Source organism: Triticum dicoccoides, chromosome 5B, assembly GCF_002162155.2.
Source record: "Triticum dicoccoides isolate Atlit2015 ecotype Zavitan chromosome 5B, WEW_v2.0, whole genome shotgun sequence".
Lineage (NCBI taxonomy): Eukaryota > Viridiplantae > Streptophyta > Magnoliopsida > Poales > Poaceae > Triticum > Triticum dicoccoides.
Window position 1 is genome coordinate 530,775,107 of NC_041389.1, and position 72,089 is coordinate 530,847,195.

Sequence of the window (72,089 nt, forward strand, 5' to 3'; positions counted from 1 at the left end):
TTGTAGTAGCGCTTTCGTCCAAAGCCATTGTGAACAGCTCTTCCAACAACAATCAAGCAACTGGGATTTGCAACCTTCTAAGCAACCAAGGCTCTGATGCCACTCTGTTGAGAATTAGCACACAAATGCACTTGTGGTTAACTGAAAACTGCAGCGGAAACAAGTAATCTCAGCACCACATCATGTACTAATTCAAGGATCGTTGCTTAGCACGGAAGGAAACATATGCAGCAGCATATATGGAGGCATAAAATGTTACTCAGCAGGCAAGACACTCCTTAGCCTAGTGTCTTGTGGTAGGAGTAAGTTTTCCTGACAACATCAAGCATCAACAAAGAGACACCAGATTTTTTACGTGGAAAACCCCCCAACTTGAGGGAAAAAACCACGGGCCGAAGCCACCCAAATCCTCTTCCATTATTATCAAACGCGGGATACAACAAGTTCTTCTCTAGATAGCACTAGAGGATCTCATACATCAAGATTTCTGAATCTTGGATGAACACAACAGGATTTGGAGCTCAAGAACTAGGGATTGGAACAATCTCCCCAAGGATGGTGGAACCGAAGCTTGAAGGAGGCAAGGTAGTGGATCTGGACCATCACAACCTTGGGGAGGAGCTCCCTTTGCTTCTTCCTTCAATCTTCCTCTTCTTCCCTTGCTCTCTTGGTTTTCTCTCTTCTTCTCTCTTGGAGGATGAACTGATTTTCATCACACTTGGTGGTGGCTGCTGGATGGAGGGTAAAGCATCCCCATTCACACATGTGCAAAGTCCAAAATGACCCTAGGTCATAACCCTAATGGGTAGTGGGCTTTTGCACCTCTTTGGGCTGCCTAAAAGGCCTCAAATGGTCATCTCCTCACAGCCCATATGAGGAGGATATCCCAACATGTTTGTAAGGCAGAACTTCAAGATGGACAAGTGGTTGCAGTAAAGAAACTCTATGCAGGTGACGAAGAGGCACATGATGAAGAAAGATTCCACCATGAGATTGAAATGTTAACAAAAATTCGCCAACGCAGCATCGTCAAGTTGTATGGCTGTTGTACTCATCCACGGTGCAGGTTCCTTCTATGTGAGTTCATAGAGAGAGGAAATGTAGCTTCTATCTTGAGCAATGAAGAACTAGCAATCCAGTTCAACTGGGAAAGGAGAATAGCTCTGATAAGAGATGTGGCTCAAGCCATCACTTACCTCCATCATGATGTTCAGCCACCCATAATTCACAAGGACATCACAAGCAGAAACATCTTACTAGATGCTGACTACAAAGCATTACTCTCGGATTTTGGTATTGCAAGAATGTTAAAACCTGATTCATTGAATTGGAGTGCACTGGCGGGGACCTATGGCTACACTGCACCTGGTATGTTTATTCAGTACAATACTATATTTTCTAGTAAGTTGTGTTCGATAGAATGCACTGATGCATACGCCTAATTAATCCTTATGCTACTGTGTTGGATGCAGAATGTTCATACACTTCTCTAGTCACATAGAAATGTGATGTGTATAGCTTTGGTGTTGTGGTGCTTGAGGTGTTGATGGGCAAACATCCAGGAGACATGCAAAATTTTCTTTCTTCACTTGGTGACCAGTTGCATCTGGAAGAAATTTTGGACAAACAACTTCCACAACCCGAAGCAGAGGAGGCAAAAGACTTGAGAGCGTGTATCTCTGTGGCGTTTGAGTGCCTAACTCCTTCCCCCAAAGAAAGGCCAACTATGCTGAAAGTTTATCGAGATCTTTCCATCTGAAGTTATTACTTGTTACATGCTTGTAGATGTATCACTTTAGTCTTGTTCGGTTAAGAACAAACTTGGACTACCTTAGCTGTCCAAGCATCTATCTGCAAACACAATAAATAGTACTATTTCTGTTGGGCATCATAGAATATGGGTCACAATATTACGCTGTATTATTGCTCTTCCAGTGATCGTACAGATCCTGGATCAAGCTTATGATGATATTTTGGAAGGAGGCTTGTATTGATGATAGTTGCCTCATTTATGTTCTCTCTGAACTCTGTTAGCCCCTTATTTGACCTTCCTTCATCTTTACCACTACCAACTATGTGCGATCTTTAAAAATTGAGTCAGAAATTCTAAGATGCACTTGGTATGTAAGAAAATAAGTGTGGAGTGAACCAATTAATTTCAAAGAATATTGACATCGTGTTGTGCCTCAAGATAGGCAGACACGTATCGATGGACGGCAAATGAGTGGACAGCATGGTGGACAAGGATGAGTTCAGTGGAGATGTCACTTAATCCTCCTTGAATAAACTCGAATGTTATAGTATCTCTTAATCCTTCTTACTATTTAGTGGTAACACTAAAATGCTGGTAATATCACTAATTTCTAGTCTGAACTCTTATTGCCCTAGTATGTATCAGATACTCTGAGAAAATCCATGTGAGGATAACACGCTCTACGCTTCTGCTCTTGCCAAGTGCAACCATGGAGGGATGACGTATGGCAAGCAACTCGGCTAGATGGCTGAGGCGTTTCTAACTCCCTAGGCTTCTCCTATTTTTTTGGAAATGGAGGTATACCCCCGGCCTCTGCATCATGATGATGCATGCGGTCCTCTTATTAAAAATCTAGAAAGTATCATCATAAAGGTCTTACAGCTCGCAAACGGAGAAAAACAAAGTGCATAAACCGAGAAAATACAAGCGGATAAAAACAATAGATACGGTAAAAATAAGGATAAACTCTCTAGACTCCTATCCTGTTATGCAAACGCCATCCGAACCGGTTGAATATAACCCGAGCCACCATCTCCCATTGGTTGCACCCAGTAACCAAAGGCTCCCTGGAGTCCATAGGAGTGAGTAAGGACACGTACGGATCCAAGCTGTAGCTCTGAAGATAACCTGCAAAAAAGTTAAGTTGTGTTGTCTGTTAAAAATCATATCATTTCTGCAGTTCCATATAGCCCATAGTAACGCACATATTCCAACCCGAATACGAGCTGCCGAGATCTGTTCAACCCCAGCTAACCATGTCCCAAACAAAGACGCAATATCTACTGGAGGATTGATATTAAAAGCTATATGAATCGTTCTCCAAAGTAACTTGGCAAGTGGGCATTCAAGGAATAAATGTTGTATTGTTTCATCCTGAGCACAAAAACAACACCGCGAGTTGCCTACCCATCGCCTCTTAAGTAAGTTGTCCTTTGTGAGTATTACTTGCTTGTGGACAAACCACATAAAAATTTTAATCCGCAAAGGAACCTTAACCTTCCATATATGTAGTGACCTTGAGAGGGGGGCAGAATTAATCAGATCCGTATAAAAGGATTTCATCGTAAATATCCCATTTTTAGTTAACTTCCGTTGTGCTGAGTCCGGCATGTCGGAGAGTCGAACTTCAATCAATCTCTGAACCAAGTGCATCCAGGATGTCCATCTCTCACCCACTAACGTACGTCTGAACTGGATGTTCAAGGGAATAGTTTGAAGGACGATACCTACGTAATCTTCCTTACGTTGCACAATATTGTAAAGGGTAGGATATTGTAAGGCCAGAGGTGTCTCTCCTAACCATGTATCCTCCCAAAATCTTGTTGACATCCCATTGCCAACCAAGAATTTGACCCTACGAAAGAACATATCCTTCGTTCTCATAAGTCCCTTCCAGAACGGCAAATCAGTTGGTCTGATGGTAGCCTGGGCTAGCGTTTTCGTGTGCAAATACTTATTGCGCAAGATTTGAGACCACATGCCCTCCAGCTCTGTCTCTAACCTGTACAACCATTTGCTCATAAGGCATTTATTCTTAATCTCCAAATTCTCAATACCGAGGCCCCCTTAGTCTTTAGGTCGACAAAGGATATCCCATCACACGAGACGGTATTTCCTCTTGGCCTCATCAGACTGCCAAAAGAAACGAGATCAAAAGAAATCAAGTCGCTTTCAGACCCCTTTCAGAATTTCGAAGAACGAAAGTAAAAACATTGGCATGCTAGTCAATACTGAGTTAATCGAAACTAGTCGACCTCCATATGACATCAGCTTGCCCTTCCAGTAGCTGAGTTTTTTTTCAATTCGTTCTTCAATACATTTCCATTCTTTATTGGATAGCTTATGGTGATGAATCGGAATACCCAAGTAACTGAATGGTAAAGCACCTAATTCGCATCCAAACACTTGTCTGTAAGTATGTTCCTCGTCTTTGGCCTTCCCAAAACAGAACACCTTGCTCTTATGAAAATTGATTTTTAAGCCAGACAATTGTTCGAATAGACACAAGATAAGTTTGATGTTACGTGCCTTAGCCATGTGATGTTCCATGAAAAGAATAGTGTCATCAGCATATTGTAGAATGGACACCCCTCCATCAACCAGATGAGGAACTAGACCCTATACATGGCCATGCTGCTTGGCCCTACCAATAATGACGGCCAACATATCTGCCACAATATTGAACAGAAGAGGTGACATGGAATCCCCTTGTCTCAACCCCTTATGCGTCTGGAAGTAGTGATCGATGCCATCGTTCACCTTAATTCCGACACTACCTTTCTGGACTTGAGTATCCACCTGGTTCCTCCAGGTTTCACTAAAACCCTTCATGCACATTGCCTGCTGAAGAAAAGGCCATTTTACTTTATCATAAGCCTTCTTGAAATCCACTTTTAAGATAACCCCGTCTAGTTTCTTCGAGTGAATCTCATGGAGTATTGCTGTAAGACAACCACTCCTTCTAGTATGTGTCGTCCAGGCATGAAAGCTGTCTGACTAGGTTGAACCACTGAGTGAGCAATTTGTGTCAATCTATTGGTTCCTACCTTTGTGAAAATTTTAAAACTCACATTCAGCAGGCAAATGGGTCGGAATTGTTCGATCCGGACCGCCTCATTCTTCTTAGGTAACAATGTTATCGTACCAAAGTTGAGGTGAAACAACTCCAAATGGCCATCGAAAAAATCATGAAACATAGGCATAAGATCATCTTTAATGATATGCCAACATTTCTTATAGAATTCAGCTGGAAACCCATCTGGTCCCGGTGCTTTATTCGGCTTCATTTGGGTTATGGCCTGATGAACTTCTTTTTCAGTAAACGGTGCAGAGAGAACACCGTTCTCCGCTGCCTGTAATTGAGGTATATCATCAATCACAAACTCATCAAGAGACACCGTGGATGTATTCGGGGGTCCAAAAAGGCTTTTATAATAGTTGGAAATATACGCTTTCAGATTTTCATGTCCCACTATTGTCCCCTCATCCTGTTCAAGCTGTATGATTTTCTTCTTCCTATGTTTACCATTCGCAACCATATGGAAGAACTGTGTGTTGTCGTCCCCTTGGACAACCTTAAGCGTTTTCGCACACAACGCCCACTTGAGTTCCTCCTCTCTTAGGAGAGCACGTAGGCCTTGCTCAGCCTCTGACTTGGTTTGATGCTCACTAATAGAAAGGAGAGTGGTTTCAGCCTTTACATCTAGTGCCTCAATGAGTTGAGTTAGATGGGTTTTTTTGCTTATAAATCCCACTCTCATTCCTGGCCCATCCTCTCAGAAATTGTCGGAGGTGTCTAATTTTATTCTGCCATCTCTCGACAGGTGTCCTTCCCGTAACTGGCTTAGCCCATTCGCGTGCAATCATCTCCATAAATCCTTCTCGCTCAAACCAGCCTTGCTCAAAGGAGAAGATATTTTTATTTGCCACATGGGTAGCCTCGCCCGGATCTAAAAAGAGTGGTGTATGATCCGAGATCGCTCTCTGCATCACATGAACCGACACCAACGGATATTTTTGTTCCCACTCCACACTAGCAAGTACCCTATCCAACTTTTCATAAGTCGGAACAAGTAGCGAGTTGGCCCATGTAAACTGTCTACCGGTGAGCTCATTTTCTCTCAAATTGAGGCTCTCGATAATCATGTTAAACATCATAGACCAACGTCCATCAAAATTGTCATTATTCTTTTCTTCTCTCCTCCTAATGATATTAAAATCCCCCCCCTTCGACTAGTATTGGCAGATTTTCATCTCCACAAATCCGCACTAGATCGGCTAGAAAATCAGGTTTAAATTCAGGTTGTGCTGCCCCATATACCGCAACTAGGGACCATCGGAACCCACCCAATTTTGATCTTACCCTGAATTTAACCGCAAAGTCTCCCTAAACCACATTAAGCACATCTAACGTCTCACACCGTACTCTTAGTAAAATCCCTAGAAGGAGGTAGAATGTGCCAGTCAAAATCGATACCACTGGAGAGGGTTTGAAGGAATTGGGATGTGAAATTATCTCGTCCAGTTTCCAAAAGTGCAATAAAATCTAAGTGATGCTCTAACGTTGTCTCTGCTAAGAATCTTTGTTTAGCCAAGTCTGCTAGACCTTTGCTATTCCAAAAGAGTCCTTTCATAAGTCATCATGAAATTTTTTCTTAAGCTTAACTCTAGCACTTCTGCGTACTGCCGAAGTAGGATAAATTTCCCGCTTCCAGGGTCATTTGGGCTTCTCCTCACCACCCCGCGGGACGATGGTATTATCTATGACAGACACTGCTTCCTCCATCAAGAGTGGCTGTACCGTATATGTGTTCTCAACATCCTCCTCATCCTCAGCCTCGATATTAGGCAACAAATTATTACATATATTTGCAAGATTGTTAATTCCTAAATTATTCATGTCATTGTCATTCATAGGTTGGATAGAGGCAAGATTACGAATGATCTCAGAAGCCCTCTCCGCTTCCAAGTCTAAAAGATCATTAACGGATTTGATGACCTCAGTTATTTGATCCCAACAAAATTCCTAAGTCGTTTGCCTTATCAACTATTTCATTCTCAGAGAAGTGTAAAATGGAACAACTTTTATCAAAAGACGCATCTGCAGTAGTCTCGGCATGACGAAGCATGGCGGCCCTCTTGGCACGCGCTAGCTGCAGATCATCCACATCGGGCTGTCCCTGGATCCGGTTGCCGACACGCCTGCCAGCCGATACCGGATCCGCTTGAAGGAAATATGCCCTAGAGGCAATAATAAAGTTATTATTTATTTCCTTATATCATGATAAATTTTTATTATTCATGCTAGAATTGTATTAACCGGAAACATAATACATGTGTGAATACATAGGCAAACATAGTGTCGGTGTCAAAACCGGCGGATCTCGGGTAGGGGGTCCCGAACTGTGCGTCTAGGCGGATGGTAACAGGAGACAAGGGACACGATGTTTTTACCCAGGTTCGGGCCCTCTCGATGGAGGTAAAACCCTACTCATGCTTGATTGATATTGATGATATGGGTAGTACAAGAGTGGATCTACCACGAGATCAAGGAGGCTAAACCCTAGAAGCTAGCCTATGGTATGATTGTTGTAATGGTTGTTGTCCTACGGACTAAAACCCTCCAGTTTATATAGACACCGGAGAGGGCTAGGGTTACACAGAGTCGGTTACAATGGTAGGAGATCTACATATCCGTATCGCCAAGCTTGCCCTCCACGCCAAGGAAAGTCCCATCCGGACACGGGACGAGTCTTCAATCTTGTATCTTCATAGTCTTGGAGTCCGACTGACGATGATAGTCCGGCTATCCGGACACCCCCTAGTCCAGGACTCCCTCAGTAGCCCCTGAACCAGGCTTCAATGACGATGAGTCTGGCGCGCATATTGTTCGGCATTGCAAGGCGGGTTCCTCCTCCGAATAATTCATAGAAGATTGTGAACACCAGGATAGTGTCCGGCTCTGCAAAATAAATTCCACATTCCACCGTAGAGAGAATAATATGTACACAAGTTCAATCTGCTGACGTATTTTGTGGCATGACGTCACACCACTACCAAGCCTTTACTTGAATCATTTTTTACTATACCACCTCAGCGCGTTTAGCGAAGCGGTTTCCTTGGCACGTCTTGTCGAAGCAGAGATCGTGTTCCCCTTATTCCGGGATTCTCATCAATACGGACATGGGTAACCCAACCGCGCCATTGATGGTGGCGCTTGGGAGATAAGCGAGTTTTACCAGGCCGGTGGGGACACATAGTCTTCGTCCGCTCATATATAAGGGGATAAGGATCCACCCTTTTTTACCTACGCCTTCTTCCTCCTTTGCTTATCCATCTCCATGCACTCGAGCTCCAGCGCCCAAGCCCGCACATCTCGTTCAACCTTCTACAGTCATGTCCGGAGCGGGAGGCAAGTGGATGGCCTCCTCCGTTACGGAGGGGCACATCGAAAGACTGCGCAACGCCGGATATCTGTCCAGCGACATCGCACCGGCTACCCGACAAGGGGCAGCTCATCCCCACCCCCAGGCCCCATGAGAGGGTCGTATTCCTTCCCCACTTCCTCCGCGGACTGGGCTTTCCACTTCACCCCTTTGTCCGGGGGCTCATGTTCTACTACGGCCTGGATTTCCACGATCTGGCGCCAAACTTCATCCTCAACATCTCGGCGTTTATCGTCGTGTGCGAGGCCTTCCTCTGCATCCAGCCCCACTTCGGCTTGTGGCTCAAGACCTTCAATGTCAAGCCGAAGGTGGTGAAGGGCACTCAAGCGGAGTGCGGAGGTGCCATGTTGGGCAAGATGCCCAACGTTATCTGGCTCAAAGGGGCCTTCGTGGAGTCCGTCAAGGGGTGGCAATCGGGGTGGTTCTACATCACCGAGCCGCGCGGCCCTAAGTGGGCGGTGGCCCCCGAGTTCAGATCTGGTATCCCTATGCAGCTCACCTCCTGGAAAGAGAAGGGCTTGCTGGGCAGTTCGGAGGAGCTGACAGGACTCCAGTCCTGTCTTCAGACCCTGGTGAACAAGAAGCTTAGGCTTGTCAATGTGATCCAGGTCATGCTCATCCGCCGGATCCTGCCCTGCCAACAACGGGCCTTCAACCTGTGGGAGTTCGATCCGGCACAGCACCGGACTCTGAGCGGGCTCTTCGACACGACGTATGAAGCCGTCTGGAGGGTGCTGTTCAAGGGCGGAGAAGCCCCCGCGTCCGCGACTGAAGATCGCGGATTCAGCACCAAGCGCCCGGCCGGTGAGGTAAGCTTCGTTATCCTCTATGGGACAGTTGTTTTCTTTCATAGTTTGACTCTATGTGGGATCTAAAACTCCCAATGCCTTTGACAGGACTGGCAGAGGACGTCCGGACAGGTAGACTGTCCGGCTCCCCTTCCCGAAGACCCAGCGGACGCCTGCTTGACGGGGCTGCTGGTCCCGGAACTTTATGTGGTGCCGGAGAAGAAGGCCAAAAAGGAGGCCACGGGAACCCGAAGAAGTTCCCGGCGCCAGGTGATACCGGACTCATCGTCCGATGGCTCCGAGGCGGACTCCTCCCCCGAGGACGAGGAGGAGAAAGAGGACTCTCTCCCAGAGGAAGGAGAGAGGAAGAGGAAGGCTTCCCCGACAGGGGAGGTCAAAGGGTCCAAGAGGGGAAGGACTATTCCCCCGGACAGCTCCGCCAACGCCAACGTTGGTGACGAAGAGTGGCCCTCAAGGGCCAGGCCTCCGGCAAGATCGTAAGTATCCAGATTCCTGAATGATTTACAATTTCTCTTTTGTGTCACATAGTGTCCTTCTAATGCCGCACGTTGCCTGCAGTCCGGCCGATGATGATCTCCCCGCTTCATCGAGCGGGTCGTTGGCTCCGTCGGATGTAGACTCCATCCCGACTGCCTCCACCCCTCGCGACGCTGAGGACGCCGAGGTGGGATCCCGAGAAGGGACCCATCAGGAGGAGGCTCCGGAGGCGCCACAAGGCAGCCTCCCGGACTTTGCGCCGGACTCCACGCCGGAACCCGCAGTGGTTCCGGAGTCCGGCCAGCGGCCCCTTCACAAGAAGGGAAAGACCGTGACGCCGGCGGCCTCCATCCAACCGGAGGCGCCGGACAACTTGTTGGAGGCGCTCAAAGGCGCTTCCATCAAGGAAGAACACCGCACTATTATGAGTGCGGTGATTCAGAAGGTTCAGCTCGCCAAGAGCGGGCTGACCGAAGCCTGCAGTAGCCTTCTAACAGGCTTTGAGGTAAGAAGTTAAAAATATGCAATGTAATACCGCATAGACAGTAGCCCCTGATGCTCGGTTCGGTGTTCGAAAAGAAAAACCGGATTGAGGATCTTAAAAAGATATACGCAGGAGTGCTAAAAATTATGTCAATATGGGTTTGCAGGCTGCGCTGCTGACCTCTGCCGCACTAACTGCGGAGGTCGGTGCTTTGAAGCAGGACCTCGAGCGGTCCGAGCAAGAGCTCGGTCGTGCCAAGAAGCAGCTCGAGGACAAAGAAGGTGAGTAACACCACTTTGAAATTTGTACCTTACAGAAAAGGATTTAGGTTGCAATAAAAATAACAAGGATAACGTGGGTACTGCAGGGGCCACGAATGAGGTGGCAACCCTGAAGGAGGCTGTGTCCATGGCCAAACGCAATGCAGCCGCGGAATGGGCAGAGCAAGAGAAGCAGGAGGCGCGGGTGGCGGAGGTGCGGCAAGAGCTCTAGGCTCTCATGGAAAAGCATGAGAGTTTGGAGCGCGACTCAAAGACTCGAGAGTCCGAGCTTACCTCGGCTCTTGAAAGTGCCAAAGCCGCCAAGGCCGAGGCCCATAAGTCCCTCCAGGAGATTGAGGCAGTGAAGAAGATAGCGGCGGGTAAGGCATTTTTCATGCAAAGCAAGCATGTGAATGTAAATTACCTGTTACTTACCCGAATTTGGAGCTCTCCAGTGGCATTTGCAGATCTGCCTCACAGCGTGTCCGATGCCGCCGCATTCTACCGGGCTGAGGAGGGGAGCTCGACGGAGAAGGTCTTCTGGTCTCAGTACGCTGAGGCCGGACATCCGGTGCCCCCTAGCGACCAGCTGAAGCAGCTGGTCGAGCTCCACAAAGTAGCCGAGCAGGCCATGAAGGGCCTCATAGTCCGGCTGTGGCCTAGAGAGGCCATGCCTGGGAGCTACTTCAGCCTCGTGCGGCGGCTGGTGGATGCGTGCCCCTGGGTGGAGGTCATCAAGCGCTCCGCCTGTATTGAAGGTGCCTGTCGGGCCCTTGCCCGCGCAAAGGTGCACTGGGGCAGGCTGGATGTAGAGAGGCTCCTGACGGACGCGCCGCCGCTGGGCAAAGAGTATCGTACGCCCGAGATGTACTATAAGACTATCCTGAAGGGTGCCCGCAAGATTGCGGATGAGTGCCCCAGAGATGTAATTATTGAGTAGACTCGCCATGTGTTATCCTGTGCGCTGAAAACATTGTTCATATGCGCTAAGCAACGCTTATTGATTTAAAAAATTACCTTCTGTGCGGCCGTTTATTAAATCTGAGAGATGGCAAGTCGTCGGCTTCAGCCCCCATGCCACGAGTGCTGGGGTGTTCGGGATAAACTTGAGCACTCTTGTTCCCATTTTTGGGTCCATCTAGGGAGGCGCTCAACACAACGAACAAGGCAACCGGACTTATAATGCTTGAACACTCTCACTTAGCCATAGAATTCTATAATTTTAAATTTCGGCGAATCCCCTAGTATTTGGAAGACCGAGTTCTGGGCGCTATCCACGCCTTGGCCGGACATTATCCGGTTCTTCGCTTGAAGCGGCATAAGTCTTTAGGGACTCGAAAAGACCTCTCGAACAGCGACCAGTCTCTTGCCTTATCATGACAGTCAGTTTTAGCTTTCTCCACTGAGGCGCTCGCCCAGCTCAACCGGGGCGCAATCGCAGTGGTTCTCCTAGTGCTACCTTAGCCGACAGAACGGAACATAAGGTACCAAAACATGGGAGCTGGGCAAACCCAATTATTGACCCAAGACATGATTCGGAGCCGATTCATATAATGCTATAAGTTCGGGGTGCCGCACTTGTGAAAGTGTTCGGACTTATCACACCATAATGCGGGGAACATAAGCCCCTGGTGTATTCGGCCGTACCAAAATATATGGGTGCAAGATGTCATTAATGAACATATACGTAAAGTAATGCAATTATAGGCAAAAAGTGATGCATTATTTATTCAAGGAATTCTGCTATGAGTGCGGAATGATACAAATAGTGCGGTAAGCAAGGGATTGGACTAATTAGACGTGTCTCCCTCCAAGGGTAGGCTGCGGAATAGTGTATTTAACAAATTTAATGCTCGTAATGGAGACCACCTGAGTGTTCGTCGCAGCCTTTGTCCCTCCCTGTCTGTTGCATCGTGAGTTCGGCAGGTTCGCCGCCGGACAGAGCCTCTGGTGAACGGAGTCCTGTGTATAAAAAGAAGGAAAATAAAAATAAAAAGAGCGACACACTTGGGAGCCCCTGGTGTGGTTGAGCCGCACTCTGGGTCTGTTGTGGTCGTGCCCCTCCCCGTATGCCCATGGTATCTCCAGAGCGTAATGATGTACACGGAGAGATTGTCTTGCAATCATGCGAGGGTTGGGGTTGGGGACGCATTGCTACGCGTGCTCGGAACGTGCCAGGTGGTCTTGATTGATATTGCTCCGGGCGCGTTTGGCCATGTCCGGTCATTTAACGGCCGGACTAGAAAATTGCCTTAGAAGGCTGCTCTGTACTTCTGCCGCGAGAGCCGCTGTATGCTCCTCCGGTCGGAGGGAGCGTTCCGTATTTCCGTTGACCGTGATGACTCCACGAGGGCCTGGCATCTTGAGCTTGAGGTATGCATAATGCGGCACCGTGTTGAACTTTGCGAACATGGTTCGTCCGAGCAGAGCATGATAGCCGCTGCAGAACGGGACTATGTCGATGATTAACTCCTCGCTTCGGAAATTATCCGGGGATCCGAAGACCACTTCCAGTGTGACTGAGCCTGTACAATTGGCCTCAACACCTGGTATGACGCCCTTGAAGGTCGTCTTTGTAGGTTTAATCCTTGAGGGGTCTATGCCCATCTTGCACACTGTATCCTGATAAAGCAGGTTCAGGCTACTGCCGCCGTCCATCAAGACTCTCGTGAGGTGAAATCCATCAACGATTAGGTCTAAAACCAATGCGGCGAATCCGCCATGGCGGATACTGGTCGGATGGTCTCTTCGATCGAAAGTGATCGGGCAAGAGGACCATGGATTGAACTTCGGGGCGACTGGCTCCATCACATATACGTCCCGTAGTGCACGCTTCCGCTCCCTCTTGGGTATATGGGTTGCGTATATCATATTTACCGTCCGCACTTGTGGGGGGAAACCCTTTTGTCCTCTATTGTTCGGCGGCCGGGTCTCTTCCTCGTCATCGCTATGCAGCCCCTTGTCATTGTTTTCGGCAATTAACTTGCCTGCCTGCTTGAATACCCAACAATCTCTGTTGGTGTGGTTAGCTGGCTTTTCGGGGGTGCCATGTATCTGGCATGAGCGGTCGAGTATTCGGTCCAAATTGGACGGACCCGGAGTAGTTCTTTTGAATGGCTTCTTCCGTTGACCGGGTTTAGAGCCTCTGAATCCGGCGTTGACTGCCGTATCCTCATTGTTATTGCCATTGTGGTCCTTGGTATCCGTACTGCCAGCATTTTTGCGGAGGTTGTTGCTGCGAGCTAGCCAGCTGTCCTCTCCCGCACAGAAGCGGGTCATGAGTGATGTGAGGGCTGCCATGGATTTCGGCTTTTCCTGTCCTAGGTTCCGGGCTAGCCACTCATCGCGGATGTTATGTTTGAAGGTTGCGAGGGCCTCTGCATCCGGACAGTCGATGATTTGATTTTTCTTTGTTAAGAACCGTGTCCAGAATTGTCTGGCTGATTCGTCTGGCTGCTGAATTATGTGGCTTAGGTCATCGGCGTCTGGTGGTCGCACATATGTGCCCTGGAAGTTGTCGAGGAATGCGGCTTCTAGGTCCTCCCAACACCCAATTGACTCTGCGGGCAGGCTGTTGAGACAATGCCGAGCTGGTCCTTTAAGCTTGAGCGGGAGATATTTGATGGCATGGAGATCGTCGTCGCGGGCCATATGGATATGAAGGAGATAATCCTCGATCCAAACCGCGGGGTCTGTTGTGCCATCGTAGGATTCAATGTTGACGGATTTAAACCCTTCAGGGATTTGATGATCCATTACTTCGTCTGTGAAGCATAGTGGGTGTGCGGCGCCTCTGTATTGAGCAATGTCACGACGTAGCTCAAGAGAGCGTTGTCTGCTGTGTTCGGCCCGGCCGGAGTTGCTGTATCCGATGCGACGGTATTCGTCGTGGGTCGTGGGGCGCCCACGTGATCCATAGATGGATCTGGATTGTCTTGCCTTGTCCTCCAATATATCCCGCAAGTCCGGCGCGTTCCCCCGTGGCTTCGTACTTTTTGAGCGGTGCCGGGGTACGGTTCTGGTGGAGGGCCTAGATGCCTCTCTGTCGTGGCCACGAGGTGGTCGGTCTGCCGTATAGTGCGCTGGTGATGAAGGTTTGTATGCTTCCTCCTCTAGTCGGGGAAGCAACTTGCGTTTTGGGTAGCTTCTGGAGGGGCGTTCGAGTTCATACTCTTCGGCCGCGAGGACCTCGGTCCATCTGTCGGCCAACAGGTCTTGATCAGCTTGAAGCTGTTGCTGCTTTTTCTTTAGGCTATTTGCTGTGGCCATTAGCCTACGTCTGAAACGCTCTTGTTCGACGGGATCCTCAGGCACGACGAATTCGCCGTCGTCGAGGCTTGCCTCGTCTCCGGAGGGAGGTATGTAATTATCATCCTCAACCTCTTCGTCTGCTGCTCTCTCGTGAGGGCTGGCTTCTGCGTCCTCCTGCGCTGAATCTTGCTGGAGGGGGTTGTCTTCGGCACTCCCTGGGGTGTTATTATCTCCTGTGCTAGAATCTCCATTCTTGTTGTGGCGGGATTTAGAGCGGCGCCGCTGACGTCGGCGCTTGGGCTGTTTCTTTAAGGAATCTGCCTCCGCTGCTTCTTCGCCGTCCCCATCTTTTGGGGTGTCCACCATGTATATGTCGTATGACGAGGTGGTCTTCCAGTGCCCTGTAGGCGCCGGTTCTTGATCGTCTCCGGCATCGTCGTCCATACCGTCGATGTCTTCGGAGTCGTAGTCTAGCATGTCGGTTAGATCGTCGACAGTGGCTACAAAGCGGGTGGTGGGTGGGCTTTGAATTTCTTCGTCGTCCGCATCCCAACAATCATGGCCGTAGTCCGGCCAGGGCTCTCCGGATAGCGAGAGATGCTTTAGCGACTTTAGGATGTCGCCAAAGGGAGTGTGCTGAAAGATGTCCGCAGCGGTGAACTCCATGATCGACGCCCAATCAGATTCGATTGGCAGGGGCGCAGGAGGTTCAGAGTCCGGCACCTTGGAGTCGCGAGCTTTATAAGGGACGAGGTCAGCGTTCGGCTCCATCGCCGTGGAAGTTGCAGCTCCTGAGGCGGTGTCCAGCCACCCGTCCTCGATCTGCGCGATCGGCTCCGGACTATGGGTCGGAGCGGATTCGTGTGCGGCCTCCAAGGTACTGTCCGACGGCAGAGTTAGATCATGCCCATCGTGACAGTGCGGCACGCTCGGCTGCGGCTCGGATCCATCGAAGATCAAGTCTCCGCGGATATCCGCCGTGAAGTTTAGGCTCCCAAATCTGATCTGATGGCCAGGGGGTAGCTTTCGATCTTCTCCAGATGGCCAAGTGAATTGGCCCGCAGTGCGAAGCCGCCGAATACGAAGATCTGTCCGGGGAGAAAAGTCTCACCCAGGACTGTGCTGTTGTTGATTGAAGAAGCCATCAAGCCTATCGGTGACGACACAGAGGAACTCTCAATGAAAGCACCAATGTCGGTGTCAAAACTGGCGGATCTCGGGTAGGGGGTCCCGAACTGTGCGTCTAGGCGGATGGTAACAGGAGACAAGGGACACGATGTTTTTACCCAGGTTCGGGCCCTCTCGATGGAGGTAAAACCCTACTCCTGCTTGATTGATATTGATGATATGGGTAGTACAAGAGTGGATCTACCACGATATCAAGGAGGCTAAACCCTAGAAGCTAGCCTATGGTATGATTGTTGTAATGGTTGTTGTCCTACGGACTAAAACCCTCCGGTTTATATAGACACCGGAGAGGGCTAGGGTTACACAGAGTCGGTTACAATGGTAGGAGATCTACATATCCGTATCGCCAAGATTGCCCTCCACGCCAAGGAAAGTCCCATCCGGACACGGGACGAAGTCTTCAATCTTGTATCTTCATAGTCTTGGAGTCCGGCTGACGATGATAGTCCGGCTATCCGGTCAATCCCTCACATAGTGTCACTGGTATGCCTCTACTTGACTAGCTCGTTGAATCAAAGATGCTTAAGTTTCCTAGCCATAGACATGAGTTGTCATTTGATTAACGGGATCACATCATTAGGAGAATGATGTGATTGATTTGACCCATTCTGTTAGCTTAGCACTTGATCATTTAGTATGTTGCTATTGCTTTCTTCATGACTTATACATGTTGCTATAACTATGAGATTATGCAACTCCCGTTTACCGGAGGAACACTTTGTGTGCTACCAAACGTCACAAGTAACTGGGTGATTATAAAGGAGCTCTATAGGTGTCTCCGACGGTACATGTTGGGTTGGCGTATTTCGAGATTAGGATTTGTCACTCCGATTGTCGGAGAGGTATCTCTAGGCCCTCTCGGTAATACACATCACTTAAGCCTTGGAAGCATTGCAACTAATGAGTTAGTTGCGGGATGATGTATTACGGAACGAGTAAAGAGACTTGCCGGTAATGAGATTGAACTAGGTATTGAGATACCGACGATCGAATCTCGGGCAAGTAACATACCGATGACAAAGGGAACAACCTATGTTGTTATGCGGTTTGACCGATAAAGATCTTCGTAGAATATGTGGGAGCCAATATGAGCATCCAGGTTTTGCTATTGGTTATTGACCGGAAACGTGTTTCGGTCATGTCTACATTGTTCTCGAACCCGTAGGGTCCGCACGCTTAAGGTTTCGATGACAGTTATATTATGAGTTTATGAGTTTTGATGTACCGAAGGAGTTTGGAGTCCCGGATGAGATCGGGGACATGATGAGGAGTCTCGAAATGGTCGAGACGTAAAAATCGATACATTGGACGACTATATTCGGAGTTCGGAAAGGTTCCGACTGATTTGGGTATTTTTCGGAGTACCGGAGAGTTACGGGAATTCGCCGGGGAGTATATGGGCCTTACTGGGCTTTAGGGGAAAGAGAGAGGAGAGGTTGGGCGCCCCCCAAGGCCTAGTCTGAATTGGACTAGGGGGAGGGGCTGCGCCCCCTCCTTCCTTCTCTTCTCTTCTCCCTTTCCTTGACTCCTACTCCTACTACTTGGAAGGGGGGAATCCTACTCCCGGTGGGAGTAGGACTCCTCCTTGGCGCGCCTCCTCCTGGCTGGCCGACCCCTCCCCCTTGCTCCTTTATATACGTGGGCAGGGGGGCACCCCATGACACACAAGTTGATCTTCGTGATCGTTCTTTAGCCGTGTGCGGTGCCCCCCTCCATCATATTCCACCTCGGTCATATCGTTGCGGTGCTTAGGCGAAGCCCTGCGTCGGTAGAACATCATCATCGTCACCACGCCGTCGTGCTGACGGAACTCATCCCCGACACCCTGCTGGATCGGAGTCCAGGGATCGTCATCGAGCTGAATGTGTGCTCAACTCGGAGGTGTCGTACGTTCGGTGCTTGGATCGGTCGGATCATGAAGACGTATGACTACATCAACCGCGTTGTCATAACGCTTCCGCTTACAGTCTACGAGGGTACATGGACAACACTCTCCCCTCTCATTGCTATGCATCACCATGATCTTGCGTGTGCGTAGGAAAATTTTGAAATTACTACGTTCCCCAACAGTGGCATCCGAGCCAGGTTTTATGCGTAGATGTCATATGCAGAAGTAGAACACAAGTGAGTTGTTGGCGATACAAGTCATACTGCTTACCAACATGGCATACTTTGGTTCAGCGGTATTGTGAGATGAAGCGGCCCGGACCGACATTACGCGTACGCTTACGCGAGACTGGTTTCACCGTTACGAGCACTCGTGCTTAAAGGTGACTGGCGGGTGTCTGTCTCTCTCACTTTAGTTGAACCGAGTGTGGCTATGCCCGGTCCTTGCGTAGGTTAAAACAACACTAACTTGACGAACTATCGTTGTGGTTTTGATGCGTAGGTAATAATGGTTCTTGCTCAGCCCGTAGCAGCCACGTAAAATTTGCAACAACAAAGTAGAGGACGTCTAACTTGTTTTTGCAGGGCATGTTGTGATGTGATATGGTCAAGACGTGATGCTATATTTTATTGTATGAGATGATCATGTTTTATAACCGAAGTTATCGGCAACTGGCAGGAGCCATATGGTTGTCGCTTTATTGTATGAAATGCAAACGCCCTGTAATTGCTTTAGTTTATCACTAAGCGGTAGCGGTAGTCGTAGAAGCAATAGATGGCATAAACGACAAACGATGCTACGATGGAGATCAAGGTGTCGCGTCGGTGACGATGGTGATCATGACGGTGCTTCGGAGATGGAGATCATAAGCACAAGATGATGATGGCCATATCATATCACTTATATTGATTGCATGTGATGTTTATCCTTTATGCATCTTATCTTGCTTTGATTGACGGTAGCATTTTAAGATGATCTCTCACTAAATTATCAAGAAGTGTTCTCCCTGAGTATGCACCGTTGCGAAAGTTCTTCGTGCTGAGACACCAAATGATGATCGGGTGTGATAGGCTCTACGTTCAAATACAACGGGTGCAAAACAGTTGCACACGCGGAATACTTAGGTTAAACTTGACGAGCCTAGCATATACAGATATGGCCTCGAAACACAGAGACCGAAAGGTCGAACGTGAATCATATAGTAGATATGATCAACATAGAGATGTTCACCATTGAAATTACTCCATCTCACGTGATGATCGGACATGGTTTAGTTGATTTGGATCACGTGATCACTTAGATGACTAGAGAGATGTCTATCTAAGTGGGAGTTCTTAAGTAATATGATTAAGTGAACTTAAATTTATCATGAACATAGTCCTGGTCGTATTTTGCAAATTATATTGTAGATCAGTAGCTCGCGTTGTTGCTTTCATATGTTTATTTTGATATGTTCCTAGAGAAAATTGTGTTGAAAAATGTTAGTAGAAATGATGCGGATTGGATCCGTGATCTGAGGTTTATCCTCATTACTGCACAGAAGAATTATGTCCTTAATGCACCGCTAGGTGACAGACCTATTGCAAGAGCAGATGCAGACGTTATGAACGTCTGGCTAGCTCAATATGATGACTACTTGATAGTTTAGTGCACCATGCTTAATGGCTTAGAATCGGGACTTCAAAGACGTTTTGAACGTCATGGATCATATAAGATGTTCCAGGTATTGGAGTTAATATTTCAAGCAAATACCCGAGTTGAGAGATATGAAGTCTCCAACAAGTTCTATAGCTAAAAGATGGAGGAGAATCGCTCAACTAGTGAGCATGTGCTCAGATTGTCTGGGTACTTCAATCGCTTTTATCAAGTGGGAGTTAATCTTCCAGATAAGATAGTTATTGACAGAATTTTCTAGTCACCATCACTAAGTTACTAGAACTTCGTGATGAACTATAGTATGCAAGGGATGACGAAAACGATTCCCGAGCTCTTCGTGATGTTGAAATCGACGAAGGTAGAAATCAAGAAAGAGCATCAAGTGTTGATGATTGACAAGACCACTAGTTTCAAGAGAAGGGCAAAGGGAAAGAAAGGGAACTTCAAGTAGAATGACAAGCAAGTTGTCACTCCCGTGAAGAAGACCAAAGCTGGACCAAAGTCTGAATCTGAGTGCTTGTACTGCAAAGGAAATGGTCACGGGAAGTGGAACTACTCCAAATATTTGGTGGATAAGAAGGATGGCAAAGTGAACAAGGGTATATTTGATATACAGGTTATTGATGTGTACCTTACTAGTGTTTATAGTAGCCCCTGAGTATTTGATACTTGTTCGGTTGCTAAGATTAGTAACTCAAAACAGGAGTTACAGAACAAACAGAGACTAGTTGAAGGGGAAGTGACGATGAGTGTTGGAAGTAGTTCCAAGATTGATATGATCATCATCGCACACTCCCTATACTTTCGGGATTAGTGTTAAACCTAAATAAATGTTATTTGGCGTTTGTGTTGAACATGAATATGATTTGATCATGTTTATTGCGATACGGTTATTCATTTAAAGTTAGAGGATAATTGTTATTCTGTTTACATGAATAAGACCTTCGATGGTCATACACCCAATGAAAATAGTTTGTTGGATCTCGATCATAGTGATACACATATTCATAATATTGATGCCAAAAGATGCAAAGTTAATAATGATAGTGCAACTTATTTGTGGCACTGCCGTTTGGGTCATATCGGTGTAAAGCGCATGAAGAAACTCCATAAAGATGTATTTTTGGAATCACTTGGTTATGAATCATTTTATGCTTGCGAACCATGCCTTTTGGGCAAGATGACTAAAACTCCATTCTCCAGAACAATGGAACGAGCTACTGACTTATCGGAAATAATACATACCGATGTATATGTCAGGACCCCGACTCAATGCCACATCGATCTAGCATGTAACACCTCATATCACTTTGTGGCCTCACACACGGTATTCCCACGGGTGTCGCCTTACCTTTGCCCGGGACCGTTTGCGCCTTTTGGCACACGTATATGATAGTGTCGCTAGCATCCATATGATAAGGAGCCCGGGCTGACATGGCTAGTCGTAAACCCAAAGTGGCACAAACTTACAGGGACAGGCATCCATGACCCAGCATCGAACGTGTCGGTCATCAGCGAGTGAATCCAGGCTGTAGCACTGGGCTAGCAGGACTCCGGTGAACCGGGCTGTAGCGGGCTAACAGGACTCCGGTATTCATCGCGTGACATTTCCCCGAAGGGACAGACACAGGAACGAAGAAGGACACATGCCGGCCAGCCTAAATGTTCCGGAGCAGTAGCAAGCTACCATGGCTCAGTGGAAGCACTAGGAGACATTTCCCGGTAAGAGAGGCTACTAAGGATAAACAACTAGATAGTCAGATCCCACACATAGCAAGCATTTCAATAACATACACACAATATGCTCGATATGTGCAAATACAACATGGCATCACAACATGACTCTACAACTCAGGTATTTTACTCAATAGGCTCTGAGGAGCGAGATATTACAAACATGGGTCTCGTGACCCAACATTCAGAGCATACAAGTCAAAACACAAACAGAAGCTCAACATGTCTGAGTACAGACATCTACAGATGAAAAAGGTTGAGAAGCCTGACTATCTACTAGATTCCGCCGAGGGCACAAGATCGTAGCTGAGGTAACAAGCTAAACGTCGAAGTCCACACGGAACTACTAGTGAGACTGAAGTCTCTCTGCAAAAACATAAAATAGGCAAACGTGAGTACAAATGTACCCAGCAAGACTTACATCAGAACTATCTACTTATGTATCATTATCAACAAAGGGGATGATGGGGTTTAACTGCAGCAAGCCAGCTTTGACTCAGTGGCTAACCTGAACTACGACTGCAAGTAACTCTTTGAGGTGGCGCACACGAGTCCACATATTCACCATATCAATACACCACTATGGATCCGCTCCCGTCTCCCTACGAGAACGCCATCCATAGCACTCACGCTTATCTTGCGCATTTTAGAGTATCCACTTTCACTTGTCTATGAACTATACAGGCAACCCAGAAGTCCTTTTCCGCGGACACGGCTATTCGAATAGATCATAATAACCCTGCAGGGGTGTACTTCTTCACACACGCTCTCGCCACTTACCGCCATGTACACCTCGTGTATCTCGGCAACCTTCAAGCGAAAGCCTGGCGAGGGAGTCGCCCACGGCCTACCTAAACACTCAAGTCTCTCGTCCAGGTTTATCGCCTATTCGGGTTCCATCTGCAAGGAGATCCGGCCGGGGTGTCGCTCACGGCCCCAAACGATGTGTGCAGGGTTCCCAAGTCCACCATCCGGGTGCCACTTGGTACACCAGGCCACTGTGCCTAGTCTGTCCCAAGCCCACCTGTACCGGGTGCCACTTGGTAGACTACTAACACTACCTACAAACACCAGAAACTAGTTGCAACTCCTGGACAGAGAACAAGGGTGATTAAGAAGCCGAGAGGGGTCGAGTTACCGGAACCCAATGTGTGGTAGTAACTGTTCATGGATCACAAACACAGAACTTAGTTCCTGAGGACGGCTGCAATGAGACAACCCACCATGTACTCCTACATGGCCTCTCACCTCTACCTTTACCAAATCATGTTCACACACTTAGCTCACACACAGTAGGACATGTTCACCACTTTCCAATTCATTCCCGATGAATCATACCTGACTCAACTCTAAGCATTAGCAGGCATGACAAACAAGCATGAATGAGTAGGCACATCAGGGCTCAAACAACTCCTACTCATGCTAGTGGGTTTCAGCTATTTACTGTGGCAATGACAGGTCATGCAGAGGAAAGGGGTTCAACTACCGCAGCATGTAACAGTTGAATCATTGTTGTCCTAATGCAGTAAAAGAGAGCAGGAGCGAGAGAGTGGGATTGTATCAGAATGAACAAGGGGGTTTGCTTGCCTGGCACTTCTGAAGATAGTATAGTTCTTCATCGGTGTCATCGATCACATCGTCGATACGTCGTCTACTGAGAGGGGACAAACACCGACAAACAAGGAAGAACACAATCAATGCAATGCCCAATATGATGCAAGATCATGACATGGCAATATGCTGTGTTTTGAGCTAATGCAACTAGCAACAGGTTAAATGAAGTTGGTTTCAATCTAAGATTCAAATTCAAACTCCATATGTGATTATTCAAATGCCATTTAATTGATTTGACCTAAACAGTGAACAAAAGTTGCTCTAACATGCATGAAAAGGGTACAGATGGATAGATTGGATTTTTCTTATCATTTTTCATATATAATTTATCTCATTTGGAGTTACCGTTGAATTTCTATGATTTTTAGAAGTTTTAGCTATTTTCGGAAATTTTCTGAATTATTTTAAATCCAGAAAATGATTATCTGCGTCATCATTGCGTCATGCTGACCTCAGCAGGTCAACAGGCCTGGTCCAGGTCAAACCTGACACTGGGACCCACATGTCATTGGCTCTGTACTAACAGAGAGTTAGTTTTGTTAAACTAAAATAGCCAGGGGTTAGCTTAGTGTGTGGGGCCCGGTGTCAGTGGGTGTGGGTTCGATTAGTGGCGCCATTAGCCGTTAATGACGCCCACGTCAGATGCGCTGGCGGTTAGCCGACGGCGACGACCCAGAGCGGCGATGGCTCACCGGAGTGGCGCTAGGGGCAGCGGCTGGGTGCGCTGAGAGCACCAGGAGGTAGCTCGTGCTCCTGCGCATCCAGCGGAGGCAGCGAAAGGTCGCGGGGCGGCCGGGGCTCGCCGGAACGAGCTTGCGGCGGAGGCCGGAGTACGGCTCCGAGCGGGCGCGGGCTACACGGCACGGGGAAGCTCGCCGGTGGGCTCATCGGACTCCTGGAGAAGTACGGAGTACGATGACGCGCGCGGGAGCGGCTCTCTTGGGCTCTGGCCCCGGCGGCGCCATGGTCGGCGGCGACGAGCTCTCGGGCTCAACGGAGCCCGTGGTTAGAGGATGAAATCGGCAGAGGGAAGAGAGGGGTTCGGTGCGGAGGCTCACGGCGAGGTCGGATAGGGGGTCAGCGAGCTCGGGGAGGCCCTGTGGACGACGAATCGGCGGGGACGATCTCCGGTGCCCGACGGTGAAGACGATGATGCTGGCGACGTTCCAGGGCTTCCGGGCTTGCCTCCGTTGGCTTGGAGCTCCAGGGAGATGTGGCGGAGCCGAAGGCCACAACGGGGAGGCGAGGCAGTGGCGCTGGGGACGGCAGCAACGAGCGGCGGTGACGGGGTGCTCGGGTCGGGCGAGAGGGCGAGGGAGAGGATGAACAGGGGGGGAAGAGGGGCACGGGGAGAGGGGAGCGGTGCAGGGGGTGCGTGGCGTCGTCCGGGTGCGTCGAGGGGTAACCAGGCAGGCAGGGAGGGAGGAGGTGGCCGGACGCGCGGCGACCACGCGCCCAATCCTTCTGGCGCGAGCTGGAAGAAGACAAGGGGAGGAGGTGGGCTGGACCAACAGTGTTGGGCTGGTTGGGCTACACAGAAGCTGGGCCGCAGGTGAGGTTAGGTAAGTTTCTGTCTCTGTTTTATTTCTTCTGTTTTCTTTTCTTTTTTTTCTTTGCCACTGTTTTCAAATTTAAAAAAAAATCAAAACAGTGCCAAATATCCTCTGAATAATTTATGTTGCTAGATGGACTTTTCCAACAGCACATAAAACATTTCAAAGTTATCTGAAAATATATCCCATATATTATGAATATAATTTCAGATTCAAATACAATAATGATTTAAATTCAGTGCCCAAAATATTTCACATAAATGTTCACTATTTTTGGTTTGGTCTTCAAAGCCTTGCCAAAATTATCAAACATTTATGAAGGCATGTTGGAAACAATGAATGCAATTTTAAGGGTTCTTGCCCTTCTTTTAAATTGATTTCTGAGGTTTTCACTTTCCTCATTTCAAGTTTAAGAGGAAATAGACATGATGCAACACATGACTAGCTAGCTCAGAGCATACTAGAACTAGGGATGTGACAACTCACCCCCACTAAGCAAGAATCTCGTCCCGAGATTCAAGACGTGAGGTAGGAAGTCAGAGGGAACACACAGCTGACACAATCTTCACGATCCAGGTTGCACTTCATAGGAACCTTGATTCGATCATCATCTTTGTCTCGACGTCTTGCTCTGAGAACTCCAACTAACATGACAACGAGAGGGAAGAAAGTCTCCGGAAGAATCGACCTTCTCGAAGATCGAACAACTCAGGATCAACTCATGGAATGAGACATTGAAACATCTCTCGAGCTGAGACATGAAGCATACATCTGAAGGAATGGAGTGAGATAGATGACGAGGGTTCACTAGATAGACAACAATTCTACACTTAAGAGGGTGGTGAATGGTTGTCAACGTAGCGAGGAGTTGAGTTGCCATGATACCATAACGAGACATCTTAGAGGAGGTGACTCGTAGAATATATCCCCCCTTAAGTGACAAAAAGAATTACTTTCGATACCTAGATCATGGAAACTCTCTATACCAGCCTAAGGCAAATCACAATCGATCATTTGAAGGAGTTCGGTAGAATGACATACTCAGACTAGAATGGATAATGTGGATTACCTTGTTGAAACAACACAAGGAATGATTTTAGTAACTGGGGAGAAGCTCAACAGTAGAGAGTGAGTCCACTGTTTGAGAAGTTATAGCATAACCGAGGAAACTGAGAGCAATCCCAGTTAGTGCCGATGATAACACCTAGCGCTTGTGCGTGCTCTCAAGAACTTGAGCATTTCCATGTTCATCAAGGTTTTACCAATATCCGTGTCAAGGATCCTGGTAACACAACGTACTACCATGATGAACAGCGATGGACGATGCAGATGCAAAGGAAGATAATCTTCTCAGATTTCACCTTAGCGATGCTAAGGAACAAAACCTGTATGATCGACCGAGAAACATTTAGCACTCCGTTTCTAATGTTCTCCTTGATGTGCTAGCGTAAACCATTCATAGAAATGGTTTGATATCTAGAACATCAAGTAAAAGGTCAGACTTCGGGAACACAAAAATCATAAGGCACAACTAGGGAGTAAACCCTACGAAGTCCTTATGGGGAGGTGGCCAACTTCTTCAATCAAGATACTACAATAATAGGTCTTTCGGCTGGGTGTGTTGGCCACGACATCCACTTTACTGGATTACAAGAGACCAATATTATAGTTCTTGCTAAACGTTCCAACCATCATATCAACCTGAGATTCAGAACTGGTTAGTGTCAGGATATTCCAGACAACATGTCTAGAAAAGAAAGGTTGCAACACAAGTCGACGAGATGACATTGCGAGATTCTCAGGAAATGAACTACGATAGCAAGCTCCAAAACATGAGCGGGTTCTGCTACACACATGTGAGCACGCTGTCCCAGACAAGCATGACCACATAGTAGTCTTATAATAAAACACTACCAAGTTCAGGTGGGGAACCATCATCAGGGATTTCGAAGTCTTTACGCGCGCTGGACTTCTTTACCTTGAACAAGTCAATCAGTGGCTTGGTGTGCTAGGGAATACATATGGAGTGGAGGTAATTAATCTACCAAACCATAGAATACATTCGCACATGCATAATTGATTTGGGATGGTACCAGAGGAAACAAAAACAATCTTTCTCGAACTCACGGCGGCAACTTGCACCAAATGCACATGAATTCGAGGAAGCCACTTCTTCCATCCGAACATGTGCTTCATGCACGGGACATGAAGATAATGCTTATAAAAGTTTCCAACACTAGCTTGATGTTCAACATGAATCATGGAGGAGACAAAATACTGCTGATGGGCTCAACAGCAACTCATCGGAATTTTCATATCACCGAACTTCCACCATTATGCGAACAATGTGATAGTATTGGTCAAACCATAAGATGTAATGGTGTATGCTCGAGGAATCAACCACGAGTAAGACAACATTATGAACATCATTGGTTCTGATTTGACTTGACGATAGCCCATACTCAAGTCAAAGTTTTAACAAGGCAATAGATGCAACAACTGATCACGAGGACCAATCGATGGAGATATCATCTTTCTTCAACACACAAACACAAGATATCCCTTTGGAAATGAGCTAAGTTAGGCAAGCTTTTATCTTCCAACTCTCCAAGTTGTTGTTCAGCTTAACCAACTAGCTCAGGGGTAACCAACACAGATTCTTGGAGAAAGGGTGGTTACAAGAACCAACTTGATCAAGAGCTCAACATAGCGATCAGGGAACAACCTGGTGATACTTCCGAGAAGATATACAAAAAATCACAAACTACCGACATGTTACTAAGCTCGAGAACAATCTTGCTTTTCAGGGCAAGACGATATGATCAATAGAGCGAGGGATTGACTCAATCCTAACTCATCGATCGGAGAGTGCACCTGAGATAAGGACTAGGTAGCACGATTAGCCTTAGGGTGATGATTCAATAATCAACACGCTAAGAATGAGGTTATTGTCCATTTAACTACCAAGCAACGGGGTTGCTAGGAGTATAGATTTCACACATCGTGATTCACTTGTCGGCATTCCGGTTGCAAAAACACAGAACCGAGGAATGAATAATGAGGGCGAGAAGTATCACTGCGTCAAGAATTCACAAGAGCTGGTGCAATTCTCATGAAAATCCTGACATAAAGGGGGTAATACTCCAGGGTAGAACAGAATCAAAGCTGGATTGCCATTTTGATCTGCGGAGTACAACTGCTTTGACCCAATCCTGGATATGGATGAGGTTCTGGAGTTTGTTTCTCCTAGTCATTCCGGAATAGAATGGCTTGACGGACCACAAGAGTAATAGGCATCGATGAACGAATGCACACATAGTATTGACTATCAATTGATAGATGAGGGTCGGAAGACAACTAAAATGGGACAACCCAAAAGAACATATGATTTTCTGAGTTGTGGATGCATGGATTAGCATGTCGAACGAGTTCAACATATTTCTTCCGGACAACCCATGCAGAAGGTCAGAACTGGCAGAGTCACAATATAGAATGGAGAACTCGTCAAGAGCACACCGGTCGTGATCTTTTGGTTCCCGAACTTCTACCATATTGGTTCATGGTATTGGAAGAAGGATATACCACGAATCTCGAGGACTATCACAAAGGTTACTAATATCCTAAGGGAACTAGCAAATACTATCAACACTGAAGTAAGTAGTGTGAGTCTCCAGTTCAGAAACCCAGGAGTAGAGTACCTACTACTAAGTGGCATCACGGGATGCTTTCGAGAATAATGGCCAGAATCATCACACTGGGGATACAAAACATGGCTAAATTACTAGATGATCCCCTAGGACACCTAGAGTCATAATAATAATTCCAACATATATGTCGAGGCAATAGAATACCTCAACTCAGCAATTAGTGTGATTAACCTGGCCTAAAAGGACATCAGGAACGGGAGGAAGGGATTTGCAAATGCATCAGACTGTTTAGAAACCTGGGATGACTCGTTCAGCATAACGGCTGTAAATGCTCAAAATGATTTGAGACATCCTGCAAAATGGTGGCATAACCACTCGACATCACAATATCAATGTTCTGAGAGCAACTAAGAACACATAGAAGTAATAGAACTGAACAGAGGCTTGAGTACATCAATCCTATAAGTCTCTATAATAGTTACTCGTCATCATGATAGATAGATGAGAAGGCCTAGTTCTTAACCCCGTAGGAAGAGAAGAGGATGACTCAGATCAGAAGGCCATGAGGTATAAGGAGTAAAAAGAGCCTTACGTTCCATCTCACAATCAATTCCCTTATATAACTAAAGCATTTCTAGACTCAACTTCGACCAGTTTGGCTTGGTAATCCTACAGGCAGTCAAGCTCTGATACCAAAAGCTATCAGGACCCCAACTCAATGCCACATCGATCTAGCATGTAACACCTCATATCACTTCGCGGCCTCACGCACGGTATTCCCACGGGTGTCGCCTTACCTTTGCCCAGGACCGTTTGCGCCTTTTGGCACACGTATATGATAGTGTCGCTAGCATCCATATGATAAGGAGCCCGTGCTGACATGGCTAGTCGTAAACCCAAAGTGGCACAAACTTACAGGGACAGGCATCCATGACCCAGCATCGAACATGTTGGTCATCAGCGAGTGAATCCAGGCTGTAGCACTGGGCTAGCAGGACTCCGGTGAACCGGGCTGTAGCGGGCTAACAGGACTCCGGTATTCATCGCGTGACATTTCCCTGAAGGGACAGACATAGGAACGAAGAAGGACACATGCCGGCCAGCCTAAGTGTTCCGGAGCAGTAGCAAGCTACCATGGCTCAGTGGAAGCACTAGGAGACATTTCTCGGTAAGAGAGGCTACTAAGGATAAACAACTAGATAGTCAGATCCCACACATACTAAGCATTTCAATAACATACACACAATATGCTCGATATGTGCAAATACAACATGGCATCACAACATGACTCTACAACTCAAGTATTTTATTCAATAGGCTCTGAGGAGCGAGATATTACAAACATGGGTCTCATGACCCAACATTCAGAGCATACAAGTCAAAACACAAACGCAAGCTCAACATGTCTGAGTACAGACATCTACAGATGAAAAAGGCTGAGAAGCCTGACTATCTACTAGATCCCGCCGAGGGCACAAGATCGTAGCTGAGGTAACAAGCTAAACGTCGAAGTCCACACGGAACTACTAGTGAGACTGAAGTCTCTCTGCAAAAACATAAAATAGGCAAACGTGAGTACAAATGTACCCAGCAAGACTTACATCAGAACTATCTACTTATGCATCATTATCAACAAAGGGGATGATGGGGTTTAACTGCAGCAAGCCAGCTTTGACTCAGTGGCTAACCTGAACTACGACTGCAAGTAACTCTTTGAGGTGGCGCACACGAGTCCACATATTCACCATATCAATACACCACTATGGATCCGCTCCCGTCTCCCTACGAGAATGCCATCCGTAGCACTCACGCTTATCTTGCGCATTTTAGAGTATCCACTTTCACTTGTCTATGAACTATACAGGCAACCCAGAAGTCCTTTTCCGCGGACACGGCTATTCGAATAGATCATAATAACCCTGCAGGGGTGTACTTCTTCACACACGCTCTCGCCACTTACCGCCATGTACACCTCGTGTATCTCGGCAACCTTCAAGCGAAAGCCTGGCGAGGGAGTCGCCCACGGCCTACCTAAACACTCAAGTCTCTCGTCCAGGTTTATCGCCTATTCGGGTTCCATCTGCAAGGAGATCCGGCCGGGGTGTCGCTCACGGCCCCAAACGATGTGTGCAGGGTTCCCAAGTCCACCATCCGGGTGCCACTTGGTACACCAGGCCACTGTGCCTAGTCTGTCCCAAGCCCACCTGTACCGGGTGCCACTTGGTAGACTACTAACACTACCTACAAACACCAGAAACTAGTTGCAACTCCTGGACAGAGAACAAGGGTGATTAAGAAGCCGAGAGGGGTCGAGTTACCGGAACCCAATGTGTGGTAGTAACTGTTCATGGATCACAAACACAGAACTTAGTTCCTGAGGACGGCTGCAATGAGACAACCCACCATGTACTCCTACATGGCCTCTCACCTCTACCTTTACCAAATCATGTTCACACACTTAGCTCACACACAGTAGGACATGTTCACCACTTTCCAATTCATTCCCGATGAATCATACCTGACTCAACTCTAAGCATTAGCAGGCATGACAAACAAGCATGAATGAGTAGGCACATCAGGGCTCAAACAACTCCTACTCATGCTAGTGGGTTTCAGCTATTTACTGTGGCAATGACAGGTCATGCAGAGGAAAGGGGTTCAACTACCGCAGCATGTAACAGTTGAATCATTGTTGTCCTAATGCAGTAAAAGAGAGCAGGAGCGAGAGAGTGGGATTGTATCAGAATGAACAAGGGGGTTTGCTTGCCTGGCACTTCTGAAGATAGTATAGTTCTTCATCGGTGTCATCGATCACATCGTCGATACGTCGTCTACTGAGAGGGGACAAACACCGACAAACAAGGAAGAACACAATCAATGCAATGCCCAATATGATGCAAGATCATGACATGGCAATATGCTGTGTTTTGAGCTAATGCAACTAGCAACAGGTTAAATGAAGTTGGTTTGAATCTAAGATTCAAATTCAAACTCCATATGTGATTATTCAAATGCCATTTAATTGATTTGACCTAAACAGTGAACAAAAGTTGCTCTAACATGCATGAAAAGGGTACAGATGGATAGATTGGATTTTTCTTATCATTTTTCATATATAATTTATCTCATTTGGAGTTACCGTTGAATTTCTATGATTTTTAGAAGTTTTAGCTATTTTCGGAAATTTTCTGAATTATTTTAAATCCAGAAAATGATTATCTGCGTCATCATTGCGTCATGCTGACCTCAGCAGGTCAACAGGCCTGGTCCAGGTCAAACCTGACACTGGGACCCACATGTCATTGGCTCTGTACTAACAGAGAGTTAGTTTTGTTAAACTAAAATAGCCAGGGGTTAGCTTAGTGTGTGGGGCCCGGTGTCAGTGGGTGTGGGTTCGATTAGTGGCGCCATTAGCCGTTAATGACGCCCACGTCAGATGCGCTGGCGGTTAGCCGACGGCGACGACCCAGAGCGGCGGTGGCTCACCGGAGTGGCGCTAGGGGCAGCGGCTGGGTGCGCTGAGAGCACCGGGAAGTAGCTCGTGCTCCTGCGCATCTAGCGGAGGCAGCGAAAGGTCGCGGGGTGGCCGGGGCTCGCCGGAACGAGCTTGCGGCGGAGGCCGGAGTACGGCTCCGAGCGGGCGCGGGCTACACGGCACGGGGAAGCTCGCCGGTGGGCTCATCGGACTCCTGGAGAAGTACGGAGTACGATGACGCGCGCGGGAGCGGCTCTCTTGGGCTCTGGCCACGACGGCGCCATGGTCGGCGGCGACGAGCTCTCGGGCTCAACGGAGCCCGTGGTTAGAGGATGAAATCGGCAGAGGGAAGAGAGGGGTTCGGTGCGGAGGCTCACGGCGAGGTCGGATAGGGGGTCAGCGAGCTCGGGGAGGCCCTGTGGACGACGAATCGGTGGGGACGATCTCCGGTGCCAGACGGTGAAGACGATGATGCTGGCGACGTTCCAGGGCTTCCGGGCTTGCCTCCGTTGGCTTGGAGCTCCAGGGAGATGTGGCGGAGCCGAAGGCCACAGCGGGGAGGCGAGGCAGTGGCGCTGGGGACGGCAGCGGCGAGCGGCGGTGACGGGGTGCTCGGGTCGGGCGAGAGGGCGAGGGAGAGGACGAACAGGGGGGGAAGAGGGGCACGGGGAGAGGGGAGCGGTGCAGGGGGTGCGTGGGATCGTCCGGGCGCGTCGAGGGGTAACCAGGCAGGCAGGGAGGGAGGAGGTGGCCGGACGCGCGAGGACCACGCGCCCAATCCTTCTGGCGCGAGCTGGAAGAAGACAAGGGGAGGACGTGGGCTGGACCAACAGTGTTGGGCTGGTTGGGCTACATAGAAGCTGGGCCGCAGGTGAGGTTAGGTAAGTTTCTGTCTCTGTTTTATTTCTTCTGTTTTGTTTTCTTTTTTTTCTTTGCCACTGTTTTCAAATTTAAAAAAATTCAAAACAGTGCCAAATATCCTCTGAATAATTTATGTTGCTAGATGGACTTTTCCAACAGCACATAAAACATTTCAAAGTTATCTAAAAATATATCCCATATATTATGAATATAATTTCAGATTCAAATACAATAATGATTTAAATTCAGTGCCCAAAATATTCCACATAAATGTTCACTATTTTTGGTTTGGTCTTCAAAGCCTTGCCAAAATTATCAAACATTTATGAAGGCATGTTGGAAACAATGAATGCAATTTTAAGGGTTCTTGCCCTTCTTTTAAATTGATTTCTGAGGCTTTCACTTTCCTCATTTCAAGTTTAAGAGGAAATAAACATGATGCAACACATGACTAGCTAGCTCAGAGCATACCAGAACTAGGGATGTGACAGTATACGATCCAATGAGTGTTGATGCTCGTGGCAAGTATCGTTATTTTCTGACCTTCACAAGGCGACTTGAGCAGATATGGGTATATCTACTTGATGAAACATAAGTCTGAAACATTTGAAAAGTTCAAAGAATTTCAGAGTGAAGTGGAAAATCATCATAACAAGAAAAATAAAGTTTCTACGATCTGATCATGGAGACGAATATTTGAGTTACGAGTTTGGTCTTCATTTAAAACAATGTGAAATAGTTTCGCAACTCATGCCACTAGGAACACCATAATATAATGGTGTATCCGAACGTCGTAATCATACTTTACTAGATATGGTGCGATCTATGATGTCTCTTACCGATTTACCACTATTGTTTTGGGGTTATGCATTAGAGACGGCTGCATTCACGTTAAATAGCGCACCATCTAAATCCGTTGAGACGACACCGTATGAACTATGGTTTAGCAGTAAACCTAAGCTGTCGTTTCTTAAAGTTTGGAGTTGCGATGTGTCGTGGTATTCTCACGGGGGGTGCAAGACGACATATGCCACAAGGTGGCTTCGTGTGAGGGTAAGACTGCTGCTGATAGGACCGGGAGCTGGTATGCGAATAGCAAGCGGTAGTTTACCCAGGTTCGGGGCTCTCCGGAGAGATAACACCCCTACTCCTGCATGTCTGGATATATATCTGGGTTGTACATTGGGCAGTACAAAGTGCTCCTGGAGCTGTCTCTGGAGTCAGTGCCGCAGGCATCTGACTTGGTATATATGCACATGAGCTAGTGGCTGCATGTGCCTCATCATGCATGCGTGAGTGGCCTTGTGGCCGGCCAAGTGCATGTGGCGTGGCTCCCTCCCTGGTGGATGGATGGATGGGTGCCTTATATAGGCATGGGGTAGCTTACTACCTAAGCTAAGGTAGTGGACATGAGGGCATGGTGTGGGTGTCACACTTGTACCCTGGGTCACTTCATAAATAGTGCCCAGGGACAAGTGTCACTGTACATGATGGCTGTGGTGACACGTGAACAGTGCTCGGGTACATCCGTCTCGTCGGTGTCTCGTCGATGTCGGGTCGGACTGCAGTCGGCAGCCGGCTGGTTGGCGCAGTCGGCAGCCGACTGGTTGGCGCAGTCGGCAGCCGGCAGCCGGCCGGGCAGGGCAGTCGGACTGAGGGGCTTTGCTAGCCCCAATGTCTTGAATAATTGTCTTGCCATCTTCGGGGTACCCGCCGCCCATTACTCCGACACGATGCTTATGTGAAAAAGGTTTCAACCTGATAAGCTCAAACCCAAATCGGAGAAGTGTGTCTTCATAGAAATACCCAAAGGAAACTGTTGGGTACACCTTCTATCACAGATCCGAAGGCAAAACATTCGTTGCTAAGAATGGATCCTTTCTAGAGGAGTTTCTCTCAAAAGAAGTGAGTGGGAGGAAAGTAGAACTTGATGAGGTAACTATACCTACTCCCTTGTTGGAAAGTAGTTTATCACAGAAATCAGTTCCAGTGATTCCTACACCAATTAGTGAGGAAGTTAATGATCATGATCATGAAACTTCAGATCAAGTTGCTACCAAACCTCGTAGGTCTTCCAGAGTAAGATCCGCACCAGAGTGGTGCAGTAATCCTGTTCTGAAAGTCATGTTGCTAGACCATGATAAACCTACGAACTATGAGGAAGCGATGATGAGCCCAGATTCCACAAAATGGCTGGAGGCCATGAAATCTGAGATAGGATCCATGTATGAGAACAAAGTGTGGACTTTGGTGTACTAGCCCGATGATCGGCAAGCCATAGAAAATAAATGGATCTTCAAGAGGAAGATGGACGTTGATAGTAATGTTACTATCTACAAAGCTTGACTTGTTGCAAAAAGGTTTTCGACAAGTTCAAGGTGTTGACTACAATGAGATTTTCTCAACTGTAGCAATGCTTAAGTCTGTCTGAATCATGTTAGCAATTGCCACATTTTATGAAATCTGGCAAATGGATGTCAAAACTGCATTCCTTAATGGTTTTCTTAAAGAAGAGTTGTATATTATGCAACCAGAAGGTTTTGTCAATCCTAAAGGTGCTAACAAAATGTGCAAGCTCCAGCAATCCATATATGGACTAGTGCAAGCATCTCAGAGTTGGAATATACGCTTTGATAAGTTGATCAAAACATATAGTTTTATACGGACTTGCAATGAAGCCTGTATTTACAATAAAGTGAGTGGGAGCACTACAGCCTTTCTGATAAGTATATGTGAGTGACATATTGTTGATCAGAAATGATGTAGAATTTTTCTGGAAAGCATAAAGAAGTATTTGAAAGGAGTTCTTTAAAAGAAAGACCTCAGTAAAGCTACTTACATATTGAGCATCAAAATCTATTGAGATAGATCAAGACGCTTGATAAGTTTTTCAATAAGTACATACCTTGTCAAGATTTTGAAATAGTTCAAAATGGAACAGTCAAAGAAAGAGTTCTTGCCTGTTTTGCAAAGGAATACAATTTTGATCTAAGAGTAGATCACTGGACATCAGTCAAGAACATCCTTAGTGAGGACTAAGGAAATATTTCTCGATAATGGAAGTGATAAAAGAGCTCGTCGTAAAAAGTTACAACGATGCAAGCTTTTACACCGATCCAGATGACTCTAAGTCTCAATCTGGATACATATTGAAAGTGGGAGCAATTAGCTAGAGTAGCTCCGAGCAGAGCATTGTAGACATAGAATATTTGCAAAATACATACGGCTCTGAATGTGACAGACCCGTTGACTAAACTTCTCTCACGAGCAAAACAAGATCACACCTTAGTACTCTTTGGGTGTTAATCACATAGCGATGTGAACTAGATTATTGACTCTAGTAAACCCTTTGGGTGTTGGTCACATGATGACGTGAACTATGGGTGTTAATCATATACAGATATGAATATTGATGTTAAATCACATGGCGATGTGAACTAGATTATTGACTCTAGTGCAAGTGGGAGACTGAAGGAAATATGCCCTAGAGGCAATAATAAAGTTATTATTTATTTCCTTATATCATGATAAAAGTTTATTATTCATGCTAGAATTGTATTAACCGGAAACATAATACATGTGTGAATACATAGACAAACATAGTGTCACTAGTATGCCTCTACTTGACTAGCTCGTTGAATCAAAGATGGTTAAGTTTCCTAGCCAGAGACATAGTTGTCATTTGACTAACGGGATCACATCATTAGGAGAATGATGTGATTGACTTGACCCATTCTGTTAGCTTAGCGCTTGATCGTTTAGTATGTTGCTATTGCTTTCTTCATGACTTATACATGTTCCTATAACTATGAGATTATGCAACTCCCGTTTACCGGAGGAACACTTTGTGTGCTACCAAACGTCACAACGTAACTGGGTGATTATAAAGGAGCTCTACAGGTGTCTCCGAAGGTACATGTTGGGTTGGCGTATTTCGAGATTAGGATTTGTCACTCCGATTGTCGGAGAGGTATCTCTGGGCCCTCTCGGTAATACACATCACTTAAGCCTCGCAAGCATTGCAACTAATGAGTTAGTAGCGGGATGATGTATTACGGAACGAGTAAAGAGACTTACCGGTAACGAGATTGAACTAGGTATTGAGATACCGACGATCAAATCTCGGGCAAGTAACATACCGATGACAAAGGGAACATCATATGTTGTTATGCGGTTTGACCGATAAAGATCTTCGTAGAATATGTGGGAGCCAATATGAGCATCCAGGTTCCGCTATTGGTTATTGACCGGAAACGTGTTTCGGTCATGTCTACATTGTTCTCGAACCCGTAGGGTCCGCACGCTTAAGGTTTCGATGACAATTATATTATGAGTTTATGAGTTTTGATGTACCAAAGGAGTTCTGAGTCCCGGATGAGATCGGGGACATGACGAGGAGTCTCGAAATGGTCGAGGCGTAAAAATCGATATATTGGACGACTATATTCGGAGTTCAGAAAGGTTCCGAGTGATTCAGGTATTTTTTGGAGTACCGGAGAGTTACGGGAATTCGCCGGGGAGTATATGGGCCTTATTGGGATTTAGGGGAAAGAGAGAGGAGAGGTTGGGCGCCCCCCAAGGCCTAGTCCGAATTGGACTAGGGGGAGGGGCTGCGCCCCCTCCTTCCTTCTCTTCTCTTCCCCCTTTCCTTGACTCCTACTCCTACTACTTGGAAGGGGAGGAATCCTACTCCCGGTGGGAGTAGGACTCCTCCTTGGCGCGCCTCCTCCTGGCCGGCCGACCCCTCCCCCTTGCTCCTTTATATACGGGGGCAGGGGGGCACCCCATGACACACAAGTTGATCTTCGTGATCGTTCCTTAGCCGTGTGCGGTGCCCCCCTCCACCATATTCCACCTCGGTCATATCGTTGCGGTGCTTAGGCGAAGCCCTGCGTCGGTAGAACATCATCATCGTCACCACACTGTCGTGCTGACGGAACTCATCCTCGACACCCTGCTGGATCGGAGTCCGGGGATCGTCATCGAGCTGAACGTGTGCTGAACTCAGAGGTGCCGTACGTTCGGTGCTTGGATCGGTCGGATCGTGAAGACGTACGACTACATCAACCGCGTTGTCATAACGCTTCCGCTTACGGTTTACGAGGGTACGTGGACAACACTCTCCCCTCTCGTTGCTATGCATCACAATGATCTTGCGTGGGCGTAGGAAAATTTTGAAATTACTATGTTCCCCAACACCGCTATCCCGCCAAAAGTGATGAGCTCCTCCGTCGTCCTCTCGCGAGGGGTACGGTCAGGACTCCCACGCCCCTCCCTTATGGTCGGTGAAGGAGGGTAGGGTGTAGTGTAGCGGACCTCCGCTGCAGAGGTCAAGGGGGAATGAGACCGTGGAGACGCCTGCTCACTGGTCCCGTCCCCCCTTTCTCCCGCGAAACCGTCGTCCCCCGTCCAACCTGCTCGGCGCAATCCTGCATAGGGGTTACGACACGGGACTCCTTCCTGCATCTCACCCCCAGCTCGCCACTCTGAATGGTGCGGTCCTGTGGAGGGGTTACAGCACGGGACTCCTTCCTGCACCTCACCCCCAGCTCGACCAGAGACGCCGAAGTGGGAAGAACGCCATAGACCTCCTGTCCAGGTGCCACTCCCACTGGAGAGAAGCCGGGCGCAGGTACCTGGGTGTTATGGGCTTCCTGCCCACGGCCCCCCATACCCGCAGCCAACCCATCAGGGTCCACCCTCGCATCGGGTGTAGACTCCGCAGTCGTCACCTCGCCGACTAGACTCAGCACTGGTGGCAGCTCATGCTCCGTCGGGTTGTCTGCCTCGACCCTGGTGCTCCATAACCGACTAGGAGCGGACCCTGGTGCAAATGAACCAAAGCGAAGCGTGCTCATCGGAGTGGTGGATGGGGCCGCCTCTTTGGTAGAACTATCTACCTTATCTGGCTGTGTAGTAGGCCCCTTTTCCAACTCCGGCAGTGTATCATCAGCCCCCTTATCTTGATTCCTGGGCGCGCCGCCCCCCTAGGTCGTATCCATGTCCTGTGTCCCATCCCCATCTTGGGAAACTGCAGTGTCCTCGATCTCAAGCTCTAAGACATAAGTGACTCCAACATGTGTCCATCTGACCACATCTGGTATATGCTCAACACTCACAACACTAACCAACAACCTCGCAGCTCTTTGTGCGCGAGTGAATGGCATGTCAACCTTTTCTTTCTTACCAATCATAACGCCCAAACTCCAAGCAATTAGAAAATGCTTTACCAATTTAGGTGGCACGCCATATAAACGAACCCACACCTTCTCCAAAGGTGTACCTCAGGTTCCTCCTGCTTCCACTCATTGAAAGCGATAACAATGTTTGTGCTCGTAACTCTGCATAAACCCCACTTAAGAAAATGCATCTGATCCTCATTAGTGGGAAAGTCTACCTTATAAGACTGATCTTCTAACTGCTCCAGGTGCCACTGATAATTACCTGGCACTAAGTCACGTAGCTGTCTCATGATCTGAGCCTCGGTCAACTATCCATTAGTAACTCCGATAACTGCCGGGAAGGAACTCTCAACCATCTGTGGTAGAGGGTCCATCTCCGGTGTCTCAAAGAACATCAACTCCTTACAGCAGACCCCAAAAATGTTAATGCCAGGCTTAGGACCGGAAAATAGAGGGCAGTCCCCGGTCACATGCTGGGAGCAGAGGCAATAGTTGAAGGAAATATGCCCTAGAGGCAATAATAAAGTTATTATTTATTTCCTTATTTCATGATAAATGTTTATTATTCATGCTAGAATTGTATTAACCGGAAACATGATACATGTGTGAATACATAGACAAACATAGTGTCACTAGTATGCCTCTACTTGACTAGCTCGTTTATCAAAGATGGTTATGTTTCCTAGCCATGGACAAAAGAGTTGTCATTTGATTAACGGGATCACATCATTAGGACAATAATGTGATTGACTTGACCCATTCCGTTAGCTTAGCACTTGATCGTTTAGTATGTTGCTATTGCTTTCTTCATGACTTATACATGTTCCTGTAAACTATGAGATTATGCAACTCCCGTGTACCGGAGGAACACTTTGGGTACTACCAAACGTCACAACGTAATTGGGTGATTATAAAGGAGTACTACAGGTGTCTCCGAAGGTACATGTTGAGTTGGCATAATTCGAGATTAGGTTTTGTCACTCCGATTGTCGGAGAGGTATCTCTGGGCCTTCTCGGTAATACTCATCACCTAAGCCTTGCAAGCAATGTAACCAATGAGTTGGTTACGGGATGATGCATTACATAACAAGTAAAGAGACTTGTCTTGGATACCGACGATCGAATCTCGGGCAAGTAACATACCGATGACAAAGGGAACAATGTATGTTGTTATGCGGTTTGACCGATAAAGATCTTCGTAGAATATGTAGGAACCAATATGGGCATCCAGGTCCCGCTATTGGTTATTGACCGAGAATGGTTCTAGGTCATGTCTACATAGTTCTCGAACCCGTAGGGTCCGCACGCTTAACGTTACGATGACAGTTTTATTATGAGTTTATAAGTTTTGATGTACCGAAGTTTGTTCGGAGTCCCGGATGTGATCACGGACATGACGAGGAGTCTCGAAATGGTCGAGACATAAAGATCGATATATTGGAAGCCTATATTTGGACATCGGAATCGTTCCGGGTGAAATCGGCATTTTACCGGTGTACCGGGAGGTTACCGGAAACCCCCGGGGGGTTATTGGGCCTACATGGGCCTCGAGGGAGAAGAGGGAAGGAGCCAGAAGGGGGCCGCGCCCCCTCCCCTTCCTAGTCCGAATAGGACAAGGGAAGGGGGGTGGCGCCCCCCCTTCCTTCCTCTCTTCCTCCTCTTTCCCCCCTTCTCCTACTCCTACTTGGAAAGAAGGGAGTCCTACTCCCGGTGGGAGTAGGACTCCCCCCTTGGCGCGCCCTCCTTGGACGGCCGCCTCCTCCCCCCTGGCTCCTTTATATACGGGGGCGGGGGGCACCCCATAGACACACAAGTTGATCTACGGATCGTTACTTAGCCGTGTGCGGTGCCCCCCTCCACCATATTCCACCTCGTTCATATCGTCGCGGAGTTTAGGCGAAGCCCTGCGCCGGTAGAACATCATCATCGTCACCACGCCATCGTGCTGACGGAACTCATCTCCGGAGCTCTGCTGGATCGGAGGCCGGAGATCGTCATCGAGCTGAACGTGTGCTGAACTCGGAGGCTCCGTACATTCGGTGCTTGGATCAGTTGGATCGTGAAGACGTACGACTACATCAACCGCGTTGTGCTAACGCTTCACGGTCTACGAGGGTACGTGGACGAACACTCTCCCCTCTCGTTGCTATACCATCACCATGATCTTGCGTGTGCGTAGGAATTTTTTTGAAATTACTACATTCCCCAACAATAGTCACAAAGCTCATTCGTACACTCTGCCACGAAATGACCCAGTTCACCACATCTATAGCAAGGCAACTTTTTCTTCTTAATCGCCCACTTAGAGAGTTTTTCTCCCTCCGCTTTCTCCAACCCTTTGTCAGACGTGCCCTCCCTAGATTTGGTCCCTCCAGAAGTCACCGGAACCTGCACCGCTGCCAAAGCGCTAACCGCGTCCACTGCCGCCACGGGTAGCGTGGATGAGTCTCCCACCTCAGCCGCTACGTGGTCGAGCTCCTCCCCCGAAGCCATATCCATAACAGGGGGTGGTGGCGGTGGGTAGTGTCAGGGCGGTGGTGGGTGTCTCCCTCTACCACCGTGACGATATCCACCTCGGAAGCGATCCCTGGGTCCAGCAACACCTTCAACAAAATTACCGAGCGGACCTTGAAATTGTCCGGTGTCCTCATCATTATACCAGTCGTATCCACGGCCGCCACCGGATGAAGATCCACGGTGTAGTCCCTCACCATATGCATCACATCCATCATCTCCCCACTGTCCATAGCGGTTGTAATTCTACCCATCTCTGCTGTATCCACTGTATCCACCACGCCCTTGCGCAAAGCGACCCCTTCCTAGGGCCGGTGCCTTGGCTGCCGGTTGCTGCAGCGGTTCCTCCGGCTGACGCGCGTTAGCCCGAGCAGGCAGGCTGGCGTGTCCAAAACCGCCTACCCCACCAGCAGACATGGCGCCGCGGCCGGCACCACCAGCACCGACAGCAGGCGAAGCGCCACGGCCCGCACCAGCCATAACGGCTGCACCCAGGGCGCCCCGACCGACAGCGGCGGGTGGCGGAGCTGCTGGAAGCGGCTGCCTCGCCACGGAATGAGCGCCGCGGCCAGTCCCAGCGGCGGTCGTCGGGGCATGCTTGGCGGGCGGCGGCTGCCTCGCGGGAGGTGGATGAGCACCACGGCCGGCCCCAGCAGCGGGAGGAGGAGCTCCGTGGCCGGCCATCGTGCCGGCGACGTAGATCCTGGTCGCCCTGCCCGGCCCGAGCAAAGGAAATCCTGGCGAACGAGAAACCCTAGCCGAAACAACGTGAATCGGCTCGGGCCTCGGCGTTACATGCATGCACGTAGCAGGAACGGCCGACCCGGCTTGGGCCTCTGGCTGGGCCGCATGCCCCACTTCCAGAGAACCCACGACCGTTGTCGGTTCTGCGTCCACATCGAGGCCCAGCCGCGAGTTCAAACGCGCCTTCCTGGCCGCTCGAATCACGCACACCGAGGTCACCACCGGCGATCACTGCGGCGTCGGCCTCAATTGCTTCTCTGTGTTGCCTTTCTTTTTTCTAGTGACTAACGTCCAAGAATCCGGAATATAATCTGACAATGTAATAGGTGCACGAGATACCTTATGAATCGGACCAATCCAAGGTTTAACCATTTTCTTCAAAACCGGAGCTTTGGATCTAGGTCGCTCCGTTGAATGTGGAGATTCCGGCGATCTCTCCGGTCCCGGCGTAAACACTGGCATCTGCTTGGCCTGTTCGATCACACCCTCCTCTTCTTCATCGCTGTCCATTAGAACCCAGAATCATCCTCCCGGTCGATCCCGACTTGTGGTGTTCGTTGTGTTCATCAGATCAACCAGGTCTACCGTCGTGATCCGATCAACCTGCACACATTGACCAACAACCACAACATAGTTATCTAACGAAAATCGAAATCCTACCTCGATCTGATCTCTGTTCGGGAGGTAATCCCTAGCTAAGACATCATTCTCCAAATCCAGTAAGACCATCCATCTAGAGGATGGAGTAAATAGGAGACGCCCCATGATCCAGTTATTGGGATCCGTCTCAAGAGCAAATTGGGCCTGCCACTGCCTCCATTGCGACAGCCCTCGCCCAATCTCGCCATCTGACTTGCCACCGAGATCCGTTGCCACCGCTATCTCTGGATCAGCCCCTCCCCCAGATGGCGCCGCCGCGTGATTGGGAGAATATGCAGAAGGCACATCCGCCGCCGTAGACTCCCGCGATGACGCGCCGAGGGCGACTTCGTCGGCACCGGCCTTGACGGCGGTAGCCTGGACGGGCGTTGGCGAGTCGCGAGTCGGTCGCAGGTCGTCGGGCGGCCTCATCCTCCTTTGCTAGAAAGGAAGAAAATAAACTGTACACCAAAGGCTTCTCCTCTTGCCAAGTGCAACCATGGAGGGAGGACGTACGGCAAGCAACACGGCTAGATGGCTAAGGCGTTGCTAACTCTGCAAATCTATGGCATTAATAGCAACTGAGTTTCCGAATTCAGCCACCCAAAAAATGACTATGAACAAAAGTATAACACTACAACATATGATGAATCACGTACAGAGAAAATGAATCAACACACTGAACTTTCTTGCAAAGCAAACACGGATGCAGTGCAACAGTTGGCGGCGCCAGCACTTGATTTGGAAATCCTTTACGACAAGATTGCCTAGCTTTAAAAGCAATAGGCATTGATCTCCACTATGTGCTGGGTTACAACTGTGCGATGGCGGAAACGTCTTACCCGATGTGGGCGACGTGTACGTGTTTATATAGGCAGGGGCGCACCTCCCTGTACAGCGCATACAAGTTGTTGGAGATTACATCTTGGAGAGAAAGAAAGATCTTAGCTAGAGATAAACCTCAACAACCTAGTCTATCTAACTAGGACTCCTAACAACTGAAGCAACCGAAGCAAACAAGATAACAGGCAGGATAGGTGCAGTATGATGCGTGTTTGACACCCCCCTTAATCACAACTTCATTAAGTTGAGATTACATCTGAAGTTATCAATGCTTCTCACAGGCAAAGCCTTGGTAAAACCATCTGCAAGCTGATCCTTGGAGTGAATGAAGCAAATATCAAGTTGCTTTTGAGCAACTCTCTCTCGAAGAAAATGAAAATCTATTTCAATATGTTTTGTTCTGGCATGGAAAACTGGGTTAGCAGACAAATAAGTTGCACCAAGATTGTCACACCACAGACATGGAGCTGGTGTGTTCTTTATACCCAGTTCTTTCAACATGGATTGGACCCATATAATTTCAGCTGTAGCATTTGCAAGTGCTTTATACTCTGCCTCTGTACTAGATCTGGAGACGGTAGCTTGTTTTCGAGCACACCATGAGATCAAATTTGGCCCAAAAAAGATTGCAAAGCCACCAGTGGAGTGCCTGTCATCCAGGCATCCTGCCCAATCTGAGTCAGAGAAAGCACTGACCAGAGTAGAGGATGATTTGCTGAAATCTAGACCAATGCTCAAAGTTCCTTTGACATATCTCACTATACATTTTGCAGCAGTAAAATGAACATTTGTAGGTGCATGAAGGAACTAGCATACTTTGTTGACAGCAAAGGATATATCAGGCCTAGTCAAAGTAAGATATTGAAGTGCTCCTACTAGGCTTCTATACTTTGTGCTATCTTCTGAGCTCAAAAGATTACCTTCAGTGAGAGACAATTTTTCTGAACTGGATAATGGAGTAGGTGTGGGCTTACATCCTTGTAGACCAGCCTTTTTTACCAGATCAGATGCATACTTCTCCTGAGAGAGATGAAGGCCATCTTTATGCTTCTTCACTTCAATGCCAAGGAAATAGTCCAAGTCACCAAGATCTTTTAAAGCAAAATCTGCACTCAAATCTTTCAACGGTCCTGTGATTGCCTCATTTGATGAGCTTGTCACAATGATATCATCAACATATATTAACACAAATATGCATGTGTTGGACTTGTTGTAGATGAACAAAGAGGTGTCAGATTTTGATGGAATAAAGCCAAGTGCTTGCATTTTATGACAGAGTCGAGAGTACCATGCTCTCGGTGCTTGTTTCAGCCCATAGAGTGCCTTGTCAAGCTTACACACATAGGAGGGAGTTTTCTTGCTTTCAAACCCAGGAGGTTGTTTCATGTATACTTCCTCTTCCAGAACACCATGAAGAAACGCGTTCTGTACGTCTAACTGTCTAAGACTCCAACCCCTAGAAACAGCAATAGACAAAACTAGACGGATAGTTGCAGCTTTAACAACTGGACTAAAGGTGTCCTCATAGTCAATACCATATCGTTGTTTAAACCCTTTTGCTAACGATCAATAGTTCCATCTGATTTTCTCTTGATCCTGAAAACCCACTTGCAATCAATTAAACTTTTACCTTGCTGTGGAGGAACAAGATGCCATGTGTTATTTTTCCTTAGAGCCATGTATTCTTCATTCATAGCTTTATGCCATTTTTCTTTGCCAAGTGCTTCTTCTAGAGTCTGAGGTTCACCTGGTTCACCTATAGAACAAACCATGCCAAATTTTGTTTACACGTTTGTAATCAACAGGTTGTATTACTCCCTTTTGTAGTCTTGTACGTCGTGGAGAAATTGCCAAATTTTCAGCCACCACAGCCGCAGAAGATCCCGCAGCGCAAACAGGAGTTGCTGCAGGAGCTGATCCCAAGGAAGATCCGTGCGGTCCCGCGGCAGGTTCTGCCTCGCTTGGATCTTCTGTGGCCAAATCCAGCAGCCGTGCACGCGTAGGCTCCGCAGAAGATCCCGTCGGAGTGGCAGACCCATCATGACCACATGATGGCGAATCAGCCTCGGATCGCGCACCGGTCAGGCGCGTGGGCGCGGGTGAACCGATGCTGGGCCTCACGCCAGCTTCGGGCCCCACAGCTGTCGGGCGAGGCGGGTGGTGCCGCTTGTAGCATGCGAGCTGGCTGGAGAAGCATGCGCCGCCCACGCCAGTTGTGCGACGACACGTGGCAGGCGGCGATTGGAGCGGAGGCGATTGCGCGCCGCAGCCCGCGGACGACGACGAGGCGCACGCCTGGACTGAGGTGGGTGCGCATGCAGTCTGCGCTCCTGGCGTGTCTGCCGCCACCGATCCCGAGGAGGATTCGATTCCCTGCAGGCGAACAGATCCCGAGGAGGATTTGTCTCCAGATTCCGGGCACATGAAATATGGCGCCGGCTGAGGGTTTTTTTACACTGTTTTCTTTTCTGCTTTTGTCATTTTCTTCGCTGTTTTCACCTGTAACACCACACGGCTCATGTATGTCATCAGTAAGAGGGTTAGTCAACAGTTGATCATTGTCACAATCGTTTCCCCCTTGATCAACACCGGATAGATGAGGAGGCAAAAGTAGAATTTCTTGGCGTAGGAGTGCACCGGCATTAGGATGAAGATGAGCAAAATGAAACTTGGTTTTGTCAAAAATAACGTCTCGTGAAATATAGACACGGCCAGTGGCAACATCAAGGCACTTGACACCTTTGTGTTGGTTGCTATAGCCGATAAAAACACATTGTGTTGAACTAAACATGAGCTTACGTTTGTTGTAAGGTCGAAGATTGGGCCAACAGGCACATCCGAAGACACGAAGGGATTTATAGTTGGGTTTAATATGAAGGAGTCGTTCTAGCGGAGTTTCATTGTTTATGACTCGACTAGGGAGCATGTTTATGATATGAACGGCTGTGAGGAAAGCCTCATCCCAGAACTTGAGGGGCATGGATGCACCGGCTAGGAGGGCTAACTCAACCTCAACGATGTGTCTGTGCTTGCGTTCGGCCGAGCCGTTTTGTTGGTGAGCGTGGGGGCATGACACATGATGGGATATGCCAAGGGTTTGGAAGAACGAGTTTAATTTCTCGTATTCCCCTCCCCAATCAGATTGAACCGCAATGATCTTACTGTCAAATGTTTGTTCAACAAGAGCTTGAAAATTTTGAAAAACTTGAAAGACATCTGATCTTCTTTTGAGAAGATAGATCCAGGAGAATTTGCTATAGTCATCTATGAAGCTCACATAATAAGTATGTCTACCAACGGAACTGGGGGCAGGGCCCCAAACATCAGAGAAGATTAATTGTAATGGTTTGGTAGAAACACTAGTAGATATAGGATAGGGCAACTGATGACTTTTTGCTCGTTGACAAGAATCACAAACAGTTTCAAGATCACGCTCACCAACATACGGGAGCTTATTTTTCCTAAGCAATTTTTCAACTAAAGAAAAAGCAGCATGTCCTAGTCGATCGTGCCATCGTGTTGACGAGAGTTTGGCGACACCATAGGCTTGTTTATTTGATCTTCTACGCTCCGGGATCAACGGGTAGAGTCCTCGAACGCATCTACCTCGATAGAGAATTCTCCTCGTGGCCTGATCCTTGATCAAGAAAAAATGAGGATGAAATTCAAGGAAGACATTCTTGTCAATGGCAATTCTATGCCCAGAGAGAAGATTCTTATCGGCACTAGGAACTAGCAAGATTTTCTTTAGATGAATTTTACGACGAGGGGTACTAAAAAGTGAATGACCAACGTGACTGATCCTCATACCTTCACCGTTGGCAGTGTAGATTTGGTCCTTTCCACGGTACTTCTCCTTCATGGTGACCTTCTCAAGCTCATTGGTGATGTGGTTGGTCGCCCGGCTATCGACGTACCAATTTGTGTCTACGCCGTAGGAGCCATCCGCAGCAGCAGCAACCTTGTCCTCATCTTGGGAGGAGTCATCATCTTCATCATAGCGATACCAGCAGTCTTTGGCCGTGTGCCCAAGCTTGCCACAGATCTGGCAGCGTGGTGCATCTGGCCGAGACCTGCTGGAGCCACCGCCATGACGAGACTTGGAGTTGGGGGCGCGCCCGTTGCAGGAGTTGCTGGAGCCGTTGCTGGAGCCGGCGCCACCGTTGCTTCCGGACCGCCCCTTGTTGCAGGGAGATCCACGCGGGCGAGGGCCGCCACCACGTCCGCGAGATGTAGCGTTCGCAGAGGACTTGAAGCCGCCAGAGGAGCCGTGAAACTGAGCCATGCGCTGGTCAAAGTTACTCAGCATGGCATAGAGCTCATCGATGGTGACGGGCGTGACGCGAGCGTCGAGGGCGGAGACGAGCGGCTGGTAGTCGATGTCGAGGCCGTGGAGAACGTACGAGATCAGTTCGTCGTCCTGGATAGGCTTGCCCGCGGCCGCGAGTTCATCGGCGAGGCCGCGGAGGGAGGCGAAGTAGGAGGCTACCGACTGGTTGCCCTTCTGCGCATTGATGAGCGCAGTCCTGATGTTGTTGATGCGGCTGAGTGACTGGGACGAGAACATGCCCGCCAGTGCCACCCAGAGCTCGCGCGCCGTGGTGATCACGGTGACCGTGACCAGCACCTCCTTGGAGAGGGTACTCAGCAAATAGCCAAGCACCTGTTGGTCCTCCCGAACCCAAAGTGGGTGGAGAGGGTTGGGCGCAGAAGTCTCCTTGCCGTCCTTGTCCTTCGTGACGTGGAGTCTGGCCGGCTCCAGCGTGGTGCCGTCGACGTAGCCGAAGACACCGGCGCCCCGCAGGTGGGGTGTGACCTGCGTGCGCCATAGCACGTAGTTCGTGCGATTGAGCTTCTCTATGACCTGACCATTGAGGCTAGGCGACGCGCCGGAGGATGAAGACATAGCTATGCACTAGATGCAATCGGGAGGCTAGATTGGAAGAGGAAGGCTCTGATTACCATGTGCGGTGGCGGAAACATCTTACCCGATGTGGGCGACGTGTACGTGTTTATATAGGCAGGGGCGCACCTCCCTGTACAGCGCATACAAGTTGTTGGAGATTACATCTTGGAGAGAAAGAAAGATCTTAGCTAGAGATAAACCTCAACAACCTAGTCTATCTAACTAGGACTCCTAACAACCGAAGCAACCGAAGCAAACAAGATAACAGGCAGGATAGGTGCGGTATGATGCGTGTTTGACAACAACAAGCATCCTGAACTAGTCTATTTGAAATTGAAGCACATTGGTGAGCTACAGTATTCCTATCTCTAGATATGTGAAGAACCTTTCTCTTTTTTTGTAATGGTCGATATGTGAAGAACGAACATGAGTTCATGGCTCGTTTGGTTCTTGGGCAAGGGCTCGCTCAGCCTGGCCCGGCAAGGAAGAGGTGGATTTGGTTCCTAAACGAGCTTACCTCGTTGCCCACAGTTTCCAAGTTTTTTTACGCTGGAGCGAGCGAGCCAATTTGGCTAGACTTCATCGACAAGGCTAGCCTTGCCTAGCAAGGTAAACTGGCAAGGGATCCAAACGCTAACTGACTTCTAATTTCCCAGTGCCCAGGGCAGAGGAAAACGGCTGCTTTTGGTAGAATGAGATTGTCCACCAAGAAAGTGATTGTCTTTTTAGAGATTTTAATGTTGACTACATATTATTTGCAGGACTTTGCTAAAATCCTGCCGTCCGGAAAATAGCAATAGATCCGGATGACCTTCCCTAATCACGCATGCTTACATGCAATGCAAACCCCCTCACGTGCGCACATGTAGACTTCCTCCATCAACACATATACATGTTGGGGAACGTAGTCATTTCAAAAATTTCCTACGCACACGCAAGATCATGGTGATGGCATAGCAACGAGAGGGGAGAGTGACATCTACTTACCCTCGTAGACAGTTAAGCGGAAGCGTTATGACAACGCGGTTGATGTAGTCGTACGTCTTCACGATTCGACCAATCCAAGCACCGAACGTACGGCACCTCCGTGTTCAGCACACGTCCAGCTCGATGACGTCCCCCGGGCTTCAATCCAGCGAAGCGTCGGGGATGAGTTCCGTCAGCACGACGGCGTGGTGACGATGATGATGTTCTACCAGTGCAGGGCTTCGCCTAAACTCCGCGACGATATGACCGAGGTGGAATATGGTGGAGGGGAGCACCGCACATGGCTAAGGAACGATCCGTAGATCAACTTGTGTGTCTATGGGGTGCCCCCTTCCTCCGTATATAAAGGGGGAGAGGAGGAGGGGGCGGCCAAGAGGGGAGGCGCGCCCTAGGGGGGGGCAAACCTACTCCAAGTAGGTTTGGCCCCCCTTTCCTATTGGTAGTAGGAGAGGGAAGGAAGAGAGGGGAGGGAAGAAGGAAAGGGGGGCCGGCCCCCCTCCCAATTTGGATTGGGCTTGGGGGGCGCCCCCCTCCTTTGCTCCTTATCCCTCCTTTCCACTAAGGCCCAATAAGGCCCATATACTTACCGGGGGGTTCCGGTAACCTCCCGGAACTCTGGTATAGTCCCAATCTCATCTGGAACCTTTCTGGTGTCCAAATATATCCGTACAATATATCAAACTTTATGCCTCGACCATTTCGAGACTCCTCGTCATGTCCGTGATCACATCCGGGACTTCGAACAACCTTCGGTACATCAAAACTTATAAACTCATAATAAAACTGTCATCGTAACGTTAAGTGTGCGGACCCTACGGGTTCGAGAACTATGTAGACATGACCTAGAACTATTCTCGGTCAATAACCAATAGTGGAACCTGGACGTTCATATTGGTTCCTACATATTCTACGAAGATATTTATCGGTCAAACCACATAACAACATACGTTGTTCCCTTTGTCATCGGTATGTTACTTGCCCGAGATTCGATCGTCGGTATCCAATACCTAGTTCAATCTCGTTACTGGCAAGTCTCTTTACTCGTTCCGTAATACATCATTGAAGGAAATATGCCCTAGAGGCAATAATAAAGTTAATATTTATTTCCTCATATCATGATAAATGTTTATTATTCATGCTAGAATTGTATTAACCGGAAACATGATACATGTGTGAATACATAGACAAACATAGTGTCACTAGTATGCCTCTACTTGACTAGCTCATTGATCAAAGATGGTTATGTTTCCTAACCATAGGCATGTGTTGTCATTTGATTAATGGGATCACATCATTAGGAGAATGATGTGATTGACTTGACCCATTCCGTTAGCTTAGCACTTGATCGTTTAGTATGTTGCTATTGCTTTCTTCATGACTTATACAAAGTTCCTGCAACTATGAGATTGTGCAACTCCCGTTTACTGGAGGAACACTTTGTGTGCTACCAAACGTCACAACGTAACTGGGTGATTATAAAGGTGCTCTACAGGTGTCTCCAAAGGTACATGTTGAGTTGGCATAATTCAAGATTAGGTTTTGTCACTCCGATTGTTGGAGAGGTATCTCTGGGCCTTCTCGGTAATACTCATCACCTAAGCCTTGCAAGCATTGTAACTAATGAGTTAGTTATGAAATGATTTATTACGGAACGAGTAAAGAGACTTGCCGGTAACAAGATTGAACTAGGTATTGGATACCGACGATCGAATCTCTGACAAGTAACATACCGATGACAAAGGGAGCAACGTATGTTGTTATGCAGTTTGACCGATAAAGATCTTCATAGAATATGTAGGAACCAATATGAACATCCAGGTTCCACTATTGGTTATTGACCGAGAATAGTTCTAGGTCATGTCTACATAGTTCTCAAACCCATAGGGTCCGCACGCTTAACATTACGATGACAGTTTTATTATAAGTTTATAAGTTTTGATGTACCGAAGTTTATTCGGAGTCCCGGATGTGATCACGGACATGGCGAGGAGTCTCGAAATGGTCGAGACATAAAGATTGATATATTGGACAACTATATTCGGACACCGAAATTGTTCCGGGTGATTTCGGAGAAAACCGGAGTGCCGGGGGGGTTACCGGAACCCCCCGGGAGAGTTAATGGGCCACATGGGCCTTGGTGGAAAGAGAGAGGGGCGGCCAGGGTGGGCCGCGCGCCCCCTCTCCCTCTGGTCCGAATTGGACTAGGAGGGGGGCGGCATCCCCGTTTCCTTCCCCCCTCTCCCCCTTCCTTCCCCCTCCTAGTAGGAATAGGAAAGGAGGAGTCCTACTCCTACTAGGAGGAGGATTCCTCCTCCTTGGCGCGCCCCAAGGGGCCGGCCGGCCTCCCCCCTTGCTCCTTTATATACGGGGGCGGGGGGCACCCCATAGACACACAAGTTGATCTACGGATCGTTCCTTAGCCGTGTGCGGTGCCCCCTCCACCATATTCCACCTCGGTCATATCGTCGCGGAGTTTAGGCGGAGCCCTGCGCCGGTAGAACATCATCATCGTCACCCCGCCGTCGTGCTGACGGAACTCATCCCCGACGCTTCGCTGGATTGGAGCTCGGGGACGTCATCGAGCTGGACGTGTGCTGAACACGAAGGTGCCGTACGTTCGGTGCTTGGATCGGTCGAATCGTGAAGACGTACGACTACATCAACCGCGTTCTCATAACGCTTTCGCTTGACGGTCTACGAGGGTACGTAGACAACACTCTCCCCACTCGTTGCTATGCCATCACCATGATCTTGCGTGTGCGTAGATTTTTTTTTTGAAATTACTACGTTCCCCAACAGTGGTATCAGAGCCAGGTTTTATGCGTTGATGTTATATGCACGAGTAGAACACAAGTGAGTTGTGGGCGATACAAGTCATACTGCTTACCAGCATGTCATACTTTGGTTCGGCGGTATTGTTGGATGAAGCGGCCCGGACCGACATTACGCGTACGCTTACGCGAGACTGGTTTTACCACTGTGCTTTGCACACAGGTGACTAGCGGGTGTCAGTTTCTCCAACTTTAGTTGAACCGAGTGTGGCTACACCCGGTCCTTGCGAAGGTTAAATCAACACCAACTTGACGAACTATCGTTGTGGTTTTGATGCATAGGTAAGAACGGTTCTTGCTCAGCCCGTAGCAGCCACGTAAAACTTGCAACAACAAAGTAGAGGACGTCTAACTTGTTTTTGCAGGGCATGTTGTGATGTGATATGGCCAAGACATGATGCTATATTTTATTGTATGAGATGATCATGTTTTGTAACCAAAGTTATCGGCAACTGGCAGGAGCCATATGGTTGTCGCTTTATTGTATGAAATGCAAACGCCCTGTAATTGCTTTACTTTATCACTAAGCGGTAGCGATAGTCGTAGAAGCAATAGATGGCGTAAACGACAATGATGCTACGATGGAGATCAAGGTGTCGCGCCGGTGACGATGGTGATCACGACGGTGCTTCGGAGATGGAGATCACAAGCACAAGATGATGATGGCCATATCATATCACTTATATTGATTGCATGTGATGTTTATCCTTTATCCATCTTATCTTGCTTTGATTGACGGTAGCATTTTAAGATGATCTCTCACTAAAATTTATCAAGAAGTGTTCTCCCTGAGTATGCACCGTTGCCAAAGTTCGTCGTGCCCAGACACCACGTGATGATCGGGTGTGATAAGCTCTACGTCCATCTACAACGGGTGCAAGCCAGTTTTGCACACGCAGAATACTCAGGTTAAACTTGACGAGCCTAGCATATGCAGATATGGCCTCGGAACACGGAGACCGAAAGGTCGAGCGTGAATCATATAGTAGATATGATCAACATAGAGATGTTCACCATTGAAAACTACTCCATCTCACGTGATGATCGGTTATGGTTTAGTTGATTTGGATCACGTGATCACTTAGATTACTAGAGAGATGTCTGTCTAAGTGGGAGTTCTTAAGTAATATGATTAATTGAACTTAAATTTATCATGAACTTAGTACCTGATAGTATTTTGCTTGTCTATGTTTGTTGTAGATAGATGGCTCGTGATGTTGTTCCATTGAATTTTAATGCATTCCTTGAGAAAGCAAAGTTGAAAGATGATGGTAGCAATTACACGGACTGGGTCCGTAACTTGAGGATTATCCTCATTGTTGTACAGAAGAATTACATCCTGGAAGCACCGCTGGGTGCCAGGCCTGCTGCAGGAGCAACACCAGATGTTGTGAACGTCTGGCAGAGCAAAGCTGATGACTACTCTATAGTTCAGTGTGCCATGCTTTACGGCTTAGAACCGGGTCTTCAACGACGTTTTGAATGTCATGGAGCATATGAGATGTTCGAGGAGTTAAAGTTAATATTTCAAGCAAATGCCCGGATTGAGAGATATGAAGTCTCCAATAAGTTCTACAGCTGCAAGATGGAGGAGAATAGTTCTGTCAGTGAGCATATACTCAAAATGTCTGGGTATAATAATCACTTGATTCAACTGGGAGTTAATCTTCCGGATGATAGCGTCATTGACAGAATTCTCCAATCACTGCCACCAAGCTACAAGAGCTTTGTGATGAACTATAATATGCAAGGGATGAACAAGACAATTCCTGAGCTCTTCGCAATGCTAAAGGCTGCGGAGGTAGAAATCAAGAAGGAGCATCAAGTGTTGATGGTCAACAAGACCACTAGTTTCAAGAAAAAGGGCAAAGGGAAGAAGAAGGGGAACTTCAAGAAGAACAGCAAGCAAGTTGCTTCTCAAGAGAAGAAACCCAAGTCTGGACCTAAGCCTCAAACTGAGTGCTTCTACTGCAAGCAGACTGGTCACTGGAAGCGGAACTGCCCCAAGTATTTGGCGGATAAGAAGGATGGCAAAGTGAACAAAGGTATATGTGATATACATGTTATTGATGTGTACCTAACTAGAGCTCGTAGTAGCACCTGGGTATTTGATACTGGTTCTGTTGCTAATATTTGCAACTCGAAACAGGGACTACGGAATAAGCGAGCACTGGCCAAGGACGAGGTGACGATGCGCGTGGGAAATGGTTCCAAAGTCGATGTGATCGTGGTCGGCACGCTGCCTCTACATCTACCTTCGGGATTAGTTTTAGACCTAAATAATTGTTATTTGGTGCCAGCGTTGAGCATGAACATTATATCTGGATCTTGTTTGATGCGAGACGGTTATTCATTTAAATCAGAGAATAATGGTTGTTCTATTTATATGAGTAATATCTTTTATGTTCATGCACCCTTGAAGAGTGGTCTATTTTTATTGAATCTCGATAGTAGTGATACACATATTCATAATGTTGAAGCCAAAAGATGCAGAGTTGATAATGATAGTGCAACTTATTTGTGGCACTGCCGTTTAGGTCATATCGGTGTAAAGCACATGAAGAAACTCCATACTGATGGACTTTTGGAATCACTTGATTATGAATCACTTGGTACTTCCGAACCGTGCCTCATGGGCAAGATGACTAAAACACCGTTCTCCGGTACTATGGAGAGAGCAACAGATTAGTTGGAAATCATACATACAGATGTATGTGGTCCGATGAATGTTGAAGCTCGTGGCGGATATCGTTATTTTCTCACCTTCACAGATGATTTGAGCAGATATGGGTATATCTACTTAATGAAAGACAAGTCTGAAACATTTGAAAAGTTCAAAGAATTTCATAGTGAAGTGGAAAATCATCGTAACAAGAAAATAAAGTTTCTACGATCTGATCGTGGAGGAGAATATTTGAGTTACGAGTTTGCTTTACATTTGAAACAATGCGGGATAGTTTCGCAACTCACGCCACCTGGAACACCACAAAGAAATGGTGTGTCCGAACGTCGTAATCGTACTTTACTAGATATGGTGCGATCTATGATGTCTCTTACTGATTTACCGCTATTGTTTTGGGGTTATGCTTTAGAGACGGCTGCATTCACATTAAATAGGGCACCATCTAAATCCGTTGAGACGACGCCTTATGAACTGTGGTTTGGCAAGAAACCAAAGTTGTCGTTTCTTAAAGTTTGGGGCTGCAATGCTTATGTGAAGAAACTTCAACCAGATAAGCTCGAACCCAAATCGGAGAAATGTATCTTCATAGGATACCCAAAAGAGACTGTTGGGTACACCTTCTATCACAGATCCGAAGGCAAGACATTCGTTGCTAAGAATGGATCCTTTCTAGAGAAGGAGTTTCTCTCGAAAGAATTGAGTGGGAGGAAAGTAGAACTTGATGAGGTAACGGTACCTGCTCCCTTATTGGAAAGTAGTTCATCACAGAAATCAGTTCCTGTGACAAATACACCAATTAGTGAGGAAGCTAATGATATTGATCATGAAACTTCAGATCAAGTATCTACTAAACCTCGTAGGTCTACCAGAGTAAGATCCGTACCAGAGTGGTACGGTAATCCTATTCTGGAAGTCATGTTACTTGACCATGATGAACCTACGAACTATGAGGAAGCGATGATGAGCCTAGATTCCGCAAAATGGCTAGAGGCCATGAAATCTGAGATGGGATCCATGTATGAGAACAAAGTATGGACTTTGGTTGACTTGCCCGATGATCGGCAAGCCATTGAGAATAAATGGATTTTTAAGAAGAAGACTGACGCTGGCGGTAATGTAACTGTCTATAAAGCTCGACTTGTTGCGAAAGGTTTTCGACAAGTTCAAGGGGTTGACTACGATGAGACTTTCTCACCCGTAGCGATGCTTAAGTCTGTCCGAATCATGTTAGCGATTGCCGCATTTTATGATTATAAAATTTGGCAGATGGATGTCAAAACTGCATTCCTGAATGGATTTCTGGAAGAATAGTTGTATATGATGCAACCGGAAGGTTTTGTCGATCCTAAGGGAGCTAACAAAGTGTGCAAGCTCCAGCGATCAATCTATGGTCTGGTGCAAGCCTCTCGGAGTTGGAATAAACGCTTTGATAGTGTGATCAAAGCATATGGTTTTATACAGACTTTTGGAGAAGCCTGTATTTACAAGAAAGTGAGAGGGAGCTCTGTAGCATTTCTAATATTATATGTGGATGACATATTGTTGATTGGAAATGATATAGAATTTCTGGATAGCATAAAAGGATACTTGAATAAAAGTTTTTCAATGAAAGACCTCGGTGAAGCTGCTTACATATTGGGCATTAAGATCTATAGAGATAGATCAAGACGCTTGATTGGACTTTCACAAAGCACGTACCTTGATAAAGTATTGAAAAGGTTCAATATGGAACAGGCGAAGAAAGGGTTCTTGCCTGTATTACAAGGTATAAAGTTGAGTCAGACTCAATGCCCGACCACTGCAGAAGATAGAGAGAAAATGAAAGGAGTTCCCTATGCTTCAGCCATAGGCTCTATCATGTATGCAATGCTGTGTACGAGACCTGATGTGTGCCTTGCTATAAGTTTGGCAGGGAGGTACCAAAGTAATCCAGGAGTGGGTCACTGGACAGCGGTCAAGAACATCCTGAAATACCTGAAAAGGACTAAGGATATGTTCCGTAATACATCATTGAAGGAAATATGCCCTAGAGGCAATAATAAAGTTATTATTTATTTCCTCATATCATGATAAATGTTTATTATCCATGCTAGAATTGTATTAACCGGAAACATGATACATGTGTGAATACATAGACAAACATAGTGTCACTAGTATGCCTCTACTTGACTAGCTCATTGATCAAAGATGGTTATGTTTCCTAACCATAGGCATGTGTTGTCATTTGATTAATGGGATCACATCATTAGGAGAATGATGTGATTAACTTGACCCATTCCGTTAGCTTAGCACTTGATCGTTTAGTATGTTGCTATTGCTTTCTTCATGACTTATACAAAGTTCCTGCAACTATGAGATTGTGCAACTCCCGTTTACCGGAGGAACACTTTGTGTGCTACCAAATGTCACAACGTAACTAGGTATCACACAAAGTTTAATAATCATTACCATCAGCGTCAGTCTTCTTCTTAAAGATCCATTTATTCTCAATGGCTTGCCGATCATCGGGCAAGTCAACCAAAGTCCATACTTTGTTCTCATACATGGATCCCATCTCAGATTTCATGGCCTCTAGCCATTTTGCGGAATCTGGGCTCATCATCGCTTCCTCATAGTTCGTACGTTCATCATGTTCAAGTAACATGACTTCCAGAATAGGACTACCGTACCACTCTGGTGTGGATCTTACTTTGGTAGACCTACGAGGTTCAGCAGACACTTGATTTGAAGTTTCATGATCAATATCATTAGCTTCCTCACTAATTGGTGTATTTGTCACAGAAACTGATTTCTGTGATGAACTACTTTCCAATAAGGGAGCAGGTACAGTTACCTCATCAAGTTCTACTTTCCTCCCACTCACTTCTTTCGAGAGAAACTCTTTTTCTTGAAAGGATCCATTCTTAGCAATGAATGTCTTGCCTTCGGATATATGATAGAAGGTGTACCCAACAGTCTCTTTTGGGTATCCTATGAAGACACATTTCATAGATTTGGGTTCGAGCTTATCTGGTTGAAGTTTCACATAAGCATCGCAGCCCAAAACTTTAAGAAACGACAACTTTGGTTTCTTGCCAAACCATAGTTCATAAGGCGTCGTCTCAACGGATTTTGATGGTGCCCTATTTAACGTGAATGCAGCCGTCTCTAAAGCATAACCCCAAAACGATAGCGGTAAATCAGTAAGAGACATCTTAGATCGCACCATATCTAGTAAAGTACGATTACGACGTTCGGACACACCATTTCTTTGTGGTGTTCCAGGTGGCGTGAGTTGCGAAACTATTCCGTGTTGTTTCAAATGTAAACCAAACTCGTAACTCAAATATTCTCCTCCACGATCAGATCGTAGAAACTTTATTTTCTTGTTACGATGATTTTCCACTTCACTCTGAAATTCTTTGAACTTTTCAAATGTTTCAGACTTGTGTTTCATTAAGTAGATATACCCATATCTGCTCAAATCATCTGTAAAGGCGAGAAAATAACGATATCCGCCACGAGCTTCAACATTCATCGGACCACATACATCTGTATGTGTGATTTCCAAGAAATCTGTTGCTCTCTCCATAGTACCGGAGAACGGTGTTTTAGTCATCTTGCCCATGAGGCATGGTTCGCAAGTACCAAGTGATTCATAATCAAGTGATTCCAAAAGTCCATCAGTATGGAGTTTCTTCATGCGCTTTACACCGATATGACCTAAACGGCAGTGCCACAAATAAGTTGCACTATCATTATCAACTCTCCATCTTTTGGCTTCAACATTATGAATATGTGTATCACTACTATCGAGATTCAATAAAAATAGACCACTCTTCAAGGGTGCATGACCATAAAAGATATTACTCATATAAATAGAACAACCATTATTCTCTGATTTAAATGAATAACCGTCTCGCATCAAACAAGATCCAGATATAATGTTCATGCTCAACGCTGGCACCAAAGAACAATTATTCAGGTCTAAAACTAATCCCGAAGGTAGATGTAGAGGTAGTGTGCCGACCACGATCACATCGACTTTGGAACCGTTTCCCACGCGCATCGTCACCTCGTCCTTGGCCAGTGCTCACTTATTCCGTAGTCCCTGTTTCGAGTTGCAAATATTAGCAACAAAACCAGTATCAAATACCAGGTGCTACTACGAGCTCTAGTTAGGTACACATCAATAACATGTATATCACATATACCTTTGTTCACTTTGCCATCCTTCTTATCCGCCAAATACTTGGGGCAGTTCCGCTTCCAGTGACCAGTTTGCTTGCAGTAGAAGCACTCAGTTTCAGGCTTAGGTCCAGACTTGGGTTTCTTCTCTTGAGCAGCAACTTGCTTGCTGTTCTTCTTGAAGTTCCCCTTCTTCTTCCCTTTGCCCTTTTTCTTGAAACTAGTGGTCTTGTTGACCATCAACACTTGATGCTCCTTCTTGATTTCTACCTTCGCAGCCTTTAGCATTGCGAAGAGCTCGGGAATTGTCTTGTTCATCCCTTGCATATTATAGTTCATCACAAAGCTCTTGTAGCTTGGTGGCAGTGATTGGAGAATTCTGTCAATGACGCTATCATCCGGAAGATTAACTCCCAGTTGAATCAAGTGATTATTATACCCAGACATTTTGAGTATATGCTCACTGACAGAACTATTCTCCTCCATCTTGCAGCTGTAGAACTTATTGGAGACTTCATATCTCTCAATCTGGGCATTTGCTTGAAATATTAACTTCAACTCCTGGAACATCTCATATGCTCCATGACGTTCAAAACGTCGTTGAAGACCCGGTTCTAAGCCGAAAGTAGTCATCAGCTTTGCTCTGCCAGACGTTCACAACATCTGGTGCTGCTCCTGCAGCAGGCCTGGCACCTAGCGGTGCTTCCAGGACGTAATTCTGTTGTGCAGCAATGAGGATAATCCTCAAGTTATGGACCCAGTCCGTGTAATTGCTACCATCATCTTTCAACTTTGCTTTCTCAAGGAACGCATTAAAATTCAACGGAACAACATCACGAGCCATCTATCTACAACAAACATAGACAAGCAAAATACTATCAGGTACTAAGTTCATGATAAATTTAAGTTCAATTAATCATATTATTTAAGAACTCCCACTTAGACAGACATCTCTCTAGTCATCTAAGTGATCACGTGATCCAAATCAACTAAACCATAATCGATCATCACGTGAGATGGAGTAGTTTTAAATGGTGAACATCTCTATGTTGATCATATCTAATATATGATTCACGCTCGACCTTTCGGTCTCCGTGTTCCGAGGCCATATCTGCATATGCTAGGCTCGTCAAGTTTAACCTGAGTATTCTGCGTGTGCAAAACTGGATTGCACCCGTTGTAGATGGACGTAGAGCTTATCACACCCGATCATCACGTGGTGTCTGGGCACGACGAACTTTGGCAACGGTGCATACTCAGGGAGAACACTTCTTGATAATTTTTAGTGAGAGATCATCTTAAAATGCTACCGTCAATCAAAGCAAGATAAGATGCATAAAGGATAAACATCACATGCAATCAATATAAGTGATATGATATGGCCATCATCATCTTGTGCTTGTGATCTCCATCTCCGAAGCACCGTCGTGATCACCATCGTCACCGGCGCGACACCTTGATCTCCATCGTAGCATCATTGTCATTTACGCCATCTATTGCTTCTACGACTATCGCTACCGCTTAGTGATAAAGTAAAGCAATTACAGGGCGTTTGCATTTCATACAATAAAGCGACAACCATATGGCTCCTGCCAGTTGCCGATAACTTCGGTTACAAAACATGATCATCTCATACAATAAAATATAGCATCACGTCTTGGCCATATCACATCACAATATGCCCTGCAAAAACAAGTTAGACGTCCTCTACTTTGTTGTTGCAAGTTTTACGTGGCTGCTACGGGCTGAGCAAGAACCGTTCTTACCTACGCATCAAAACCACAACGATAGTTCGTCAAGTTGGTGCTGTTTTAACCTTCGCAAGGACCGAGCGTAGCCACACTCAGTTCAACTAAAGTTGGAGAAACTGACACCCGCTAGTCACCTGTGTGCAAAGCACGGCGGTAAAACCAGTCTCGCGTAAGCGTACGCGTAATGTCGGTCTGGGCCGCTTCATCCAACAATACCGCCGAACCAAAGTATGACATGCTGGTAAGCAGTATGACTTGTATCGCCCACAATTCACTTGTGTTCTACTCGTGCATATAACATCAACGCATAAAACCTAGGCTCGGATGCCACTATTGGGGAACGTAGTAATTTCAAAAAAAATCCTACGCACACGCAAGATCATGGTGACGGTATAGCAACGAGAGGGGAGAGTGTTGTCTACGTACCCTCGTATACCGTCAAGCGGAAGCGTTATGATAACGCGGTTGATGTAGTCGTACGTCTTCACGGTTCGACCGATCCAAGCACCGAACGTACGACACCTCCGTGTTCAGCACACGTACAGCTCGATGACGTCCCCCGGGCTCCAAACCAGCGAAGCGTCGGGGATGAGTTCCGTCAGCACGACGGCGTGGTGACGATGATGATGTTCTACCCGCGTAGGGCTTCGCCTAAACTCCGCGACGATATGACCGAGGTGGAATATGGTGGACGGGGGCACCGCACACGGCTAAGGAACGATCCCTAGATCAACTTGTGTGTCTATGGGGTGCCCCCCTCCTCCGTATATAAAGGGGGAGAGGAGGAGGGGGCCGGCCAAGAGGGGAGGCGCGCCCTAGGGTGGCAAACCTACTCCAAGTAGGTTTGGCCCCCCTTTCCTATTAGGAGTAGGAGAGGGAAGGAAGAGAGGGGAGGGAAGAAGGAAAGGGGGGGCCGGCCCCCCTCCCAATTCAGATTGGGCTTGGGGGGCGCCCCCTCCTTTGCTCCTTCTCCCTCCTTTCCACTAAGGCCCAATAAGGCCCATATACTTACCGGGGGGTTCCGGTAACCTCCCAGAACTCCGGTATAGTCCCAATCTCATCCGAACCTTTCCGGTGTCCAAATATATCCGTCCAATATATCAATCTTTATGTCTCGACCATTTCGAGACTCCTCGTCATGTCCGTGATCACATCCGGGACTCCGAACAACCTTCGGTACATCAAAACTTATAAACTCATAATAAAACTGTCATCGTAACGTCAAGCGTGCAGACCCTACGGGTTCAAGAACTATGTAGACATGACCTAGAACTATTCTCGGTCAATAACCAATAGTGGAACCTAGATGTTCATATTGGTTCCTACATATTCTACGAAGATCTTTATTGGTTAAACCACATAACAACATACGTTGTTCCCTTTGTCATCGGTATGTTACTTACCCGAGATTCGATCGTCGGTATCCAATACCTAGTTCAATCTCGTTACCGGCAAGTCTCTTTACTCATTCCGTAATACATCATTTCATAACTAACTCATTAGTTACAATTCTTGCAAGTCTTAGGTGATGAGTATTACCGAGAAGGCCCAGAGATACCTCTCCAACAATTGGAGTGACAAAACCTAATCTCGAATTATGCCAACTCAACATGTACCTTTGGAGACACCTGTAGAGCACCTTTATAATCACCCAGTTACGTTGTGACATTTGGTAGCACACAAAGTGTTCCTCCGATAAACGGGAGTTGCATAATCTCATAGTTGCAGGAACTTTGTATAAGTCATGAAGAAAGCAATAGCAACATACTAAACGATCAAGTGCTAAGCTAACGGAATGGGTCAAGTCAATCACATCATTCTCCTAACGATGTGATCCCATTAATCAAACGACAACACATGCCTATGGTTAGGAAACATAACCATCTTTGATCAATGAGCTAGTCAAGTAGAGGCATACTAGTGACACTATGTTTGTCTATGTATTCACACATGTATCATGTTTCCGGTTAATACAATTCTAGCATGAATAATAAACATTTATCATGATATGAGGAAATAAATAATAACTTTATTATTGCCTCTAGGGCATATTTCCTTCAATACATGCATGCATGGGAGTACCACAAGAGACAATTGCATGGGAGTACCACAAGAGAGAATTGCATGCGCGTGTTATTCTCAGCCAGTTTTAAACATGTATGCATATAAAACAAAAAAGCTGATGTCAGCAAAGATTCCATCTAAAATGAAAATTCAAAATGTTTTGTAGCCCAAACCGTCACCCTGCTAGAAAAATTGTCTTCATATAGAAGAATCGTCGCAACGAGACCTTCGAAACTAAATCCCATGTTGGTATGTTCCGTCGATTTTTTTTCCGGGTACAAAGTTACCACACGAGTGCTAGACAAGTTATCATTCCAGTTGAGCATATGTTATCATGTTGTTTACAGAGAAATATTGGGGCAGAAAAAATAATTCCGTCCACCTTCTTGTCACATGCGCACATTCACGCATACCCTAGAGGATATAAAATGCTAATGTCATGGAAAATTTCACCGAAATTCAAAAAAATTGCAAATGTTTTGTAACTCAAATTGTCGCTCCGATACAAAAAACATTTTCACATAAAAAAGACGTTGTGACAAGACCTTCAAAACTAGATCTCATGTTGGTACATTTCGATGATTTTTTCTGGTCAAAGTTACCATGCGTTGGCAAACTAAGTTATCAGCTCTCGTGTATGTATATTACCATACTATTTACACATGAGTTATCGGGGGTGTTTTTGAACAATCCCCGGTCAAAAGAGTTACCATACAAGGACTAAGTAAGTTAATCAGCTCAGTTGAGCGTATTTTTCCATGTTATTTACACATAAGTTATCAGAGTACTTTTTGACGACCTTTTTTCCGGGTCAAAAAGTTACCATGATGTTTGTATGTGAGTTATCATCTTTACTGTGCATAAATCATCATGTTATTTACATAGAAGTTACCGGGTATATAGTTTCAAATAAAAGCACCCGGGGCAGAATAGTTACCATGGTGGTTGGTAATTAAGTTACCACACCTGATGTGCGTAAATTACCATATGCTATTTACCCAGAAGTTACCGGGTGGTATGTTTCCAACAACTTTTTTCTAGATCAGAAGTTACCACGTTGTTTGTACATGACTTATCACATCTGCGGTGCGTAAATCATCCCCCTATTTACACAGAAATTACCGGGGTATATTTTCAACAACTTTTTTTCCTCAAGGTAAAGTTACCATCGTGTTTGTGCATACGTTATCACATGGCAAGAGAGCAATGGTAGCATGCAAGCATGCATGATGGATCATGGTTGGACAATGACATGCTCATAGCAGGAGGACCACCGGAGTGACAGCGATAACATGCAGAAGGACCACCGCCCGATCATGATACAACGTTGCCTCACGTCGTTTGGATCTGTTGCGAAGTTCCGACCGTTCAGAAGATAGATTTCTCGATGAACAAAATGGTAACTTATGTACCACAAGTGTGATAACTTACGCAGCACACATGTGGTAACTTTTGACAAAAAAAATCATCGAAACATATCAATATGGGATCTAGTTTCGAAGATTTTATCGCGACGAATCTTTTATGTGAATACGTTTTTTTGATTGGACCTACGATTTTGGCTACATATCATTTTGAATGTTTGCATTGTGAAGTACCTTTGATGACATCATCATTTTTCCCATGCATGCATGCATGTAAATGGCTGGGCGTGTTTTGGTTGAAAGCGACATGCATCTGATTAGGAAGAAGGAAAGCGACATGCGACATGATTAGGTAAAAGGAAAAGTGACATGCACATGATTAGTGTGATGGCATGCAGTGCTTGATACAAAAATTGGAAGACGCGCAGTGTGTTCGGAAGAGGAGGAGCGACGCTACACGATCAGACTGAACACTAAACATATCGTTCGGATCTCTCGCTAACTGCCAGTCGACAGGAAAATAGATTTTCCCTTATTTGTATATAGACGTATTTAAGAGTGTCGATTCACTCATTTTGCTATGTGTGTAGTCCATTTAAAATCTATAGAAGGTCTTATATTTAGGAACGAAAGGAGTACAAAAAAACATGGCAAATATATACCTGATAATAAAGTGACTATTTCTTCAGACCACCCATCACCAAATTACCCTCAAATTTGGCAATAATTACTCACCAATGCCACCCATAAAGACAAAAATGGATTCACTTTTCCTCAAGTCACCGACCCTCCCGTTTGGTTCATCAAGAGCTATGCCCTCAACATCACAAGTGCTCAAGCGCCCAATTGGCTAGATCGTCACTTCTCTCCTGGGAGACCGAGTTCGATCCCAGGTTCTGAAGGAAATAAGCCCTAGAGGCAATAATAAAGTTATTATTTATTTCCTCATATCATGATAAATGTTTATTATTCATGCTAGAATTTTATTAACCGGAAACATGATACATGTGTGAATACATAGACAAACATAGTGTCACTAGTATGCCTCTACTTGACTAGCTCATTGATCAAAGATGGTTATGTTTCCTAACCATAGGCATGTGTTGTCATTTGATTAATGGGATCACATCATTAGGAGAATGATGTGATTGACTTGACCCATTCCGTTAGCTTAGCACTTGATCGTTTAGTATGTTGCTATTGCTTTCTTCATGACTTATACAAAGTTCCTGCAACCATGAGATTGTGCAACTCCCGTTTACCGGAGGAACACTTTGTGTGCTACCAAACGTCACAACATAACTGGGTGATTATAAAGGTGCTCTACAGGTGTCTCCAAAGGTACATGTGGAGTTGGCATAATTCGAGATTAGGTTTTGTCACTCCGATTGTCGGAGAGGTATCTCTGGGCCTTCTCGGTAATACTCATCACCTAAGCCTTGCAAGCATTGTAACTAATGAGTTAGTTATGAAATGATGTATGACGGAACGAGTAAAGAGACTTCCCGGTAACGAGATTGAACTAGGTATTGGATACCGACGATCGAATCTCGGGCAAGTAACATACCGATGACAAAGGGAACAACGTATGTTGTTATGCGGTTTGACCGATAAAGATCTTCGTAGAATATGTAGGAACCAATATGAACATCCAGGTTCCACTATTGGTTATTGACCGAGACTAGTTCTAGGTCATGTCTACAAAGTTCTCGAACCCGTAGGGTCCGCACACTTAACGTTACGATGACAGTTTTATTATGAGTTTATAAGTTTTGATGTACCAAATTTTGTTCGGAGTCCCGGATGTGATCACGGACATGACGAGGAGTCTCGAAATGGTCGAGACATAAAGATTGATATATTGGACGACTATATTTGGACACCGGAATTGTTCCGGGTGATTTCAGAGAAAACCGGAGTGCCGGGGGGGTTACCGGAACCCCCCGGGAGAGTTAATGGGCCACATGGGCCTTGGTGGAAAGAGAGAGGGGCGGCCAGGGTGGGCCGTGCGCCCCCTCTCCCTCTGGTCCAAATTGGACTAGGAGAGGGGGCGGCGCCCCCCTTTCCTTCCCCCCTCTCCCCCTTCCTTCCCCCTCCTAGTAGGAGTAGGAAAGGAGGAGTCCTACTCCTACTAGGAGGAGGATTCCTCCTCCTTGGCGCGCCCCAAGGGGCCGGCCGGCCTCCCCCCTTGCTCCTTTATATACAGGGGCGGGGGCACCCCATAGAGACACAAGTTGATCTACGGATCGTTCCTTAGCCGTGTGCGGTGCCCCCCTCCACCGTATTCCACCTCGGTCATATCGTCGCGGAGTTTAGGCAAAGCCCTGCGCCGGTAGAACATCATCATCGTCACCACGCCGTCGTGCTGACGGAACTCATCCCCGATGCTTCGCTGGATTGGAGCCCGGGGGACATCATCGAGCTGGACGTGTGCTGAACACGGAGGTGTCGTACGTTCGGTGCTTGGATCGGTCGAATCGTGAAGACGTATGACTACATCAACCGCGTTGCCATAACGCTTCCGCTTAACGGTCTACGAGGGTACGTAGACAACACTCTCCCCTCTCGTTGCTATGCCATCACCATGATCTTGCGTGTGCGTAGGAATTTTTTTTGAAATTACTACGTTCCCCAACAATGGCATTCGAGCCTAGGTTTTATGCGTTGATGTTATATGCACGAACAGAACACAAGTGAGTTGTGGGCGATACAAGTCATACTGCTTACCAGCAGGTCATACTTTGGTTCGGCGGTATTGTTGGATGAAGCGCCCCAGACCGACATTACGCGTACGCTTACGCGAGACTGGTTTTACCGTCGTGCTTTGCACACAGGTGACTAGCGGGTGTCAGTTTCTCCAACTTTAGTTGAACCGAGTGTGGCTACGCCCGGTCCTTGCGAAGGTTAAAACAGCACCAACTTGACGAACTATCGTTGTGGTTTTTATGCGTAGGTAAGAACGGTTCTTGCTCAGCCCGTAGCAGCCACGTAAAACTTGCAACAAAAAAGTAGAGGACGTCTAACTTGTTTTTGCAGGGCATGTTATGATGTGATATGGCCAAGACGTGATGCTATATTTTATTGTATGAGATGATCATGTTTTGTAACCAAAGTTATCGGCAACTGGCAGGAGCCATATGGTTGTCGCTTTATTGTATGAAATGCAAACGCCCTGTAATTGCTTTACTTTATCACTAAGCGGTAGCGATAGTCGTAGAAGCAATAGATGGCGTAAACGACAACGATGCTACGATGGAGATCAAGGTGTCGCGCCGGTGAAGATGGTGATCACGACGGTGCTTCGGAGATGGAGATCACAAGCACAAGATGATGATGGCCATATCATATCACTTATATTGATTGCATGTGATGTTTATCCTTTATGCATCTTATCTTGCTTTGATTGACGGTAGCATTTTAAGATGATCTCTCACTAAAAATTATCAAGAAGTGTTCTCCCTGAGTATGCACCGTTGCCAAAGTTCGTCGTGCCCAGACACCACGTGATGATCGGGTGTGATAAGCTCTACGTCCATCTACAATGGGTGCAAGCCAGTTTTGCACACGCAGAATACTCAGGTTAAACTTGACGAGCCTAGCATATGCAGATATGGCCTCGGAACACGGAGACCGAAAGGTCGAGCGTGAATCATATAGTAGATATGATCAACATAGAGATGTTCACCATTGAAAACTACTCCATCTCACGTGATGATCGATTATGGTTTAGTTGATTTGGATCATGTGATCACTTAGATGACTAGAGAGATGTCTGTCTAAGTGGGAGTTCTTAAATAATATGATTAATTGAACTTAAATTTATCATGAACTTAGTACCTGATAGTATTTTGCTTGTCTATGTTTGTTGTAGATAGATGGCTCGTGTTGTTGTTCCGTTGAATTTTAATGCGTTCCTTGAGAAAGCAAAGTTGAAAGATGATGGTAGCAATTACACGGACTGGGTCCGTAACTTGAGGATTATCCTCATTGCTGCACAGAAGAATTACGTCCTAGAAGCACCGCTGGGTGCCAGGCCTGCTGCAGGAGCAACACCAGATGTTGTGAACGTGTGGCAGAGCAAAGCTGATGACTACTCTATAGTTCAGTGTGCCATGCTTTACGGCTTAGAACCGGGTCTTCAACGACGTTTTGAACGTCATGGAGCATATGAGATGTTCCAGCAGTTGAAGTTAATATTTCAAGCAAATGCCCGGATTGAGAGATATGAAGTCTCCAATAAGTTATACAGCTGCAAGATGGAGGAAATTAGTTCTGTCAGTGAGCATATACTCAAAATGTCTGGGTATAATAATCACTTGATTCAACTGGGAGTTAATCTTCCGGATGATAGCGTCATTGACAGAATTCTCCAATCACTGCCACCAAGCTACAAGAGCTTTGTGATGAACTATAATATGCAAGGGATGAACAAGACAATTCCCGAGCTCTTCGCAATGCTAATGGCTGCGGAGGTAGAAATCAAGAAGGAGCATCAAGTGTTGATGGTCAACAAGACCACTAGTTTCAAGAAAAGGGGCAAAGGGAAGAAGAAGGGGAACTTCAAGAAGAACAGCAAGCAAGTTGCTGCTCAAGAGAAGAAACCCAAGTCTGGACCTAAGCCTGAAACTGAGTGCTTCTACTGCAAGCAGACTGGTCACTGGAAGCGGAACTGCCCCAAGTATTTGGCGGATAAGAACGATGGCAAAGTGAACAAAGGTATATGTGATATACATGTTATTGATGTGTACCTAACTAGAGCTCGTAGTAGCACCTGGGTATTTGATACTGGTTCTGTTGCTAATATTTGCAACTCGAAACAGGGACTACGGAATAGGCGAGCACTGGCCAAGGACGAGGTGACGATGCGCGTGGGAAACGGTTCCAAAGTCGATGTGATCGCGGTCGGCACGCTACCTCTACATCTACCTTCGGGATTAGTTTTAGACCTAAATAATTGTTAGTTGGTGCCAGCGTTGAGCATGAACATTATATCTGGATCTTGTTTGATGCGAGACGGTTATTCATTTAAATCAGAGAATAATGGTTGTTCTATTTATATGAGTAATATCTTTTATGGTCATGCACCCTTGAAGAGTGGTATATTTATATTGAATCTCGATAGTAGTGATACACATATTCATAATGTTGAAGCCAAAAGATGCAGAGTTGATAATGATAGTGCAACTTATTTGTGGCACTGCCGTTTAGGTCATATCGGTGTAAAGCGCATGAAGAAACTCCATACTGATGGACTTTTGGAATCACTTGATTATGAATCACTTGGTACTTCCGAACCGTGCCTCATGGGCAAGATGACTAAAACACCATTCTCCGGTACTATGGAGAGAGCAACAGATTTGTTGGAAATCATACATACAGATGTATGTGGTCCGATGAATGTTGAAGCTCGTGGCGGATATCGTTATTTTCTCACCTTCACAGATGATTTGAGCAGATATGGGTATATCTACTTAATGAAACACAAGTCTGAAACATTTGAAAAGTTCAAAGAATTTAAGAGTGAAGTGGAAAATCATCGTAACAAGAAAATAAAGTTTCTACGATCTGATCATGGAGAAGAATATTTGAGTTACGAGTTTGGTTTACATTTGAAACAATGCGGAATAGTTTCGCAACTCACGCCACCTGGAACACCACAAAGAAATGGTGTGTCTGAACGTCGTAATCGTACTTTACTAGATATGGTGCGATTTATGATGTCTCTTACTGATTTACCGCTATCGTTTTGGGGTTATGTTTTAGAGACGGCTGCATTCACATTAAATAGGGCACCATCTAAATCCGTTGAGACGACGCCTTATGAACTGTGGTTTGGCAAGAAACCAAAGTTGTCGTTTCTTAAAGTTTGGGGCTGCGATGCTTATGTGAAGAAACTTCAACCAGATAAGCTCGAACCCAAATCGGAGAAATGTGTCTTCATAGGATACCGAAAAGAGACTGTTGGGTACACCTTCTATCACAGATCCGAAGGCAAGACATTCGTTGCTAAGAATGGATCCTTTCTAGAGAAGGAGTTTCTCTCGAAAGAAGTGAGTGGGAGGAAAGTAGAACTTGATGAGGTAACAGTACCTGCTCCCTTATTGGAAAGTAGTTCATCACAGAAATCAGTTCCTGTGACAAATACACCAATTAGTGAGGAAGCTAATGATATTGATCATGAAACTTCAGATCAAGTATCTACTGAACCTCGTAGGTCTACCAGAGTAAGATCCGCACCAGAGTGGTACGGCAAACCTATTCTGGAAGTCATGTTACTTGACCATGATGAACCTACGAACTATGAGGAAGCGATGATGAGCCCAGATTCCGCAAAATGGCTAGAGGCCATGAAATCTGAGATGGGATCCATGTATGAGAACAAAGTATGGACTTTGGTTGACTTGCCCAATGATTGGCAAGCCATTGAGAATAAATGGATCTTTAAGAAGAAGACTGACGCTGACGGTAATGTAATTGTCTATAAAGCTCGACTTGTTGCGAAAGGTTTTCGACAAGTTCAAGGGGTTGACTACGATGAGACTTTCTCACCCGTAGCGATGCTTAAGTCTGTCTGAATCATGTTAGCGATTGCCGCATTTTATGATTATGAAATTTGGAAAATGGATGTCAAAACTGCATTCCTGAATGGATTTCTGGAAGAAGAGTTGTATATGATGCAACCGGAAGGTTTTGTCGATCCTAAGGGAGCTAACAAAGTGTGCAAGCTCCAGCGATCAATCTATGGTCTGGTGCAAGCCTCTCAGAGTTGGAATAAACGCTTTGATAGTGTGATCAAAGCATATGGTTTTATACAGACTTTTGGAGAAGCCTGTATTTACAAGAAAGTGAGTGGGAGCTCTGTAGCATTTCTAATATTATATGTGGATGACATATTGTTGATTGGAAATGATATAGAATTTCTGGATAGCATAAAAGGATACTTGAATAAAAGTTTTTCAATGAAAGACCTCGGTGAAGCTGCTTACATATTGGGCATTAAGATCTATAGAGATAGATCAAGACGCTTGATTGGACTTTCACAAAGCACGTACCTTGATAAAGTATTGAAAAGGTTCAATATGGATCAGGCAAAGAAAGGGTTCTTGCCTGTATTACAAGGTATAAAGTTGAGTCAGACTCAATGCCCGACCACTGCAGAAGATAGAGAGAAAATGAAAGGAGTTCCCTATGCTTTAGCCATAGGCTCTATCATGTATGCAATGTTGTGTACCAGACCTAATGTGTGCCTTGCTATAAGTTTGGCAGGGAGGTACCAAAGTAATCCAGGAGTGGGTCACTAGACAGCGGTCAAGAACATCCTGAAATACCTGAAAAGGACTAAGGATATGTTTCTTGTATATGGAGGTGACAAAGAGCTAGTCGTAAATGGTTACGTCGATGCAAGCTTTGACACTGATCCGGACGATTCTAAATCGCAAACCGGATACGTATTTTTATTAAACGGTGGAGCTGTAAGTTGGTGCAGTTCTAAACAAAGCGTCGTGGCAGGATCTACATGTGAAGCGGAGTACATAGCTGCTTCGGAAGCAGCAAATGAAGGAGTCTGGATGAAGGAGTTCATTTTCGATCTAGGTGTTGTACCTAGTGCATCGGGACCAATGAAGATCTTCTGTGACAATACTGGTGCAATTGCCTTGGCAAAGGAATCCAGATTTCACAAGAGGACCAAGCACATCAAGAGACGCTTCAATTCCATTCGGGACCAAGTCCAAGTGGGAGACATAGAGATTTGCAAGATACATACAGATCTGAATGTTGCAGACCCGTTGACTAAGCCTCTCTCACGAGCAAAACATGATCGGCACCAAGACTCCATGGGTGTTAGAATCATTACTATGTAATCTAGATGATTGACTCTAGTGCAAGTGGGAGACTGAAGGAAATATGCCCTAAAGGCAATAATAAAGTTATTATTTATTTCCTCATATCATGATAAATGTTTATTATTCATGCTAGAATTGTATTAACCGGAAACATGATACATGTGTGAATACATAGACAAACATAGTGTCACTAGTATGCCTCTACTTGACTAGCTCATTGATCAAAGATGGTTATGTTTCCTAACCATAGGCATGTGTTGTCATTTGATTAATGGGATCACATCATTAGGAGAATGATGTGATTGACTTGACCCATTCCGTTAGCTTAGCACTTGATCGTTTAGTATGTTGCTATTGCTTTCTTCATGACTTATACAAAGTTCCTGCAACTATGAGATTGTGCAACTCCCGTTTATCGGAGGAACACTTTGTGTGCTACCAAACGTCACAACGTAACTGGGTGATTATAAAGGT